Source organism: Saccopteryx bilineata, chromosome 5 (assembly GCF_036850765.1).
Source record: "Saccopteryx bilineata isolate mSacBil1 chromosome 5, mSacBil1_pri_phased_curated, whole genome shotgun sequence".
Lineage (NCBI taxonomy): Eukaryota > Metazoa > Chordata > Mammalia > Chiroptera > Emballonuridae > Saccopteryx > Saccopteryx bilineata.
Window position 1 is genome coordinate 125,913,607 of NC_089494.1, and position 72,089 is coordinate 125,985,695.

The window sequence follows — 72,089 nt, forward strand, 5'->3', positions numbered from 1 at the left end:
AGCAGGGAGGAGGAGGCTGATGGCGCAGTATTACTGTCTGCAGATAAGACGCTAGTTGGGCCATTTGTATACATCTCCCTAAAAGCAAAAGATTTTCTCCCTGATTTTAAGATAAAGAGTTTCATAAAAATGGAGACTAATTTACCAGTATCAGAAAAAAACCCCAAAAACAAAACTAGGCACTTGAGATTCATCTTCCCTTTTCATTACAATTTTGCTTTGAAATATAGTCCTTAAAATTGCTTTGAAGGTGACCCTTTAAGAATGTCCTAGCTTGCACATAGTATGGCAAGAAAACTAATAGCCTTCAGCAAATGAGTTGTTTTTGTTACTATAAGGGAGGAAGGACTTGAAGGGCTGACTGAATTAGTTTGAAAAAATAATAAAAGGCTTCACAACTGTAATTTATTATTTTTCAAACTAACTCAATCAGCCCTTCAAGTCCTTCCTCCCTCACCTATTTACACAGACAGGTTATTTCATTCGCAGCCATAACTTGAACCTTGTACAAAATGTATGGCTTTAATGTCTAGGGTTTGGGCACAAGAAATGAGCAGTGAATATAATTACAGATAAATAGGTACAAGAAATTACAACTAAATATAAGGAAAGTCTGTAACCATTAAAAAAAAAAAAGTACAAAATGCAAACACAGTTTATGCATAAATCTTAATTTATTTTTAAAAAATGTCAAGAGAACAAATATACTATAGTCAAGTTCAGCTTAATTACAACAAAGTTATAGGATAAGAACAAAAGAATCCTCACGTATAAAGGATAATTAAAATGTCAGCCATATCAAGACCCTCTATTTTTAAACACTGTGTTTGGCATTTCACTTTGTAAAAAGATGATATAGCCCTCAAGAATCCTTCAACCACATCCAGTATAAACAGGCGTAAACTAAAAACAACTTTAAAAACCTATTTAAATTAAGACCATCAAGGATCTATGGGATTATTTCAGGAGGACAAGGGCTGGCAGAGACACTAAATACTGTAGTTCTAAGGGAAAAAATTTACAATCATTTTCTGTAGCTTACAGGGCAAATTGAATACCATGAAAAATGTTCTTCATGGCACATTTAACAGTTTGAATTTAAATAATACTCAACAGGAAACAGATTCTGTGACAGCAGCTGAGACATAATAACAAAAGGGTGTGATACCTAAGTGTGGCCCTTCCCAGTCTATTTTTAGAGGTTCAAGACAGTGCCTTAAATAGTTTTGATAATAATGCTTGTGGTTAACAACTCAGCATGTAAAACACAGTCTGGGAGCAAACCAGTTCTTTCCATGCTGTGTCACCAAGTTTGCTGTTCTTTCCCTTTTAAATTAATCCTGAGACCTTGCTCACAGAACACAGGGGATCTGAAGAATCTTTTGTTTCCTCCTGTTTACTATACTGCTCACAAAAATTAGGGGATATTTTATAGCTTCATACTAATTTTGAAATATCCCCTAATTTTTGTGAGCAGTATAAGCTACCTTGGAACATGCATAACTAAAATTAAATGATAAATGAAATCTTTGAAAATGTTATTCACTAAAAAAAGAAATATCTTATCTGGAATCTTACTTGGAATATTAGTTTAATCAGGAACAGAGCACACAATGCAGAGGAAAAAGCTCTTGGGTTCACTGAAATATTATGGAGACATGCCTTTAAGAGACTTCCATATTAGGAAGTGACAATTTCTGTGTCATCCATCCCAGCACTGAGATGGCTGTGTCTATAAAGTGTGTAGGGTTTTAAGACATTTATATATATGTAATGATGAATGTGTACATGCTCACACAATACATATATATGTTACCATGTGTCTATAAACATGTACACACGTCATATATACACAACAGATGCTCATGCACATGTCTCCCAGTGACACAGACGCTTCACGTGATGAAATTTGCTTTCTTTTACTTACCACCTTTTTCAAACTCAGTCTTTCTATTCCATTTCCATAACTCAAAATTATACTACATCACACTCTAAAGGTTTCATTTTCATTGTCAATTTAAAAAAACTAGTCAAACCAAATTATATCAAGAAACAAAGGCATATTTAGGGCTAACATACTTTACTTCAAAAACAAAAAACCAAAAATGTATTTTAAGACACTGAAATTTAACAATCAGTTTTTAACGTTTTCTTAGAAAAGGAGAAGAAACCCCTATCTTAGAGAATTGAGTATAAGAGACTTAAACTGGCTTTCATATCCATACTTTTGGGATCAAAGGCTAGACTAGAGGTTCAAGAATAACAAATGAGACCCAATCTCCCCTCCTCCTGAATCCGAAGAATGAGTGGCAGTTACAGAAGTTATAGAAACCTATAGGTCTTCAAGGTGAATTGTCTGGGTTGCCAGGAACAAGGAAGATATGGATATGGGACTGGCTCTCACACAAAGAAGTCCCAGCTCAGCAGTGGGTGGGGCGTGGGGCCGCTCTGACTGTTCTCACGCACCCAGCCTGGACTGTGGAGTCCGGTACCTGTGGTTGCTAGTCCTCAGCGGGGCACAGCCGTTGGGACTGTTGTGACTGCTCTTCATGACACACAGCCATTTTAGGCCAAACCAACCTGGCCATCCTCGTCCTCCAGCCCCTACTCATTCTCTATTACAAGTTCTCTTTCAGTAGGCCGAGCTTCCGCAGAGCCTCCCGGCGGGCCTCCTCAGTGGAGCCCCGGCCTGCAAACTGGACAGTGATGCCCTGGGGTCTGAACCCCACAGCCCTGGGTAGAGAACCTGACTGCTTCTTAGCAGCCTGGCCGCAGTCTGGCTGCTGGTGCTTGTACAAGCTCTTGCTGGCCTGCTGGTGTGCAGGTTTACTGGTGGGAACCAGGGACGGACGGATGGTAACAGTTTTCCCAGCAGAGAATAAGGCACCAGGCTCACTCTTTAGGACATCGTGGATGCTCAGGAAGTCACTGGCCAGGGTCTGTTCTGTCTGCACGCCTCGGGACTGCTGACTGCTGGCCTGCCCTCCTGCCCGCCTGGACACACCTTTCTGGACTGGGCCAGGCTTGCTCTGGTCACATGTCCCCTGCTCTAGCAAGATGCTTTTCCTCTGCTCAGGGAGTTCAACCTTTTGGACCTGATCTTCTGTTTCTCCCATTGAAAGGAAAGAGATGCCATTAATGTTGGCCAGGACCTGGGCTTTCCGCTCCTGCACATTGACCGCTGCCTTGGAGATTGTTTTGTTGAACTCCTTCCCGGCACTGTTGGTCACACTGATGTTGCTTGGAAAGCGGTGGATCTTGGGTGGAGGATGTATTGAGTGTCTATGCCACACAGAGCGGTCTCCTGTTCGAGGGGGTATAAAAATCAGTGTGTTCCATTCTGCAGGTCTAGCCTCTTTCGACGGGGAGATGGGTGAAAGTGCTTCCTTTTCTACCAATTTCTCAGAAATTTTCTTGGCAATAACAAGAGGAGTAGGGACCGAGCGGGGTAGTTTCGGGTGCTCTGCTGGAAGAGGGGAGAGCAGCTCCTTCCTGGGGAGGGCGGGCGCCGTGGCAGCCGGCTGGAGAGGCAGCTGAGCAGGGGCCTCTGAGACTGTGGACTCTGGTGGGGAAGAAGTCTCCACGTCTTTTATCCCGCATTCCAGGGCAAGAATGTCTTCCTTCTCACCAGCTCCAGCCCCTGAGAAGTAGGGAGAATCCTCATAAGCTCATGTAACCTGATGTAAAACTAAACAAATTACATTTCCTGAATTGAAAAGGCCTCAAAGGAACATAATACCCTCTGTCCCCTATCCTGTACTAATGAAAGAGAACAGAGTCCATGATTCTCATAAGCACAGCACGAGAAGGGGTGAACTAGTAATGGTGAGATGCTGAGTCAGAAACTGTCAGTGCTCGGGAAGCACAGAGTAAAAGCAAGCTTCTGAGGACCCATCCTCCTGAGGCATTATGGGAGGAAAGAGTAACTTACCTTGTCAGGGATATTTACAAAGGGCATAAGGAGGCTGGACGGTGGTGTGGCATACCAACAACTCCATCATATTCCTCCATGAAACAGAAATGTTTCCTGGCAACCCGAAATGGAATTGAATATACCAGCCTTGGAGCTTTTACTATATCCTGAACATACACTGATCGCAGATCACCTCACTTTCCTACACTTAGGTGTATACGTCTGTCTCCTTTGCAAAACGGTAGGCTGTCTTATTTCTATATCGCAGAATCACACATGATGCCTGCCAGAGTAGGCACTTAAAATTGTTATGAAAATATCATGTTAGGGAATTGATGGGCAAGGTAGCTTACTTTCAAAATGTGTTTTCCTTGGCAAAATTATATGATATGCCGTTTTAAAAGGAACAGCAGGTTCAAATTAATTTTAGGAACTATACTTAAAAGAAGTGTGATAAAAACAAGAGATTCATAATTAAATCTCTTCTTAGTTGCAAAGTAAGCTCCATTTTTGGAATCAATAGCCATAGTATGTGAAATTCTGTATAATGCACAGCCCTGCTTACAAATGAAAAAGAAAAAACATATTTCTAGAGGCTTGTGGTAAATGGCAGTATTTTGTAGTTAGCAGAGCAAAATTGTTTTCTGTTTCTTCCTCACGATTAGCAATCCTTATCACTGTATCTTTTCCAATTATGAAGAAAAATAGAAGAACATTTTCTCCGTGTCCCTCTCCACTGGTTCTGTCACAGGACTTGACAGAGAGCACACTTTTCTTTCTTTAATAACCGCCCTGAGTGCAAAGAGGATGCGGAGTGAATTTTTGTTCTGATCTTTTCGTTTTCCTGAACCAGCTGACCTTTCAGTTCAAATACCTGCACCCTGGGAACCATGCTACAGCAACAGGGGTACAATCTGGCTCAAAAATTGAGATTAAACTTCAAGGGCTAAAATACAAGTAACTTGTAGGTTTTATTTCTGTAATAAACTGTTACCTGAAAGCTATTTCTAATTTTCTTCATATATACGTGTGTGTGTGTGTGTGTGTGTGTGTAAAGTACCTATCTGTATGCCCAGTTAGTCTCATTCTTAAATCTAACACTTCTGGAATTTTCCTTCATGTGTTGTCATCCTAATATGCCAAGAAAACATCTACTTAGTTGGACAAACTACCAGAGATGATGTTTCTACTAGAAAAATCTGATAAGCCCAAAAGCCTCCGTACTTGCAGACACAGAGACCAGGGCCCCTGCGTCATGTAAAACACTAACAAAGCAAGCCAGAGTCTGGGGACGGGGGCTGTACTCCTTACCTGCTGTGTCAGTCACACCTGGAAGACCGTCAGGTTCCCCAGCCACAGGAACTGGCTGCACTAAGTCAATGACATCTGGCTCCGAGGAGCTGGAAGTGCTCCCTTCTTGGGACTGTGGGAAGTGGCAGCATCCTGCACTGTCACATGGGACTTGCTCAGAGTTGTCCTCCAAGGAATCAAGAGTCTCTTCAAAAAACAGGATGACATCCTTTTCTTCACGTGTGAGGTACTTCAGGCTCTCATCATCCTGTATAACAGGTTTGGGGTTGGGAATGAAAGAGATCAAACAAATGGGTTTCACTGAAGGAAACTATCAGGACCAAGTTTGGCTCAATGCAGAGCCCAGGGGAGGACTCAGAGCATTCTAAAACTTCCCACCTGTGGAGAGTCTGCCTTTCAGTTTATCTCACTGACAAACCTGCGCCTGTATGCCCCTCACTCTTTTACCTGTGTGAAAAAGAAGGCTGTCAAACAGTATAGAAATTATTTGGGTCTTAGAACCTGTTATTAGCTCTAGTTCTGTAGTTTCTAATGGGTTGCTGACAAGAAAGCAATTCTTCCTCAGTGCCTCCCTGTGAACGCTGTTTGCAACTAACTGCTTTCAGATACACTTGCTTTTCCCATAATAGCATAATGTGCTAAATCTTTGGTTGAAGATGGGGAACTCACATATTTATGTCTTTCTCCAGAAACCTCACTAACAATGGGATTTATTTCCTTTAAAAAGGAACAGATCACAAAGACAAAAATAAAAGGAAAAAAGATGACAGCAACAAAATGTGGGAAGTTAGACAGCAGGAAGTTAGACTCAGAAGAAAGATGAACCTTCATCAGCAGCGGGGAAAGCCAGTAACCAACCTGCTGAGTCCCGGAGGGCTTCCCTCAGTCTTGGAGGGTTCCCCTGACCCAGGCACGGGGGTGTTGAGTGGTTCTGGAAGAGTGGCAAAGGTGATGTTGACCAGAGTAGAACAGTTTAGAAGGCTCTTTCAGAAGCAATTAGGTCATCCAGGTAGAAAACTAGACATTTTTTATTAAAGAAGATAAAAGAGAGATTTGAAGTGGAGAAAATGAAGCAGAGCTGACAGTGAAAGGCCATATTGAAAACGGGGAGTAAATGATGCCCAAATGATACTCTGCTCAGAAGATCAGAGAGTCTTCTCTGGAGATGTGAATGGTCCAAGGGCCAGAAGAGGCTCATACCACATATCCCCAATGAAATAACAAATGAGCTTGCTCTCCAGTGCAGGCCAGTCAACAAAACCCATCAGAATTTTAAAAAATTTTATCTATTATTTTTAGAGGGGAGAGGGTGTGGGAAGAAGCGGGAAGCATCAACTTATAATAGTTGCTTCTCATATGTGCCTTGACCGGGCAAGCCTCAGGTTTCAAACCGATGACCTCAGCATTCCAGGTTGATGCTTTATCCACTGCGTCACCACAGATCAGGCCCCAGCAGAATTTTTAATCAGGTTCTTAACATTCTACTCTTATATATTTGCATACAACTAATGGTCACCAAGCAGCTGAGAAAAACCTGTAACATGAGAGACACAGCAAAACAAAACGAAAAGACATAAAGTAACTTACAAGAAACAAACTATGCAAATAATAGAATTTCAAAAAGATGATCATTAATATCCTCTGAGAGATAATGATTCCATAAAAAATATGTTATTTTAAAAACTAGACAACAATAAAAAGCTCTGAGAAATTAAAGCTATGACTGGAAAAGTACAATAAAAGTAAAAAAAATATTTTTTTAAATAGAGAAGAAAAGAAAACTAGAGGATAAGTATGAAAAGGCTAACATCTGAATAACGAGAGTTCCAGAAAAGGAAATCAGAAAAAACAGAGTGGAAGAAATTATCAAAATAAATACATAAAATAATTCAAGAAAATGCCCCAATCAGAAGAATCAAAAGGAGCCATAAGAATAACCTAATAAACAAGAATAACATAGACTATTCCAAGACACATTATTGTGACATTTCAGTACACTGAAGACCAAGAAAAGATCCTGAAAGCTTCTCAAAGTGAAAAAAGAGGTTACGTAACAAGAGATTAGGAGTCAGAACAGCACCAGACTTCTCAGCAGCAATATTGGAAACTAGAAGACAATGTTGTGACTCCTTCAAAATTCTGAAAGAGCCACAGAGCTTCTGGTCCAGATGGCAGCATAGGCCAATGCAATACTAACATACTCAAATAACCACATCAAAATTATAACTGAACTACAGAACAACCGTCATTCAGAACTACCTAAAATCTAGCCAAGAGAAGTCCTACAACTAAGGGCTATAAAGGAGAAGCCACAACGCGACTGGTAGGAGGGGTGGAGATGTGGAATGGGCTGTTCCTACACCCACGTGTGGTGGGTAAAAATCAAGAGGGGTTCCTGATTTTTATCTCAGCCGCAGAGTTCCCCACTGAGGAGCAAGGGGTCCCAGCCCCACACCAAGGTCCTGAGCCCAGGGTTTAGTGCCAGGAAGGGAGTCCCCATAACTCCTGGCTGTTGAGGCTGAGTGAGATGGAGGCTGCTGGAATCCCAGGAGTTCTTCTTTTTTTTTTTTTCATTTATTTATTTATTTATTTATTTATTTATTTATTTATTTATTTATTTATTTTTACAGAGGCAGAGATAGACAGGGACAGACAGACGGGAACGGAGAGAGAGACAAGAAGCATCAATCATTAGGTTTTCGTTGCACGTTGCGACTTCTTAGTTGTTCATTGATTGCTTTCTCACATGTGCCCTGACCGCGGGCCTTCAGCAGACCGAGCAACCCCTTGCTGGAGCCAGCGACCTTGGGTCCAAGCTGGTGAGCTTTTTTGCTCAAGCCAGATGAGCCCGCGCTCAAGCTGGCAACCTCGGGGTCTCGAACCTGGGTCCTTCCGCATCCCAGTCCGACGCTCTATCCACTGCGCCACCACCTGGTCAGGCCCAGGAGTTCCTCTTAAAGGGCCCACACACAAACTTACTCAGACTCACTCTGAGCTCCAGCACTGGGGTAGGAGCTTGAAATGCTCCAGGGACTTACGGGAGGAACTGAACTGTCTGGCAATGAGAGTGAGAACTTGAGGGGCAGCTTTCTCCAAGGCTGAAGTGCTGGCAGAGACCATTGTTCCTTTTTTTGAGTTCTCTCCTGACAGAGCGGGGAGGCAGGTACCATATCTGAGTCTCCATCAACCTGGCCCACACTGTTCTTCCTGCTCTGGTGATTCCCTGAGGCCTTGCTCCACACGACTTGTGGGCCCACCCAAGCTGTTTCCTGTGGCTTTTCCCATATGAATGACCTGTCTTGACTCAGAATTCAGACTTTGCTAAAATCTCTCAAATAAGCAGCATCCAGCCTCATACCTCTTGCTAAGTGACCCCGGGCCTGAAACTAGCAACAACCAGCCTTGGTTTGCAGTTTGGCCTCTCCTGGGCACTTCCAAGCCCAGCACAGGTAGCAGCTATCTGCAGATCACTTTGTAGCTCATGCTGGGTGGCCCTGGGCAGAATACAGGCAATGGCTAACCTTGAAATGTACCTTCAAGAGGCCCCAGAGGCAGCACACTGGTGGACAGCTTCAGACCATGTCAAAACATCATCCAACCACCTCCACAAGTGACACACTCAGTGGACACTGCAGGCATCAGAGCCTCACTAAAGGAAGTCCTGTTCCATGGGTGGGCCCCTGAACAGCTAATCCTCCATGTGGTTAGTGGTTGCAGTCAGTCCTTGCAGCCAATCCTTCCCAATGATGTGCCAATAGCAATCAATTACAACAGGAAGGTGTACACAGCCCACAATGGGGTGGGGGTGGGGGAGTTCATCTGGAGTGCCCAGCTTGTGTGAATGGGGAGGCTGTGCCATTGGACCCAACAGGACACCTAATACACTAGGTCACTCTACCCAGCCCAGGAGACATAGTATCTCTACCTAATGTATAGAAACAAACAGGAAGGCTGTGAAAATGAGGATATAAAGAAACATGTCCTAAATGAAAGAACAGAAAACTGCAGAAAAATAAACAAAGTGAAGGCAAGCAATCTACTAGAGGCAGAGATAAAAACACTGGCTATAAAGATGTTTAATGAACTTAGGGGACAAGTAGATGAACTGAGTAGATGAACTTAAAACTTCAACAGCATAAAAAAAGGACATGAAAACCATAAAAAAGAACCAGTCAGAAATGAAGGATACACTAACTGAAACAAAGAATAACTTAAATGAATCAACAGCAGAGTAGATGAAGCCGAGAATCAAATCAGAGATTTGGAATATAATGAAGCAAAAACAATCAGGACAGTGAAAAAAAAATCCAAAAAAATGAGGATAATGGAAGGAGCCTCTGGGACAACTTCAAGTGTGCCAACATTCACATCATGAGGGTGCTAGGAGGAGAGAGCAAGCAAGAAATTGAAAACTTACCTGAAAGAAGGACAGAAAACTTCCCTAACTTGGTGAAGCAAACAAGACACCCAAGTCCAGTAAGCACACAGACTGCCAAACAAGATGAACCTAAAGAGGCCACACCAAGACACATCGTAATTAAAATGCCAAAGGTTCAAGACAACGAGAGGATCTTAAACACAGCAAGAGAAAAGCAGCCAGTGACCTACAAGGGAGCTCCCATTCGATTGTCAGTTGATTTTTCAACAGAAACTTTGCAGGTTAGAAGAAATTGCCAAGAAATATTCAAAGTGATGAAAAGTAACCAAGATTATTCTACCAAGCAGAGCTATTACTTAGAATTAAAGGATATGTAAAGAGCTCCCTAGATAAGAAAAAGCTAAAGGAGTTCATCACCACCAAACCAGTATTACATGAAATGTTAAAGGGTCTTCATTAAGAAGAAGATTAAAAATATGAACAATAAATGGCAATAAGTACATATCAACAATAGAATCTAAAAAACAAAATAAATGAACAAGTAGAACAGAAACAGACTCAGACACCAAACATTTTGACAGTTGCTAGATGGGAGAGGGTTGGAGGGGTGGGTAAAACAGGTGAAGGGAAGAAGTACAAACTGGTAGATACAGAGCAGTGGTGGGGATGTAAAGTGCAGCATAGGCAGTACAGCCAATTAAAATCTATGTATGATGTCAGCTGGGTACTAAACTTATCAGGATGATCACTGAATGATGTAATGTCTAATCACTGGGGTGGACACCTGAAACTAATACAATATTGTATGTCAAGTATAATTGAAAATAAAAACTGATTTAAAAAATGCTGAATGAATTCAGAACTAGAACTTTATACCTAACCAAATTTAGGTTAGGGTAGAATGAAGATGTGTTTAAGACATGCCAGGTCTACACAATGGCTCTCCCACATCTGCCTTTCTCAGGGAGCTACTGCAGGCAAGTGGGGAGTAGGGCTGTTCCCCTAGGCAAGGGAAGAAACCAAGTAAGACATACAGAAGCCTAGAAACAGGAGAATGAGAAGGCATCCCAGCATAATGGTAGCATCCCCAGGATGTCAATGGTGCAGTGAATGACCAGTCTGGTTCGAGCAGGCCAGAGGGCCGTACAGAACATGAAGAAAGCAAATAAAACCCAAACAGTAACTAACCACAAAAAAATCCCTAAAGCTATGAAAGAGAGCATATATCTATGAGTCAATTTACCTGTAGTTATACACACACATACATACAGATATATTAATTATATTAGTATTTATAGTAGCAAGAAATCAGGCAAAACAAGAGACAACTCTTGTTTTAATGTCTTTTTTTTTTTTTTTTTTGTATTTTTCTGAAGCTGGAAACGGGGAGAGACAGTCAGACAGACTCCCACATGCGCCCAACCGGGATCCACCCGGCACGCCCACCAGGGGCGAAGCTCTGCCCACCAGGGGGCGATGCTCTGCCCCTCCAGGGCGTAGCTCTGCGGGCTACCAGAGCCACTCTAGCGCCTGGGGCAGAGGCCAAGGAGCCATCCCCAGCGCCCGGGCCATCTTTGCTCCAATGGAGCCTTGGCTGCGGGAGGGGAAGAGAGAGACAGAGAGGAAGGAGGGGGGGGGGTGGAGAAGCAAATGGGCGCTTGTCCTATGTGCCCTGGCCGGGAATCGAACCTGGGTCCCCCACACGCCAGGCCGACGCTCTACCACTGAGCCAACTGGCCAGGGCTTAATGTCTTGTTTTAATGTCTATTAATAAAGGTACTATGATTAAATCAATCATGGCATATTCACAGATAGACTATTATATATTATATAGCCATAAAAACATTGTTTTCAAAAGAATATAAGGGTTTTTCCCCCCAAAGAATTTTTGTTTCACTGTTCCCTTCAAGGCCCTGTCTACATGCATATATATTTTGCATAGATAACATATACAAGTTATCATGTACTCTGCTTTCTACCTATACAGTAATTGTAATTCCTTTTATACATCGTTTTCTCTTAGTGACGACTGACTGATACTTATGTTTATTAACTGGCTTTTAATAATTCAAGGAATACAATGTTAAGGGCAAATAATGCATACAGAAAAATAGGGTTGTCTTGATTATTTAATTTAAGTGTATGCATACTTAGTATGTACACACATACAAAAATACTTAAAGGATGTATAGTCAAATGTCAATAATGGGGGAAAATGAAGGTAAATAAAGAAACAGGCATGAATTAAAAGTTGTCTGTGATGAGTGGAAATGGGAGCGAGACTCATGGAAGACTGGTGCTTTTCATAAATCTTGTAAAACTATTTGACTCTATACTGTGTTCATGAACTTTTTAAAAAAAATCAACTTATTGATTTTAGAAAGAGAAGGGAGAGAGAGAATGAGACAGAAACATCCATTTGTTCCTGTATGTGGCCTGACTGGGGATCCAACCCACAACCTTTGCATATTGGGACAATGCTCCAACCTATCGAGCTATCCAGCCAAGGCTGTGATCATGACCTTTGATAAAACAGCAAAAAATATGGTGGAAGCAAAGATAACTAAGAGCTACTCCGTCTGGTAATGTTTTACATGCTGCGATACAGAGGTACTCACATGACCTGCTACTCAAAGCAGGCCTATCTCTGGGCCTGTAATCTGTGATGACAATTTGAATGGCTTTTCTTTAGTTTAAAGCATAGTATACATTTGTTTGGGGGATGATTAACACAAGAATACATGCAAATTTCTCAAATTAGTTTGGCCAAATGATGACTCAGGAATCTTTACTGCATGGGTTAGGTTGGAAGATATAATGACTATTGCTAGAGGGATATCTACAGCTTAGGTAAGCAGATAGAACAGAAGACTGTTAGGGAGGGTAAGTAACACGTCCATTCGATATAAACCTGTATCCAGTAGCTGGGTCATAAGGTATATGTCCGCTTTTATAGATTCAAACAGTTCTCTGAGTGGCTGTACCAATTTCCAATCTCTCCTGTGGGGCTCCGTGCTCTGCACCCATATATGATAGGTGTGTGCTAGTGTCTCATTCTGATTTCCATACGTTCCCGAGAAGACGAATGGTGTTGAGCAGTTTTCCTCATAATATTTAACTGGCCATTTGGAGACCCCCATATCCCCTATAAAAAGCCTGTTCAAATCCTTGGCCTATTTTTTTTTAATTGTCTTAAAAATAACTTGTAGGATTATACACACTAGTTTCAAATATCTTTTTGAATGTATTTATTGTAAATACTTTCTACTCACTGGCTTGTCTTTTCTCTCTTAGCGGGGTCTTTGGATGGCTAGTTCTTATCTTTTTTCATGAGAACTTTTTGTGTCCTACTTGAGAAACCATTGTCTACTATCTGGTCATGAAAATATTCACTAATGTTTCATTCTAGAGGCACTGTTGTATTTAATCTCCCATATTTTGTACTGCAGTCCATCTGAAATGAACTTCTGTGTCTGATGTGAGGTCAGGACTCATTGTTTTCTAAGTGGGAACCCAGCTGTGGCCGCGCTGCTCCTCCTACGACCTCCTTTCTTCCACTCAGGTCTGCCTGGCTGCCAGTCAGGGGCAGGGTGGTGGAGGTCTGTATTTTAATTCCCTTTTCTGTTCATTTGTCTACTTGTCTATTTGTACACCCAGAAAGCACTTTCACTTACTGTAACTTTATAGGGAGTCTCAGTATCCGGTAGTTGAAGGCCCTCCAGTTTTGCTGTTGCTTAAATCTGCGCTAGCTATTCTTGGTCCTTTTTCTTTTAATTTTTATTCTTAATTTATTGTGTTGACATGGTTTCAAGTGTCCCACTCAATATAACACCCTGTACACACCACATCGTGCCCCCCATGCCCCCGCACAGTCTCCTTCCACCCCAATTCCCCCTACTTTGTCCCTCTGCCCCTCCCTCTACCCCCTTTCCCTCTGGCTATTGCTGTCCTGATGTCTGTATACACAAGTAATGTATATATAACTTGGCTAATCCCTTTACCTTCTTAGATCCAGTTCCCTCTTCCCCCTTCCTCCTAACAGTTGCCCATCTTTTCCTGTGACCCTGACTCTGTTTCTATTTTGTTCCTCAGTTTATCATGTTCATTAGAGTCGACATATAAATACCTGGCTTATATCATTTAGCATAATAATCTCCAGGTCCATCCACGCCATCGCAAAAGGTAAGATTTCCTTCCTTTTTACGACCATGTAGTAGTATTCCATTGTGTACATGTATCATAGCTGTTTTATCCATTTGTCCACTATGGACACTTGGGGCTGTTTCCAGATCTTGGCTAGCTAACAATGCTTCTTTTGGGATTCTTAGGATATGCTTCTAGAGGTGGGATAGCTGGGTCATAAGGAAGTTCCATTTTTAATTTTTTTTTAAGTGAGAGGAAGTGAGATAGTGAGATAGACTCCTGCATGTGCCCCAACTGGGATCCACCCAGCAACCCCTTTCTCAGGCTGATGCTCAAGTACCAAGCTATTTTTAGCACCTGATATGCTCAGACCAACCAAGCTATCCTCAGTGCCTGGGGCTATATTGAAACCAATTGAGCCACTGGCTGTGGGAGGGGGAGAGGGAGGGAGTAGAGGGAAGGGGAAAGAAGAAAATGGTCACTTCTATGTGTCCTGACCAGGAGTCAAACCCAGGATGTCCATATGCTGGGCTGATGCTCTATCTACTAAGCCTCTGGCCAGGGCTAAATACTTTTTTCCCTTCTGAAGTAAGAACAATTTCATATTAACTTGATCTAAGTGATTTTATTAATTTACATAGTTGACAGTCCCTGACACTTTCAATATTCCCTCTAATAACAGGGTCAGTATGAGGAGCATTAGAGGAGTGGCAAGATCCTTTAAGAGCAAATGGGCACAAAGTGTTCCTTATTTAATACTTTTTATTGAGCACTGGACCAAGAAAAAGAAGAATGGGGGGGGGGAATCTACAACAGTATTGAATCGCGGCAGTTCTCTCTGTCTATAGAATATATGACTAAGGAGTTTATATTTTATCTTGAGATTTACAGGATCTGGCCCTAACTTCCTTTCAAATTTCACTTCCTCCTACTCTAGAACAGTGACAGTCAACTTGTTCTGTAAGGACGAGATAGTAAATATTTTGGGCTTTGTAGGCTTTATAGTAGCAATGACTCAACTCTGTTAATGTGGTGTGAAGTTATAGATATGTTAATAAATAAGTCTAGCTTTGTTACAATAAAACTATATTTACAAGAACAGGTTGGGGGGGCCAGACTTGGTCCACAGGCTGTAGTTTGTTAACTCTTGCTCTATAATCAAATCACTTGCTATGCCCATCTCTGCATAGCCACATCTTACCTGTCCTTTACGGTTCAATTTAAATGTCAGCACACCTCCACCCTACTCCCATAGCATTTTCTGACTCACACAATCAAATATTTGAACATCTAATAAGCACTGTACAATATAAATACAGTGTAAATCATGTTCTTGTTGTCTAGCCCTGGCCGGTTAGCTCAGTTGGTTAGAGCATTGTCCTGAAATACCAAGGTTGCAGGTTCAATCCCAGGTCAGGGCATATAGTACAGGAAGTGAACAATAAAAGCACAACTAAGTGAAAAACAAATGAGTGCTTCTCTCTCTCTCACTCCTTCTCTCTCCCTTCCTCTGCCTAAAATCAACAAATTTTAAAATTAAAAAAAAAATCATGTTCTTGCTGTCTAGTTGACCATTTAATGAGAGCTTCAGATAAGAAAACAGGCAATTACTTTAGAGTGTGGAAATGGCTATGACAAGGTTACTCTGGGTGTTATGAACACAGCATGGATATCAAATCACACCTTTAGGGTGGGGGTCTGATTTGGAAAAACTCTGGAGAAGAAATAATATATGTCAATCATGGGAAGGAAGTGGGTGACAGTTAAACAGAGGAACGAGGGATAGTTAGACGTGTATTTTGGAGCAATCGTGTTGGTTATAGTGTTGAAAATACTGAATATGGGAAACAATTTAGACAAGAGCTAATGGTCACCTAAACTATAGTGGTGATGGGAACAGAGAGAAGCAGATGGAGTTGAGAGATACTTAAAAAGTATAATCAACTCCTTATATAAAATTCAGTTTTCTACTACAGTGGTTCATCACCCACGCTGGACTTAACACTTAAAGGAAAATTCATGTCTAATGTATCTGTGAACTATCCCCAGAGCTTAGACTGTCTTGTATCCAGCAGGTCACTGTAACCAACATGTCAGTTGCTCCTCACCATGTCTGTCTGTTTTGGCCCTCTGGCAATTAGAGCATGAAGCTCTCATAAGGAATCCAGCAAAGCTGTTCATTTTGTGACTCTTCTAGATGTTCTGGCAGATTGGTGAGATCATATGAAGGCCTCATTGTGTGGTGTAGGGCATTATACCTTGTCTTTTCTCCACAAACCTTATTCTTGCTAGATGACTCTGTCCCCATCCACTCAGCACATGTTCTTTCTAACTCTGCTGCTCTCCCAGATTCACTCAAAGACATCTCACATATTCTTGTATCCATGAGGAGTGGTTTACCACAATGATTCAACAAACAAACCTTGACACTATAAAATCACTAGGGCTCTTAGCATAGCACAGATCCCTGTAGTTAACAATAACCATCACAGATGTTATTAGGATAACATGATAATAATGACAATATCACCCTCCCCAATAAGCCACACAAAAACCCATAACCACAACTATTTGTTGAATTAAAAATCTAGATAATGCCCTGGCCGGTTGGCTCAGTGGTAGAGCGTCGGCCTGGCGTGCAGAAGTCCCAGGTTCGATTTCCGGCCAGGGCACACAGGAGAAGCGCCCATCTGCTTCTCTACCCCTCCCCCTCTCCTTCCTCTCTGTCTCTCTCTTCCCCTCCTGCAGCCGAGGCTCCATTGGAGCAAAGATGGCCCGAGCGCTGGGGATGGCTCCTTGGCCTCTGCCCCAGGCGCTAGAGTGGCTCTGGTCGCAACAGAACGACGCCCCAGAGGGGCAGAGCATTGCCCCCTGGTGGGCAGAGTGTCGCCCCCTGGTGGGCATGCCGGGTGGATCCTGGTCGGGCGCATGCGGGAGTCTGTCTGACTGTCCCTCCCTGTTTCCAGCTTCAGAAAAAAACTTAAAAAAAAAAAAATCTAGATAATTAACGCTTTCTGACCTTTCCCTCCTACTCTGACCTTCCCAATTCAGTGTTTTAATATCATTACTCACAAGTTTTTTAAAAATCTTCCTTGATTAGGTATAAAATAATTTCCCTTTGGTTGTATAGACAGAATTAAATGGGCAACTGGCCTGTAATAGACCTGCAACTTAAGACACATGCCATCTTCCCACATTAAGGGAGGGACAAAAATAAAAACACAGTATATAAACCCATCCATCTATCCCAACCTTAAAAAGCAAGGAGTCTTGCCCTGGCTGGGTTGGTTAGAACACTGTTCCAAAGTGCAGACGTTGCTGGTTCAATCCCCGGTCAGGGCACATATAGGGGAGATGTTCCTCCCTCCCTCTCTCTCTCTCTCTCTCTCTTTCTCTCTCTCTCTCCTCACTCTCTAAAATCAATAAAATAAACATTAAAAAAAATCAAGTAGTCCAACATAAGATTTCATTTGGAAAATAAGCTTAGGAAGGGGAGGTGCTACATGCCATTTTCACGTTCTGTGACAGAGTATAGGATTCACAGGCTGAGAGATGTGACAGCAATCAGCTCAGCCTCCTCACTGACGATGTGAAAACTGGATTCAGAGGCAACGCAGTGGCTTTCCAAGGGCGGTGCAGCTGTTTCATAGAGGGGCCAAGACTAGAGCTAGTCCTATGCTTGCCGTTTGTTTATTCCACTTATTTCCCTTTCTTGTTTATTCATTTTTAATTGATTTTAGAGAGAGGAAAGGAGAGAGCAAGAAAGAGACAGGTACCTCAATCTGCTCCTGTATGTGCCCCGAGTGGGTATCAAACTGGCAACCTCTGTGCTTTAGGACCATGTTCCAACCAAATGAGCTATCCAGCCAGGGCTTGTTCCCCTTTCTAATCACACATTAATCTAAAAGCCATGCTTGGAGAGCAGCACAGGTCTCGTACATCTTATCCTGGAGTTCCTAAAGCTCATAGTTTGACCTCAGTGTTCTTGTGCAATGTGAGACACAAATCAATTATAACCAGGCTGCTCAGTGACCAGAGGCCCAGGTCCTATAAGACAGATTCTCGCAACCTCAGCCTATTCCAGGACTTACTCTAAGGTGAGAAGCTGGAAAATGCGCCGAGTAACTGGAATGTATCCCCAAGTACCTTCTTTGTGATCAGCTGACCTTGAGCCCTGACCTAAGGGACAGGGCCAAAAATGCTATGGGCTCAGTCTGTCGTCTAACTTCCCAAATATGGAGCAGCTCTCCAAATGAACCTGGTCTCTGCTTGCACCTGGGAGAGGGAAGCAGAAACAGAGAATCCCCGGTGCCAAGGGCAAGGGAACAAGGTACTCAAGCCCAGAAGAGGGGCACTGGCCCTTGTCTAAGACAGTTCCTGTCTACTCCTCTCATTCTCACTGTCTCAGACAGGGATGTTAGAGGGGAAGGCCCTGGGGGAGCGATGGGGCATGAAAAGCAAGGCTGCGGGAAAAGCAAGGCTGCGGGAAAAGCAAGTCTGCGGGAAAAGCAAGTCTGAGGGAAAAGCAAGGCTGCGGGAAAAGCAAGTCTGCGGGAAAAGCAAGGCTGCGGGAAAAGCAAGTCTGAGGGAAAAGCAAGGCTGCGGATAAAGCAAGTCTGTGGGAAAAGCAAGGCTGCAGAGCCTGGGAGGTGGAGGGGCTGGGCAGTGACTGCTAACCTAACTGGCACGGGTGTCTTTGGGGGTGATGGGCATGCTCTGAATGTGATGATGGCTGCACACCTCTCAGTCACTAAACCATCCAGTGGCATCCTTCAAATGGGTGGACGGTACGGGATGTGAACTACATCTCAGAGCAGTGGCCAGAGGCCCTGTGGGGAGGGACAGAAGCAGGGGCCCTGGCGGTGGAGGTCTCTCCTTCAGGGGTGTACTTTCAGAAGTGGGATTTGTTAACTTGGTTTCCAAAGAAACAAAGTGCACAGAAAATGAGGATAAACAAAGACAGAAGTTTTCCTGGGAAGGGGTGAACCAATGAAAATCTATTTGTCATTATTATTTGGAAGGTAGCAGGCTGACAGAAGAATTTTTTTAAATTCCCTTTCTTTAAATGGTACTTTTAAAGCACTAATTTGGGCTGTGAAGTAAAAGTAAGTTCTTTTTTATTTTTATTTTATTTGTTAATAGAGAGAGAGAGGGACGAACAGGGACAGACAGACAGGAAGGGAGAAAGATGAGAAGCATCAACTCATAGTTGAGGCACCTTAGTTGTTGTTCATTGATTGCTTCTCATATATGCCTTGACCGAAGGGCTCCAGCCAAGCCAGTGACCCCTTGCTCATCAAGCCAGTAACCTTGGGCTCAAGCCAGTGACCTTGGGCTTCAAGCCAGTGACTTCTGGGCTCAAGCCAGTGACCACAGGGTCATGTCTATGATTCCACACTCAAGTCAGCAAACCCATGCTCAAGCTGGTGAATCTGCGCTCAAGCTGGCAACCTCAGGGTTTCGAACCTGGGTCTTCAGCATCCCAGGCCAATGCTCTATCCACTGTGCCACCACCTGGTCAGACAAAAGGAAGTTCTTTAAGGCTACAAATCTCCAGATGCTAAAGAATTATCATAGGAAACCATACTATATCCCATTTGCCTGCCATGTTGACTTTGGGTAATGGATACAAGTCTTCAAGGGAAAAGTGCCTATATTTCTATCTAATATGTATGATTGTGAGGAAGTAATTTCCACTATGTTCAAACTAGAAAAGTCAAAATGCTAAACTACTAATAAAGGAAATGTATGCCTGCTGCACAAGTCTCGATGAGGAGAATAAGCCTGCTCTTGCTGATGCACAAAGATGAGGAAAATGTCTGTCCAATCCCACTGGAGCTTGGAGAGGAACATCCGGATAAGGGGGATGAGAAACCTTCACAGTGAATGCTACCAATAGTTATAAAAGTCAACAATCCTAGGTATACCTGTGGGAGTATAGATTAGGGACAGGAGTTTTCATTTTTTGGGAACTGGTAGAGAGAGAAAAAGAACACCTTTTGTTTGTTTGAACAAAAAATGTTGAGAAGGCTTAAAATACTCCTATGAAACCTACACCTAAAAAAAATTACCAAATTTAGTTCTTAGGCTTCTTTCTTTTTTCTTCTAAACAAAGAAATTTGGTTTTACTGCAGACTAAGATAATTGTGGCAGCTCCTTGTGAGGGAGGAAAAACTCTCCCAGCAGAACTAGTCTCTATTCTAAACAAACAAACAAAAAACATGAGTTTGATGGCTAAAAATATTTGAGATGAACCAACATCTCTTAACCAGTAGTCTCTAGGAAGGCAGCCTTGGGTATTTGTTTTGGAAGAATGTGATATGCTGGTCACATTTTCTTCTTACAGACACCAAAATGATTTCCCTGACATGTGAGCAAGAATTTATTGATTAAACAATCTAAGCTGATGAGAGAAAGTCCTGTGACTGAACAGAATGGGGCAGAAAGGAGAAAACGAATGTCTGCCTCTGTGCAGTTCCTCTCAGAGCTCTAAATGTTGTGCTTACTTGGCAATTTCATGAGAAAGGCCATAAGTGTATGTGGCATTTCCCAGTTTCAGGATAGGGTTTAATTATGGTTATTTCTAACTAGTCATTGTAATTTTTCACTATGGCTAACTTCAACCTGTACTTCTGGCCAGAAAGAGACACAAACTAGTGAGGGATGGGATATGTCTACAGTTTTGATTACAGATCTAAGAATAATGGCTCTGAAGGATTACAGTTAGGCTCTGTGGCTGCCTTAAACTTTTTTTTTTTTTAAGTGAGAGGAGGGGAGATAGACTCCTGCATGTGCCCCAACTGGGATCCACCCGGCAACCCCGTCTGGGGTCGAAGCTTGAGACTGAGCTATTTTTAATTTTTTTTTAGTGCCTGAGGCTGACAAACATGGACCAACTGAGCTATCCTCAGCACATGGGGCCAATGCTTGGACCAACTGAGCCACTGGCTGCTAGAGCAGAAGAGGGAGGGAAGGGGGAGAGGGAGGGGAAGAGAAGTAGATGGCCACTTCTCTTGTGTGCCCTGACTGGGGATCAAACCTGGGACATCCATAAGCCAGGCCAATGCTCCATCTACTGAGCCAACCAGCCAGGGCCAACCTTAAACTTTAAACTGGTTATATTACATAGAGGCCATGAGTGAGACTGAACTGCCATAAGTGTGTGGCATCAGGCATGCACCCAGACCCGCACAAGCTTAGGCCACACTGTCGTAGAGTTTCATGTGGCTATCCTGCCACTGAACTGTGAGTCCCTAGATTAAATTGGGGTTTTATTCCATCATCTACCAGTTCATGTATGTAGTAAGCATTTACTAAATGTCTATTGAAATTTAATAAAAGTTGCCTGACCTGTGGTGGCGCAGTGGATAAAGCATTGACCTGGAATGCTGAGGTTGCTGGTTCAAAACCCTGGGCTTGCCTGGTCAAGGCACATATGGGAGTTGAAGCTTCCTGCTCCTCCCCCCCTTCTCTCTCTCTCTCTCTCTCTTTCTCTCTCTCTCTCTCCCCCCCCTCTAAAAAAATGAATAAATAAATAAAAATAATTAAAAAAAAGAAAAAAAAAAAAAGAAATTTAATAAAAGTTGTCTAAGCTTTGTCTGAAAGTGGCTGTTAAGATCAGCAAGTTTTTGGTTCAGCCTGGGTCAGGAGACAGACCTGAAAGGAAGCCAGGCTCACCACTGCCCAGTCTGCTTCCTTTCCATGCCTCTGTTCTGTTTTCTCTCCTCGAGATCATCCAGCAACAAGTGGGTCAGATCTCTGGCGTGCTCCTCCAGGAGCAACCTGACTACGAAGACAGTGCTTGCCACTGCTGGCTCTACCCTCCTGTTCCCTGACTGATGGGGGTGGCCAGAGGCATGGGAGGTTCTGGAGAAGGAAGGGATGATGCAGGAGCTGACAACTGTTATCTGATCGCTTCAAGTTGGAAGTAGTGACTTTTTGGGCCACAACATTTGTCAGCTGAGCAAAAAGGAGGGTTTCAAGATAGTTCATTAAATGTTAAATCTCCAAAAACTCAATGATGAATTTCGGTCATTGTTTCTGCCCAGGTTAGAGATAAAAATGAACAGGAAGTCTGTTTGGGGATTCGGGATGTTTCCAATCCACCCTAAAAAAGCACATGTATTACTTAATTTCTTAAGAATTGAAGGTAATAAGAGCTCCCCACTCTTCAGCTAGTGATAGCACCTTCTTTTCTAGAGGAAGCTCCAGATGCCTGCAGGGCAGAGCAGTCCTCATTCAAGACCACATTCAGATATGAACCAAAGACCACTGGCAGGAAACAGGATTCTGCCCATTGCAGTGGCACCCAGGGTATTTATGAGATATGAGTGTTTGAGATACTGGCTTTCTGTGGTTAAGAACATAGGTAACCTCACACCCAAAGCTTCTTTTGTCACCTTAAGAAGCTATCATAGTCCTGGCTGGTTGGCTCAGACGTAGAGCATCGGCCTGGCGTGTAGAAGTCCTGGGTTTGATTCCCGGCCAGGGCACACAAGAGAAGTGCCCATCTGCTTCTCCACCCTTTCTCCTCTCCTTTCTATCTCTCTCTTCCCCTCCCGCAGCCAAGACTCCTTTGGAGCAAAGTTGGCCCTGGTGCTGAGGATGGCTCCATGACCTCTGCCTCGGCGCTAGAATGGCTCTGATTGCAGTGGAGCAACAGCCCAGAGGGCCCGAGCATTGCCCCCTGGTAGGCATGCCAGGTGGATCCCAGTCAGGGGCATGCGGGAGTCTGTCTGACTGCCTCCCTGCTTCTAACTTTGGAAAAATACAAAAGAAAAAAGAAAAAAAGAAAAAGAAGCTATCATTATGAGGGTCCTTGAATCCTTCTTGAACCTTTTATTTTGAATCTGTATTCTCTCTCGATGTAGTAGGTTCCAGAACTACCCTACCAACTTTGCAAAGACATGCTGCCTTGTATTGTACAATAGCTTCTTCAACTTCAAAGGAAAAACACATTCAAAAGATATCCCCTAAATCAAGTATTTCAGGATATGGCCAATTTGTTCTTGTTCTAACTATACCCTTCATTAGAAAAGGTTCAGAGGAAGAATTCCTTATAAAAAACCTCGAAATATACATACAAATGCAACTAGCCTCTTGAGTGATAAAGGCTACATATTCTTCCCTATATGGAGAGCCATGACAGTCCTGTATAAGCAGCTGTTTTCAGTTTTAACTTGCATTGGCTCAGGAAAAAAGTCCCTAAAGAGCAAAGATCTGTTACACCACAGACAACACTTCAACTGGTGTTTAAAAACTTTAGGGTACTCTCATGTAACATCAGGAATTAGTTTTTTATCTTCTTTTAAAAATAACTTTTGCTTAAAAGAAATGTTTCAAGTTGGAAATAGGTTATCTTACTTAAAGAGCCCTCCAAGAGATGCATTTAATACCATACAATTTAGAGGTCTATAAACATAATTACTAATCTTTTCTGGAGTGCAAATGAAAGGACAGCAAGTAGAGAGACTATTATGGTTGATTCTCACTCTAAAGAGACAAGTCATAAAAAGACCCAGTCATTTAACATAAAAATATATAGCTCCTCTCCAAATTTAGACTCCCCATAAAGGGGATGAGGACAAGAAAGTGACTTAAAGTTTTCAAAATATTTTTAGCTTATTTTTAAAAAAAAATTTATTTAGACAATTAATTTTAACGTGATGACATTGATCAATTAGAATACATAGATTTAGAGAAAACATCTCCAGATCATTTTGAAATTTGATTATATTGTATGCCCATCACCCAAAGTCAAATTGCCCTCCGTCACCTTCTATTTGGTTTTCTTTGTGCCCCTCCCCTCCCCCCACTCCCCTTCCTCCCTTCCCCTCCTCCTGGTAACCACCACTCTCTTGTCCATGTCCATGAGTCTCAATTTTGTGTCTCACCTATGTATGGAATCATACAATTCTTAGTTTTTTCTGATTTACTCATTTCGCTCAGTATAATGTTATCAAGGTCCATCCATGTTGTCGTAAATGATCCTATGTCATCATTTCTTATGGCTGAGCAGTATTTCATAGTATATATGTACCATATAGTAAAGTTTTCAAATTTTATACCAGTGTAGGTAGTTCACTGGTTCAAGGGCACCTAGATGCTAAGAAAGTGCTTTGTATAAATCAAACACTTCATGGTTGTTTGGAAAACTTTAGTTGCTATTTAAAATTAAGTGTTGAATCTTCTCAGTGAGCCTGTTCTATCTAAGGGAAATATACAACTGTGGAATAACAACTGATGACAACTGAAGTTAGCTCAATGGTCTTCCATAAAGGAAAATGCTTGAAAACAGTCAATAGGTCTAAGTAGAAGGCCCTGGAACAGCACTGGAATGTCTTCCATCAGACAGTGAAACACAGGTAGTCAAGGAAAAAATGCAGAAGACTGATAAGAGACGGAGATACAACAGGGAAATTGTGGATTCACGCAAGATGAAGCAAAATTGTGCTCAGCTTGAAGCTATAGGGCAATTAAAAAAGAGAAGCTGGTAGTATAAGCACCGATTATATGACTGACAATCTTTACTCCCCCCCCCCCTATATATATGGAGGCAGATTTGAACTTGAACCCAGGCATGCCTCTAATACCCTTTGTTTAATAGTATTCTGTACTGATTTTCAGGGTACTGAGTGGTGAGCAAAAAATAAAGCAACTTTTCAAAATGCATAAGGTATTTTTTGCATGTAAGAAAAATGGTAAATATCTGGGGGAATGTCCTGATCCCTACTAAGCTCCACTGTAAAACCTATGCAGCCAACAGTGAAGGTCCAAAAATCCTTCCGCCACAGGCAGTTAAGAGCATAAGGCTGTTCTTCTTCACCCACCCTGACCTCCTGATAGTTATAAATGCAAGAGATTTATAGTTTTCCCCATCTATGAACCTAAGGATATTTCTAATATCTTACATTACCAAAAAATACCTCCGTGATAAAAACCTTTATAAGCCGTTTCTCTTTGTGACTTTGAAGCTGAAACATCCTAGACTTCCTTTCAAACAAGAGCTTTTTCTTTTGAAGATGTATTCCTCCTGTGTCTGACGTCTTTACAAAGAGTTAACATGATGCATATTATCCAAATTTGCCAGATGACAGAGCTTAAGATCCCACCTGCCTACACATGTATCCTATGAGGAGCTAAGTTTCTCTGGCAGTGTAAGCTCCCTGAGTCCATTTTCCATATTTGCTTCTGCCAGTTAAGATATCTTGCAGGCACTCTGGCAGCTTTGGTCCCTCTAAGAGATCTCTTTGTTCTCTGCTAAACCTTTATGGTAGTCAGTGTGACACACCATCCAGATCACCCGCTGGAAATGAAGGAACTGTTCCCCCACCTGATGGGGGTGCTTGCTGTTGGAAGGGGCTCTCAGCTCTCTGTCATCTTTGGGGCTGTCTGGATCTGGAAGAAACTGTCTTATCAAGGTCAGGCCTTCTTCCAGAGGGTCCTGCACCCAATGGTTGATCACTGAATAGGTATAAAGGCTCCACCCTTGACTCAATGGGCACACTGAGGGGCAATCCCAGCCCCAAAACTTTCTGAGCAACAGCTAAAGCCTTTGCTGGGTCTACCTCACAGCTCCACTTCTCTCTCCACCCAGTCCTGCTTCCTCTTCATTCCAAATGTTGTCCCATGAACAGTCTTAGCCAGCTTCTGGTTTCTAACCTCCTAACCTCCATCTCGGAGTCTGCTGCGGAGAAGCCAAGCTGCAGCTACCTGTTCTGTCATAGTGGATTACAGTCACCAGAGGCTCCACTGTATGAAACACCAAGAACAGTACTTCAAATGAGCAGATGTATAAATCACACATCCAAAAGATAGTGGGTCAGATAGAATAGTCAGTTAATGCCACACCTCAATGGATCTGCTTGTAGAGATAAATCAGGTTTTAGTGGGAGCATGAGAGTTTGATCTACTACATAGGAATTGGTCAAAGTAGGCATTCCACTGGTTAATATGAAAGATGGACCCTACAAGAGCATAATGGAAATACAAAAATAACAACTCCTTCCCCAAGTCCAAGGCACTGGACATACTTGGGATCACATTTTCTTTCAGGAGGAGACAAAGAACAGGCATTATTTCCGTTCTCTTTCAAAAGAGGCCAGGACATATGAAAATGAATGTAAAAGGTAAAAAAAATAATTCAAATACCCTCACTCCTAATGCACTATACCCATTCCCTTAGATACCAAGGTCATCTGATGATCATTCTCAATTTTATTCCATTACTCATATATTGTACAAGGTAGTCTTTTAGACTAGTGTACCTAAGTTAGCCACAAAGCTTAGACATACTCTTCTATATCAGAGGATGACTGCTTTCAAACTATGCTTTAAAGAAGATACTCTGCTCGCTAACTACTGGAATAATAATCTGTATGTATTTCCTACATATTCACTTAGTATGTCTTTTAATATATTCTTTACATATTTTATTTTATTTATTTTTTATTATGATAACCTTTTTCTTTGTTGATTTGAGAGAGGGGGAAAAGGAGGGAGAGAGGAAAGAAGAGGAAGGGGGAGAGAGAAACATAAGATTTTTTTGTTCCACTTATTTATGTATTCATTGTTGAATCTTGTATGTGCCCTGACCACGGATCGAACCCACAACCTGGGTGTATCTGGATGATGCTCTGACTGACTGAGCTTCCTAGTCAGGGCTATGTTCTTTTTTTAAAATTGAAAAGTTAGTCCCAAATTCCCCATTCTTAAGGATCTGTAGTTCTCAGATTTTCAGAGAATAATTTATAATAAATTTTTCTTTCAATGAATCAATCAAATATTTATTACATATTACCATGAGATTTTAAAAGATATGCAAGTATGAATCTATTAGATTCTATCATGCTAACTGCCCTAGATACTGTATATATCTTTCTTACATTCAGCATAATTGGGGTTAACTTTAGGACTCAGAGTATCTGAAAGAAAATGTGCTTCCACTAGAAATGGACTGATATGAACAATAGACCATTATTAATAAAGTCCAAGGTGAATTCTTTCCTTTCCTTTCCTCTATTAATAGAAAGGTCTCAATCCTGAAGAATGAATACCCTGAGTTGTGGAGTGCAAAAGAGGTCATTTCTTTTTTTTTTTTTTTGGAAAAAAATTTCAAAAATATTTTTATTGAAGTGCTTGGTAATAATGATAAAAAGTAATAAAATATATTTACCCAAAAAGTCTGAATAAGAATGTTGTGAGATAATATATGTATACACATTTTAATATATAGGGGGTCCTTGGTTTATGACAGTCTTTTTTTTTTTTTATAATTTTATTTTTTTAATAGGGTGACATCAATAAATCAGGATACATATATTCAAAGATAACAAGTCCAGGTTATCTTGTCGTTCAATTATATTGCATACCCACCACCCAAAGTCAGATTGTAAAAGAGGTCATTTCTTAACTTTAAAACTAACGACTCTTTTTTGACAGTTCACAAAACTTGTTGAGTAAGAGTCTGGATTCTGAGAGAAAGGGATACAAAAGCATTTATGTTTGTAAAACAGTTAAAAATCTGTTTTTTCAAAGTAAGTTTGTTTTTCTCCTGTGAGGAGTTTCCCTTCCTTCAGGTCTTCTGAACTGAAAAGCATCTGGCTCTGCCCAAGCTTGTCGCTGCCTTCAGTCAGGGACCCCTGGGTCTAAGCAGCCTGTTATTGGCTGCAGGCGATTCCGTCCACTGCTGTGGATAATGCTCTGGATTTGTGCAAAATTTAAGATGATTAAAAATTAAATGCCATTTCACAAGCAAGATTCCAAAATACCAAGCTGGTTAACCCAAAAGAATTTGATAAGATCTTCCTTAAAGGGGAGGGAGTTGGGGCAAAGCCAGCCAACGAAAGCCCATCAAAGCTTTCAAGGAGAGCATCACTCACCGAAGTGAAACTTCTGGAGCGAGAACTGCTACTTCGACTATCCCAGCTGCTCCCACTGCTCAGGTCACTGAGCCCACAGCTGGACGACCAGTCAGAGTCCATATCCCAAGAATCTGATTTCTGGTGGTTTACTGGCATTCCTACAGAAACATCAGTCAACGAATTGATCACAGGAAGTAGGGAAGGCACCACTGCTCCATTTTGAAGTCGTGAATTACTTCTAGAGAAACCAAGCACAAGCAACAAGGGTTAGTGAGCCTAGAGAGGACATGCGTAATCCTGCAAATGAAGGGCGCATCATGAGTAAGAGTCACCCACAGTCCCGGCCTTGACCATCAGGATACAGAGAATCAGGAGCCCTGGGTCAGCTTGTTTGGTGGAGCGCATTTCCGTTTCTCCTGTGGATCTTTCTCCATTATCAAGGTGCAAGAACTATTCTGAAGGAAAGATAGCTGTATTGAAACTTACCATACTGTGGACGATTTGATAGGATCGTGTTCTGGCACCTTCCATTGCACTCAGGGTCTGTACTTGCATGCTCTTTTACACTCAGACTCAGGTGCTCCCCAGGGGGTTTATTAATTCTAGTCTTTTCTGCTTCAGACACCACAACATTATGGGTCCTTTCCCAGCTTCATGATAGTTCAGAGTTGAGATGAAGTGACAAGCTAATAAATTACTAATACAAGTTTGGTTGACATCCCCATGATTCTAGAATCTTTGGAGGCTGTGATGCTATTGCAATGTCTACATAAAATATTAAGGTCCCCTAAGTTAATACCATCAGGAAGTTTGTATTTTTACTTTCAGGAACAAAGATGCTGAAACCGTTCCTTATAAGCTCTCAATTTCACACAGTCCTCTGACTCTTTTAGCAAGAGCTCAGCTCAGCCTGTTGAATTATCAGTTCAACAGACAACTGAGCATAAGGAAACCTTCCAGAAGACCAGAGAAGACTAACAGGGAATAAGCTTCCTGTTGATTCCATATGACCTGATATTTCGGTAAGTGAAGTGAGAAAGGCTTACGTCCTTCCTGAACTGAAAATGCTACCAGGCTGTCTCAGAAGCCTCTTTAAGGACACCGACTGGCACATGTGTGTATAGACATGGGTATGTGCTCATATGTGTAGTAATTTTTAAATAAAAACGTGACTATTTGTGGAGAAAGCACAATCAGTACTGAATACCTTGGGTGGACCATGTCATTTAAGACTACTGTGAAATCTTCTCAAAGAAATCCTGAAGACATTAGAACAAATTAAAAAAGAAATTATTTCCTATCCCATTTCTCAGGTGTATCAGCACATGTCACCTGATAATTTAAGAGCAAGGCTAAGAAACAGAAGATTCTGAACATAAATACTTTCTCTAAGTTGCCATCATTCCAAATGGTAAAAAAAAAAAAAAAAGGCAAGAAAAGGTTAAAAGTTTAAAAGTTCAATAATAAGAAAGCCTAAGCAATACAGACTCTATATAAACTGTCTACATAGCCAATGATATGCAACTCAGAAGTTAAGATATTCTTGGTGAAACTCCACAGTATTCAGTCTAGTAAGTTAAATGCCCAATATGAATTTAGTACACACACACAAATACTGTGGGCATATAAGTGTGCTGATGACAGTGAGTGGTGACAAAGCAAGGCAAAGGCAGATGGGGATGTCACAGCTATATCCCTGAGACCTGTGACTATGTGGGACCCAAGAAATGTGGAACAGGAAATGCAGGGAAGACAGGCCAATGCTTGGATTATTTCTGGTCTGCAGATTCCTGCCCACTGACTCAGCTCTAATTCATTCTTGAACTAAGTAAATCACTGCTCCAAGGAGAGTAGGGGGTTGAGGGGCAGTAAGTCTTGGCCCCACACAACAGTGAGAGGAAAAACAGGGAAATGAATACCCATTCACCTTACACAGTGAAAGAACCCAGTGGAAGGAAAAGGACTTGGAGTTTGGCTATAGGTCTACACAGTCAGAGTTGCACTCTGAGGCCCTCACAGTGTGGTTGGAGGACAGTGATTTACCATGCCACTTGAGAGCATACCCCTTTCTTGTGTTACTATAATTTTAAAAGCTATTCTGACAATGTAAAACTATAATATTTAGACTTTTATAAATTGTTCTTTTGGAAGAATATGGGAAAGCTCATCAGAATTCTGCAAAAGACAAGAGGTTCTGAGGGACAATGTGAAAACCTTGGTTCAATATTCTTCACAAGTTCAAGATGTCAGTCTTCTTTGATCTCTCAAGGAAAGGAGAACCAGGGGCTCCCAAGTCCTAGTTCCCTGGAACTAAACATATAGAATTCCAGGGGAGGTCCACTGTGGAGAGAACAGTGTTTTCTGAAAAGGAAGGGCAAGGAAGCAGCAGTTATAACAAGCCTAATACAACAGGAGCAGAAATGTGAGCCACACATGTTTGTCTATTCTATTTACCAGTAACAATTTTTTGGGTCTAGTTTATCCACTGAGTGAAGAAAACAAAAAGGGCAAAAGCAATCTACGTCTTAGTAAATCTACATCTGCAGAGCATGGCTGGTCAGGAGGCAGCCGCTGTCCAATCTGAAGGTGCTGGGGCAGCTGGAGGGGCGTGGTTAGACAGGCAGGTGAACCCTCTGAAATGAGGGCACTGGAGTCACAAGAGGAAGGCAGCTCCTCTTCTGCATCTTCCCTGGGATGTTGCAGGAAGACCTGGAATGACCTGGATAGTATACATAAAGCCCTCCTTCCACCCTCACCCTCAGTCTATCTAAGTTCCGATAGCCACAATCAGGTCTACAGAGCAGCCTAAGCAACTTAGTATTTCTATCATTTACCTGAAAATTCTGGTTTCACCAAACACCAAGGCCAGTCCAAGACCTGTTGACAGCTGTCAAGCTTTGTCACACACAAAGCCATCTTTGACTTCTTCCTCTTCCTGCCACTCACAATCAGCCAACTACCAAGCTCTGTTGGTTCTACTGGTGCAAAATCAGTTGTGTCCAACTTCACTACTAGTCATACTAATTCCACACTTTTCTATATGCTGACATGACTGCAAAGCCATCTAGTTGTTCTCCTCATGTTCCCACTCCTCTGTGCTTTCCCTTTATTCTTCTGATCAATTAAATCTTGAACTACCCCTTTAACATCACCACCCCCCTAAGAGCAAGCAACGTTCACCCACTCCCCATAGGTTTCGGACTCCAAGTTTCATGCTATCAGTACTTGCTTCAACTTGAACTCTAGCTTCCTTTCTAGACTAAGCAGAGTCTTTTGATGTTTATTGTTTTTCTGCTTCACACTGAGAAGATTCTAGAATAAGCAATGGCAGGACTCCCTAGTTCTAGCTCCCAGGAACTGAAAACACAGAACTCAAAGGGAGTCTCACTGTAGAGAGAGCGTTATTATGGTTTCACTTTTCATATTTAAATATCTGACCCAACTTGAATTTATGTTAGTATAGAGACCCACTTCCCTATCCCTAAACCAAGAAGGCTACCTAATCATTCAAATGCCAAGTATTGAAAAATTCATCTTTTCCGTTGTCTTGAAATATTAAATGTTACTTAATAACTAATGTTTTATGTCTTAGATTCTATTTCTGAATTTCCTATACTACTCCACTTATCTTTCTATTCATTAGAACTCAAAAATAAAAATCATAAAGTGAAAATTTCAAAAACCCACCTACTTAAAAATTAAGGACGCCATAGACAATATTAACAGAGAAGTGGCAGGCTGGTAGAAGATGTTTACTGTGTCTAAGAAAAGGAACTGATAGCAAGAATAGAGAGGAAAAAGAAACTCTTGGAAATCAAGTGGAAACACAGGGAAATCATGAGGGAAAACAAAAAGAACAAGGACTATGATTAGGCAGTTGACAGGAGAGGAAAACTCTTCCTCTCCTTGGTGACTTCAAGTGACTAAGAAGTGTGTGAGAGATGTACAGACTTTGTAATACACAAAAGTACAAGTTAAAACTAACATGAACATTACTTACACTGCCTATATTGACAAAAATTAGACAATTAAAATATAACAAATATCAGTATGATGAGGGTAAACTGGAACCTGAGTGTGCTAATGTTTGGGGTGTTAAACTAATAAAACCAGACTAATCCAGCAGTATTTGGCAAGGTTAAGTATGTCCTGTGCGCCCCAAATTCCACTGCTCAGTCTACCGCAGAGGAAATCTCTCTCAGGAAAGAAGGGGGACATGTGCGAGGATAATAATCACAGTGTTGCTTGTAGTGGAGTAGTGCTGATGGCAATCTAGGTTCATAACCCACTATGAAATCCAAGAACAAGCACAAACCTGGTAAATGCTTTTACTGTAGAAGATTGTGCATCAGTCAGGAGCAATCAAGAGGACAATGATATGCGTAGATCTTAGAATGTGTTGAGTGAAAAGTTATAATCATATTCTTAGCACAATTCCATTTACATAAATTTAAACCAGACACAACACTGTACTTCACATCCATATTCAGGAACACACACCAGTGGTGGGGATGGGTGGGTGACTAGGCGGCATCACTTGTTTGACCTATAGTATCACCTGGTCTGTCATTCACCGAAGGCTACCTACCAGCTTGTCATGCACCTGACTCCTACTGCTGGAAAAAACAGAAAAGGAAGATTTGGGTTTGAAGAATAATGACTCATCAGATAATTTTATCATCCACGAACCTTTGAAAGGCCTAGTATCTAAAAAGATGATATAGGACAGATGAGTTCCGATTTAATGAGGAAAGAAGAAAAGACAATCTAGAAACCTGGGGGTAATTTAGGAGGAAAGTGCTGAAGATGGCATGGTTTTAATAGGAGAAAGAAACCTTGAAGATGAACTTTTCTGGAATCACATGAGAGTTAAAAATTTAGCAGGGAAAGGTTGACCCGATCCAATTTACAGAAGAATCTAAGCTGGAACTGTAAATATATTAAGTTTCCTCATATTCAACTATAAGGCTTGGCACCTACTAGATGGGGGGAAGGAAATCATATCCTGTAAGACTCAGATTCCCAACAGGCAGGCCAGACCTTATCAGAGAGGGGATTACTGTCTATGAACATGAAACTTATCGACCTTAACCAATTTTGCTTAGCATGTTGTAATCCACTTTGAAAGAGAACTGCTCCAGCCTGACCTGTGGTGGTATAGTGGATAAAACGTTGACCTGGACGCAAGGTTGCCAGTTTGAGATCTCAGGCTTGCCTGGTCAAGGCAAATATGAGAAGCAACTACTATGAGTTGATGCTTCCCGCTCCTCCACCCCCTATTTCTCTCTCTCTCTCTCTCCTCTCTAAAATCAATAAATAAAATCTTAAAAAGAGAGAGAGAACTGTTCCAACTCATAGTCATTGCCAAGGTAAACTCTTCACAAAAAAAATGATCCAGGTGGGGGTATTAGGATTCATAAACCCATTGACCTCACAATTGAGGTTTATTGACCCTCATCCCTGTCCAGTCACCACCTATTAACCACAGTGCTAAGGTACAGGCAGCAGAAGCACAACTTGGCTGGGGAAGGAGTAGAAAGAAGCTTCTTAAAAATCTCTCCCCTCCATAGAGCATTGACCTGGTATGCTGAGAACCCAAGTTTGAAACCCCAAACATCGGCCTGAGCACAGGCTCATTCTGCTTGAGTACAGGCTCATCCACTTGAGTGCATGGTTGCCAGCTTAAGCATGGGTTCATTAAAAAGATCCTATGATCACTGCCTTGAGACCCCTACATATGAGAAGCAATCAATGAACTAAAGTGACGCAACTATGAGTTGGTGCTTATCTCTCTCCCTTCCTGTCTTTGTCTCTCACTTAAAAAAAAATATCCCCTTCCCTTCCCATGTCAGACTCTACACTCGAGCAGAATCAATGCTCTACCAAAGCCCTACTCTTTGAATCATCTCATTCTCTCCTACTTCCATTCATAAGAATTTTATGATTTGTTCCCAAATCTAGAAAAACAATCTTAGGATAGAAATTATCTTTCAAGCTAAAACCATGAGAAATCCTAATATGGTAAGTTAACAACCAAGCCATTATAAAAAAGATAGGTTTTTCTTGACCTTTGAGAATATAAAAAAGGAAAAAGTTTTTGCCTGACTGGGGTTGCACAGTGAATAGGGTGTCGATCTGGAATCCTGAGGTCCCTTGTTCAAAACCACTAGATCAGAGCACTTGGTTACCAGCTTGAGTGCGGGGTTGCTGGCTTACGATGGAATTATCCACATGATCCCAAAGTCACTGACTTGAGCCCAAAGGGTGCTGGCTTGAGCAAGGGATCACTGGCTCACCTGAAGCCCCCCAGTCAAAGCACATATGAGAAGCAATCAATGAACAACAAAAGTAAAGCAACTACGAGTTGATGTGTCTCATCTCTCTCCTCTCCCTCTCTCTCTCTCTCTCTCTCTCTCAAAAAAAAAAAAAATGAAGGAGTTTTGCAGTGGGAACTGTTTCTGACTCATGAATGAGCTTTTCCATTTGGTTAAGCAGTGGATGAAAATAAAGAGGATGGCCATCTTTAGTGGAATGTACACAATCTTTGATGAAATAGTAACACAAAAGAGCCATTGTTGGCCTTAATGCTAGTAGCTCTTGACAACACTTATTCATCTCAACACGTATTGATGTAATAGGCACTTTGCTCTGATTTATTTGAAGAAAGATGCAAGTCCTACTTTACAATTTCTACCTAATTCTGTGTTAATTCCTATAACATGTGTTAACAAAAATGAGTTTTATAGTAAGAAATTAAGTAGGTGATGAATTAACTAGGCTACGAATGATTTAAGGCTCTTTTATAGTATTTTATTAACCTAATATATTAGTTAGAAGGAAACTGAATACTGAAATTCTTTTAAATTCTTTAACTTTGATTAGGACTTTAATGACATTCTTGACTAAATTAACGATTTCATATCTCCCCTAGAAATAATTTACAAACTCCATAGAAATGATTTTACTCTAGTTATCATAGCTATTCTAACCATTCCAAACACAACTCAGTTCTAACTCTAATTTTACACATAAAGTACAGTCTCTGTAACCTCCCATCCCTCAGCATACCAAAGATGCATATATATAGTCTACTAGCTGACCTAGTGGAGAGATAAAAGTAGTTGTCCATTTGTAGTTCATTTTCTTCCAAGCTTTCTACTCTCCAAAACTTTTCTAAAAATAAAATACTCAGTCCAACATTCATCACTGAATTGCAAGTAGTACTTCAATAATTTTTTTAAGATCCTGGATTACTTTTTGATAACACAGTCCTGTTAAGGTTAGTACTTTTCATTTTCCTTATCTATGCTGCCAAGAAACCTATCTGTAAGAACAGACGGCTTTACGTGTTTCTTTAGAATCTTCCCTAACTTTATCTCTTCAACTTTGTTTTCCACAATATAAACCCTTCATTCAGCCTAGTCCCCTAAATGTTCTGCTCAGTTATGAGCCACTTTTTTGTTGTTGTTGTCTTACTGATTTTAGAGAGAGGTAAGGAGTGGGAAAGAGGGAGAGAGGGAGTGAAAGAAAGAGGGAGAGACAGGAGTATCACTCTGTTCCTATATGTGCCCTGCTCAAACTAGCAACCTCTGTGCTATAAAAATTGTCTGACTCCATCAGAAAGAGCAATGTAAGAATAATAAGCATATCAGAAAAAGAAGAGACGAAGAAGGGAATGGAGAACCTATTCAAACAAATAATTGATGAACACTTCCCTAGCCTATGCAAAGAGTTAGATCCTTGAATCCAAGAAGCAAACAGAACACTGAGTTACCTCAACCCAAACAGACCTTCTCCAAGGAAGTAATAAAATTGTCAAAAATCAATGACAAAGAAAGAATCCTCAAGGTAGCTAGGGAAAAGAAGAACACAACATATAAAGGAAGGCCCACAGGTTATTATCAGACTTTTCAGCAGAAACTCTACAAACAAGAAGAGAGTGGACCCAAATATTCAAAGTACTGAAAGAGAGAGATTACCAGTCAAGAATAATATATCCATCAAAGTTATCCTTCAAATATTAAGGAGAAATAAAAACTTTTACAGATATATAGAAGCTGAGGGAATTTATCACCATAAAATCCCCACTGCAGGAAATAGTGATGAGGGTTATTTTAACGGATAAAAAGAACAAAACAACACAAAACCAAAAGTAAAATCGCCAACAAGGTTACAATAGAAACAAGGAGAATCTGAGACAACACACACATGGAAGGGGAGAGGACAAAGGTCTGAAGTAGCAAAGGAGGATGAAGGACAGAAGCACTCATAAGACAAAGGATTCCTGTATACATGAAACATTTTTCCTAATGACCGAATGGTAACCCCCCCCCAACACAAAAACAGTATGGAAACAGAGGAAATAGAGAAAGAAGCATGGAATACCACCAAACAAAAACAACTGACAGAAACATAAAAGAAAAGAACCAAAGGAGACACAGAGCTACCAGAAAACAAAACATAAAATGGCTATAGGAAATCCTCATATGTTAATAATTACCTTAAATGTAAGAGGACTGAACTCACCAATAAAGAGGCACAGAGTAGCAGATTGAATCAAAAAGCAAAACCCAACCATATGCTACCTTCAGGAGATGCATCTAAGCTGCCAAGAGAAAAGTAGACTCGCCTGACCAGGCAGTGCTGCAGTGGATAGAGCATCGGACTGGGATGCAGAGGACCCAGGCTTGAAACCCAAGTTCAATGGCATGAGTATGGGCTCATTCAGCTTGAGCATGGGCTCATTCAGCTTGAGTGTGGGCTCACCTGCTTCAGCACAGGGTCGCTGGCTTGAGTATGGGATCATAGACATGACCCCATGGTCACTGGCTTAAGCCCAGGGTTGCTGGCTTAGCAAGGGTCGCTTGCTCTGCTGTAGCCTCCCCCAGTCAAGGCACATATGAGAAAGCAATCAATGAACAACTAAGGTGCCACAATGAAGAACTGATGCTCCTCATCTCTCTCTCTTTCTGTCTGTCTCTATCTGTCCCTCTCTCTGACTCTGTCACACACAAAAAAGTAGACTCAAAGTGAAAGATTGGAAAATGATTCTCCAAGCAAATAATACCCAGAGAAAAGCAGATGTAGCCATCCTCATATCTGACAATGCTGACTTCAAAGACAACAAATATAACAAGAGACAGAGATGAACATTTCATAATTATAAAGGGGACACTATATCAGGAAGATATAATACTTCTTAATATATATGCCCTGAATCAGGGAGCACCAAAATATATAAGAAATCTACTAACTCATCTAAAAAGAGAAACAGACAAAAACATAATCATACTTGGAGATCTCAACACACCACTGACATCTTTCGACACATCATCCGAACAGAAAATCTAAAGAGATATTAGCTTTAAATGACACTAGACCGGCCCTGGATGGTTGGCTCAGTGGTAGAGCATCTGCCCAGCCTGTGGAAGTCCCAGGTTTGATTCCCGGTCAGGGCACACAGAAGAAACACCCATCTGCTTCTCCACCCTTCCCTCTCGCCTTCCTCTCTGTCTCTCTCTTTCTCTCCCGCAGCCAAGGCTCCATTGGAGCAAAGTTGGCCCAGGTGCTGAGGACGGCTCCATGGCCTCCACTTCAGGTGCTAGAATGGCTCGAGCCTCAGCAGAGCAATGCCCCAGATGGGCAGAGCATCGCTCTCTGGTGGGCATGTGGGTGGATCCCAGTTCGGACACATGTGGGAATCTGTCTGACTGCCTCCTTGCTTCTAACTTCAAAAACAGAAAAAAAAAAATGACCCCACTAGATAGATGGGCACAATAGACATTTATAAGAGATTTCATCCCAGGACATCAGATTATACATTTTTTTGCAGTGTGCAGGAACATTTTCGAAGATAGAACATATGTTAGGACACAAAATGAACCTCAACAAATTCAAGAAGATTGAAATTATACCAAACATATTCTCTGATCATAAGGCTTTGAAATTAGAATTCAACTGCAAAAAGAAAGTAAGGAAACCCATAAAAATGTAGAAATTAAACAGCATACTTCTGAAATATGACTAGGTCAAAGAAGTAACAAAAGCAGAGATCAAAAGATATATACAGCCTGACCAAGTGGTGGCGAGGTGGATAGAGTGTCAACCTGAGACACCAAGGACCCAGGTTCAAAACCCTGAGGTTGCCTACTTGAGCGTGGGCTCACCAGCTTGAGCGTGGGGTCATAGGCTTAAGTATAGGATCACAGACATAACCCCATGGTCACTGGCTTGAGCCCAGAAGTCGCTGGCATGAGCAAGGGGTCACGCCTTCAGCTGGGGCTCCCATTCAAGGCACATATGAGAAAGCAATCAATGAACAACTAAGTGCTGCAACTACGAGTCGATGCTTCTCATATTTCTCCTTTCCTGTCTCTCTCTCACTAATTAATATATATATATATATATATATATATATATATATCCCTACATACAGACAAACAAGAATGACAACATGACATATAAAGACTTCTGGGAAGCAGCAAAAGCAGCAATAAGAAGAAAGTTTTATCAGTACAGTCTTATATCAAAAAACAAGAGAGATTCCAAGTAAATAACCTAACATCACATCTTAAAGAACTAAAGAAAGAAACACAAAGGCAACCCAAAGTCAGCAGAAGAAAGAAAACAGTAAAAATTAGAGAACTAAATGAAAAAGAACAAAAAAATCTGTAGAAAAAACTAATACAACAAAGAACTGGTTCTTTGAAAAGATCAATAAAATTGACAAACCCCTGGCTACACTCACTATAGAATAAAGAGAAAGGACTCATAAATAAAATCCAGAATGAAAGAGGAGAAATGACCACAGACATCATAGATATACAAAAGATCATAATAGAATACTATGAAAGATTATATGCCACCAAACTCAACAATCTAGAAGAAACAGATAAGTTCCTAGAACTATACAATCTTCTGAGACTGAGTCATGAAGAAGTGGAAAACCTAAACAGATTCATAAGCATGGAGGAAATAGAAACAACTATCAAAAACCTCCACAAAAATAAAAGTCCAAGACCAGATGGTTTCACTAGTGAATTCTACCAAATATTCAAAGAAGAAAGATTTGGTACCTATCCCTCTCAAAGTCTTCCAAAAAAAGAAGCAGCAGCAATACTCCCTAACACCTATGACACCAACATAACCCTGATACCAATACCTGGCAAGTATAATACAAAGAAAGAAAGAAAGCTACAGACCACTATCTCTAATGAATACAGATGAAAAAAATCCTAAACAAAATACTAGCAAATCAAATACAATAATATATTAAAAAAATAATACATCACGATCAAGTGGGATTCATTTGAGGAGCACAAAGATGGTTCAACATATGTAAATCAATCAACGTTATACACCACATCAACAAAACAAAGGACATAAATCATGTGATCCTATCCATAGATGGAGAAAAGGCATTTGATAAGATACAACATCCATTTATGTTGAAAACACTCAATAAAATCAGAATAGAAGGAAAGTACCTCAATATAATAAAAGCTATATATGACAAACCATCAGCCAGTATCAAACTAAATTGTGAAAAAAATGAAAGTTTTCCTCTAAAATCAGGAACAAGAGTAGGCTGCCCACTCTCTCCACTCTTACTCAACCAAGTTCTGGAAATTATAGCTGGAGCAATCAGACAAGAGAAATAAATAAAGGGCAACCATTTCGGGAAAGAAGTAAAGGTATCACTATTTGCAGATGACATGATCCTGTATATAGAAAATCCCAAAGACTCCATGGAAAAACTATTAGAAACAATAACCAAGACAGTAAAGTAACAGGATACAAAATCAATATACAAAAGTCTACTACTACCTTTCTATATGTCAACAATGAAATTTCCGAAAATGAACTCAAAATTACAATTTCTTTTTCAATTGAAACAAGAAAATAAAATACCTAGGAATAACAATAAAGGATGTGAAGGACCTATATACTGAAAATTACAAAGCATTATTGAAAGAAATTGAAAGAGACACAATGAAATGAAAAAACATTCCATGTTCATGGATCCAAAGAATCAACATAGTTTAAATGGCCCAAAGCAATATACAAATTTATTGCAATCTCCATTAAAATTCCAATGTCATTTTTTAAAGAAATATAACATAAAAAATCACCAGGTTTATATGGAACCATAAAAGACCCCAAATAGCCAAAGTAATCCTGAGAAAAAAGAATGACACCAATGTATCACACTACCTGATTTCAACTTATACTACAGAGCCATGATAATCAAAACAGCACGGTCGGCCCTGGCCGGTTGGCTCAGCGGTAGAGTGTCGGCCTGGCGTGCGGGGGACCCAGGTTCGATTCCCGGCCAGGGCACATAGGAGAGGCGCCCATTTGCTTCTCCACGCCCTCCCTTCCTCTCTGTCTCTCTCTTCCCCTCCTGCAGCCGAGGCTCCATTGGAGCAAAGATGGCCCGGGCGCTGGGGATGGCTCCTTGGCCTCTGCCCCAGGTGCTAGAGTGGCTCTGGTCGCGTCAGAGCGACGCCCCGGAGGGGCAGAGCGTCGCCCCCTGGTGGGCAGAGCATCGCCCCTGGTGGGCGTGGTCGGGCGCATGCGGGAGTCTGTCTGACTCTCTCTCCCCGTTTCTAGCTGCGGAAAAATGCAAAAAAACAAAAACAAAAACAAAACAAAACAAAACAAAAAACACAGCATGGTCTTGGCAGAAAAAACGACATACAGACCAATGGAACAGAATCAAGAACCCAGAAACAGAACCACAAATCGTTGGACAAATAATATTTGACAATGGAGAAAAAAAAGCTTCTTCAATAAATTGGAAAGCCACATACAAAAGAATGAAACTTGACTACAATTTGTCCCCCTGCACAAAAATTGATTCAAAAATGGATCAGAGACCTAAATATTATATAAGAGCTGAAACAATAAATTACATTAAAAAAAACATAGGGACTAAACTCATGGATCTTGGCTTCGGAAAACAATTTATGAATTTGACCCCAAAAGCAAGGGAAGTAAAGGCAAAAATAAATGAATGGGACTATATCAAACTAAGAAGCTTCTGCACAGCAAAAGAAACCGAGAGCAACACAAAAAGACAGCCAACTAAATGGGAGATAATACAAACAACAGCTCTGATAAGGGGTTAATATCCAAAATATAAACAGAACTCACAAAGCTCAGCAACAAACAAGCAAACAATCCAATTTAAAAATGGGGAGAGGACTTGAGTGGAGGCTTCTCCTATGAAGACATACAATTGGCCAACAGATATATGAAAAGATGTTCATCTTCACTAGCTCGTAGAGAAATGCAAATCAAAACTACAATGAGATACCACCTCACTCCTGTTAGATTAGCTGTTATCAACAAGACAGGTAATAACAAGTGTTGGAGAGGCTGTGGAGAAAAAGGAACCCCCATTAACTCCTGGTAAGAATGTAAACTGGTACAGCCATTATGGAAGAAAGTATGGTGGTTCCCCCCAAAATGAATAGAACCAGCATAGAAATGTTTATGACCCAGCATTTCCTCTACTTGAAAACATTAGTACATGATGACACATGCACTCCCATGTTCATCGCAGCATTATTCACAGTGGCCAAGACATGGAAACAACCAAAGTGTCCCTTGATAGAGAACTGAATAAAGAAGATGTGGTACATATATACAATGGAATACTATTCAGCCATAAGAAATGATGACATAGTGCCATTTACAACAACATGGATGGACCTTAAGAACATTATATTGAATGAAATAAGTAAAACAGAAAAAGCTAAGAACTATATGATTTCATACATAGGTGGGATACAAAACTGACACTCATGGACATAAATAAAAGTGAAGTGATTACCAGGGTAAGAGGGTTATAGGGAAGGGGAATAAAGAGGGACAAATATACAGTGACAGAAAATGATTTGATTTTGGGTGATGGGTACACAATATATTCAACAGTTTAAATGCTATAGAAATGTTCACCTGAAACCTATGTACTCTCTTTGATCAATGTCACCCCATTCAATTTAATTTTCTAAATATATACACATTAACTTAATATTCATTACTTAATCAAAATTTGTTTTAAGATTCAAAAACCGTCTTACATATTTAAAAAAAATAGAGTATCCTTAAAACAGGTCGGTCTTTGATCTACAAGAAAAGAAACAGGAGTGTTTCAAACATATTCATAGTGTTGTGGTGACCATCCCTATACCCTCTATTGTATATCGAGACCTAATCCTTCAAATTTAGGAGAAATTATTCTCTTTCAACCTATAGGTTATAATCAAGGGCAAGTGGGGAATATAAGTGTGAGGTCGGTCAGCAATGGGGGAAGGTCTCGTGAGGACCCAGACCCGGGAACTTTGGCTGGAACCTCCCACACCCATGTCCACCAAAGGAGACTTCCCAGGAGCACTTGGAAAAGAGCGACTGTCCGTCAGCCAGTGAGATTTTGCCATGTCATATCAACTCACCTTCACCCTGCTGACCCTATAAATTACTCCTACGTGGATTCCCCCATGAGACTTCTCTGGCCCAGTCCCCTGGACCAGAGAGAACATCGTCCGGGAAGCACTATACGAAATAAAGCTTTTGCTATTCCACACTTCGTGGCTATGCCTTTCCTTCTTCCTCGGTGAGAAAAAATACCTTACAATAAGGAGGGTAACCTTAAACGCAGTCATAGAGGAGATGCTTCACTTAGCTTCACAAGTAATAATATGTGAAAAAATTGGCATCAATAAATACACCAGACCTACCAAACCAGTAATGCTTCCCAATGTTAACATGTAATAAATATCAACATGAATGCATGCATATGTATCTACAGATGCAGCCCATGACCAAAATTAACTTCAAAAATAGGTTTCCAGGCCCTGGCCAGTTAGCTCAGTAGGTAAAGAGCGTCATCACAAAATGACAAGGTTGCGTGTTAGATCCCTGGTCAGGGCACACATGGGAAACAATCAAAGAATGCTGGACTGAGGGGAAAAACAAATAAATGCTTCCCTTCCCCCTCCACTCTCTCTCTAAAAGTAAATAAAAATTAAGCCCTGGCTAGATAGCTTGATTGGTTGGAGTGTTGTTCTGGAGCGCAGAGATTGTCATTTCGATCCCCCAGTCAGGGCACATACAGGAGCAGTTCTTGCCTCTCCCCTCCCTGCCTTTCTTTCAGGGGAAAATAAAGGGTTTCCACACAAACAGGCTGAAGAAGTAAAATAAATATGCAGTAACTTTTCTTTAGTTTGGGATCTTTTTCAATGTCAAGAAAACAAAAACCATGGAAAGAAAAGAATGCTTCCAAAAATATTCACTAGGCAAACCAGCCAAGTAGGACTGTCTCCCTGCAGGGAATCCCCTTCAGCTGGAGCCTGGCTGGAGCTCAGAGGGCTGGGAATGCAGTTCGTTTTCTGGAGTTTTCAAATGTTGATTTGCTCAATGATATAGCATCCGTTTCAGATGCCGGCTGCCTTTTCTTATTGTTTTTTTTTTTCTCTCTCTTTTCTTCTGAAACGTCTCCTGTAAGAATTTAGAACCTTAAGCTTTAACTGGCATTCAAGGATATTAAATACAATTAAACATTTTAAAGGCTAGTAATTTTACTTCTCCAGAGCAATTACCATGCTTTCAGTTAGATTTTTTAAAAAAGCTCTTTCTGAACAATGTAAAAAAATGAGGTTGATTTCAGACTATCTCAATTGTGAATAGTTTCAACTATTAATAGAAGGCAGTATTTTCCTCAGGGCCCTACACCACATTAAAGTAAGTGATTGGCCACCTTAAGCAAACAAGTTCCAGACAGAGGCCTCACCTACACAGGCTGGATTGCAACCCCTGAGGGAAGGAGTCTCTACCAGTTTGCTATCTATCATTGGACAAAAGTTGTAAAAATTAGATTTTCCTAAAGGAAAACCTCACTTGAAAACAAGCTGGCTAGATTTCAGATTAGTTCCTAGTCACACAACATAGGACTCAGGAGCAAGCAAATAGACAAACATCACCAAGGAGCCACCATGGAAAACTTTTTGGTTATTCCTCACTAAGTTAAACATCAAATTACTGTATAATCAGGAATTGCACTGTTAGGTATAGACCCAAAAGAACTGAAAACAAGTGTTCAAACAAATGTTCCTGAAACTGCTGACTAGAACAAATTGTAGTACATCCATACAATAGAATAGTATTCAGTCATTAAAATGAATATGGTATACTGATATATGCCATAGTATGGATGAATCTTGAAAGTATTGTTAAATGTAACAAACCAAGCCCATATTGTATGATTCCTTTTATATGAAATATCCAGAAAAGACAAATCCATAGAAAAGACAAAGTAGATTAGTGGTTGCCAGGGGCTGGAGTAGAGGGGAAGTGAGGGGGTCACTGCTTACGGATATGAGTTTTTCTTTTGGGGTGATGGAAGAGTTCTGCAACTAGATAGTAGTAATGGTCACACAACATTGTCAGTATACTTTTTTTTACACTTTAAATATGTGCAGTTTATTGAATGTCACTTATCCCTCAGTAAAGATATTTAAAAGAAAATTAAAAAGATGGAAAAAGACACATCAAGCAAATATTAATGACAGCAACAATGAAAATATCATTTCTGGCTGCATTACCTGAGGCAAAACAGATTTTAATGCAAAAATCCTCAGTAGTGATAACAGTAACTTCAATTCCTATTAGACTTTGTATATATAACAATATAAACTTACAAATGCTATATTGTTAGATACTAAAATATAAAGTTGTATGCACAGATAATCTCAAGAGTACCAGATATCAAATTCTCCATTATAGTGGTTCTTTCAAAATATCTCAGTTACTGACATATCAAGACACAAAGTTAGTGAGGAATAATGCAATTAACCAAGTTCATTTAATAAATACCTATAGACCACTAAATTAAAGTATATAAACACATATAATGTGGATGTACTTAATGCCACTGATTTATACACTTTGAAATAATAAATTTAATGTTATATGTGTTTTACTACAATAAAAAAATAGAGCCCTGGCCGGTTGGCTCAGCGGTAGAGCGTCGGCCTGGCGTGTGGGGGACCGGGGTTCGATTCCCGGCCAGGGCACATAGGACAAGCGCCCATTTGCTTCTCCACACCCCCCTCCTTCCTCTCTGTCTCTCTCTTCCCCTCCCGCAGCCAAGGCTCCATTGGAGCAAAGATGGCCTGGGCGCTGGGGATGGCTCCTTGGCCTCTGCCCCAGGCGCTAGAGTGGCTCTGGTCGAGGCAGAGCCACGCCCCGGAGGCAGAGCATCGCCCCCTGGTGGGCAGAGCGTCACCCCTGGTGGGCGTGCTGGGTGGATCCCGGTCGGGCGCATGCGGGAGTCTGTCTGACTGTCTCTCCCCGTTTCCAGCTTCAGAAAAAAAAAAAAAGAGAGAGAGAGAGAGAGAGAGAACCAAATCTTCCCAGTGCTAGGCTCTTCAGAAATATCCAGTCTGAAGATACGCATTCATAAAGAGCTACCCCATTCCGCTCAAACAAGGCAAGGTAGAGTGTTCTTCCATTCACGTTCCTTTACCTGTCTGCATGGATTATAAAAACCCAGCACCCATGTCCTTAAAATAGGTTTCAAGATTAAATCCATGCTGTGAGTCCCGAAGGAGGCTGTTACCAGTGACTTCACTATATTGACCCCACTTCTCTACAATGGCCCCTGGACTCCCTCAAAAATCCACGAGGGGGATACTGCAGGATAGTAGAGGGAGAGTTACCGAGTCCTTCCTCCTTAGAGCACAGCAAGGAAGCCACCGCCACTGCCACCAGAAAGAGCTTGAAAACCGAAACGAAATGCTGCCCTTCACCAGCAAAGGAAAGAGCTCAAGTTCTGGGATGCTCCTAGGATTCCTTGGCACCTACCCCCAAATGGCCTCTGTGCCATTGGCGGCTGTCCCATACCCATGTAGATAAGACGCACTTGAACTTTTTGTTCCGGAGGATCTCCTGTTCTCTGCTCCCCAAGCTTTTCACCTCTCTCCCTTCAGCTTCAAGGCTGCACTCCACCTCTTGTAGTTACTTGAGATGATCTTTACAATCAACACAGGGCGACAACTAGAGGCTCCTTGGGTGTCTGAGAACTTTGGAACCAGGGCCAGGTGTAGCTTCAGCTCCTGAGGAAGGCTTACTTGATCTGGTTTTAATCAGTTTGGGTCATATGGCTGTTATCTAGATATGTGTGTGCTCAATGACTAGCTCAGAGCTCAGTATGTTGTAGGTGCTCGGTCTACAAATATGGCTGAACGAGTAGATGAAAACAAGCAAATCCTCTCTGCCACAAAGGTCATCATGGAGTCAAACACACTCAAATTTTCTTAAATCAGCTCTCCTCTCTCTAGCCTTCTCTAAATTAACATTCTCATTTTGGCTTTCTGATCTCTAGGAATGGAAAAAAATGTGTTACTTTTAGATGATCAGCATCCAAAAATTTCAAAGGAAAGTTCACTTGAAATGCTGTTACAACACTTACATTCAGTCACTTAAAAATGGCTACTATTGCTCTGGGCAAGAAAATGCACAAGATTCCATGCATATACACTGTCAAGTTTGGCAAGAAGATTTTAGACAACTTCCATCCTTCCCACCCAATCCCAAGTAAACAGGGCATTTGTTTGCATTTCCACATTGACCTCATGAAGGAAAATATGTCCTCCACCTAGAAAAACAATCTGTAACATTCTGACATGGACCTCTGAGGCCAGACTTCCTAGTGAATGTAAGAGCACTAACTTTGTAGTGATTTTTCTTTTAAAAAATTATAAAGCAGAAATTGTCTTTAATAAAGGTTTCTTCTGTGAGCATTTTCCTCAAGTTCACACTATACCTGGTTTAGTGTCTATAGTTTTCAGAAATACGGTTAAAAAAAATGTGTCCTCCATTAAAATTAAAGCCTTCTTCCTACAGTCTCCAGCAACAGACCTGAATGTTTCATTCTGTTTGGGGGGAGGGGGTTAAGACCCACAAACATTTTCCCCCCCTTAACTCGCTAAATTTTTTGCCCTGCACCAACTCTTGAAACTCTGGCAAACATCAGCATCTGAGGTTAGTTCCTACGGTTAAAAAAAAAAAAGCTAGATGCTTAAATTTAGACTCCGTAAAACAATAGTGGGAAAGTTTCAAAGCCTTGGGAAAATGCTGGAGTTTATTGCCTTTTGTTAAATTGCATCACATCGATCACATTTTCTTGTCAATCCCTTCTGACCCGGCTCACTGGCAGACCCTATAAGTGCCTGCGTGATTCAGTTACCTGCTGGGGTCGGAGATTAAGGAGCAGGGGCGGGGAACGAAAATCTATTGATAATTTTGAGTAGGACCTAAATTTAACAGGTGACTTTAGCCACCTCCTACCAACATTAGGCTCCCATCCTTCTCTCCGCCTGGTGAGAAACAAAGTCTCCGGGTAGTTCGAGGGCCATAGAATCAAATGGGGCGACGATTCCCTCACACGGCTCTGGGAAGGGCGGTAGGGATACCCCGGACTGCTCTGCGCCCAAAGCTAAATACGTATTATGGACCACCAAAAGCCTCCTCCCCGCCCAATAAGACAACCTCCCGCAGGAAAACACCGCGTCTTCCACACCGCCCGCGACCGGAGTGCATGAGAACGCCTGAAATCCCAAAAGAGGGACCAGGTTTCCCGTGAGTGAGGCCACCGGGTTGACCACGGTCCCTCCGATAGCACTAGTAGTCTTCCCTAAGTTCTAGGAGACCGGACAAGTGTCGTGGAGGAGAGGGAGAGCACGCAAAAAGAGATCTATTCTGGAGGGCACCTCAACGAAGCGTGGGAGGTGCAGACAGCGAGTCACAAGAAAAGGGGGTCACCCTTCTCCAGCTGAAACCCACCCAACCTTAGCCTCACTCATCAGGCTCCAACTGCCGACTGGCTCACCGACAAGCCAGGAAAGGGGACCGGCTACCGTGACATAACCCCGCCAGTGACAGAAAAGTCCGCACTCACCTGGCAGGAGCCCCTTCCCCGGGGACCGCAGGTGTCCACTTAGACGGCCACCTGGAGCCCTCGCGCCACCGGGTAGCCGGTAAACTCGCGTCCGTCCAAGCAACAGTCCTGGGCCGCCCCGCCGCGCGTTCACACTCCCAAGCCGCGCGCTCGTCCCCTGTGCCGCGCGTTCGTCTACCGCGCGCTTACGCGCGGTTCACCGCCCGGGAGCGCGCTAGCTAGCTCCGCCCCACAGCGCGCTCGCCCCGCCCCGCCGCGCGTTCACCCCAACCCCCAACGCATGCTAGCTCCTGCGCGCTGCGCAACGCTGCTGCGCGTCCGTCCGTCGGGACTTGGCCCTCAAACACACGCAGTGCGCGCCCAGGGCATTTAAAAGAACAGACTCCTGCGGGAGCTGCCAACCGTCGCCTCTCTCAGGGGTCTGGATCTCGGAGTGAGGGTTGGTTTCGAATTGAAAACCACCGAGTGAAACCCCAGCCACCATCTCTGAATTACACACGTGGAGAAAAGCAATAGAGGTTTGTGTTTGAAGAAATGGGACATCCTATCCTCCCTATTAGCTTTGAGAGATTATATTTAGTGACAATAATAACAACCACTATGTACCGGACACTTATTACCTTCGGACAAGGCATTTCACATACATTATTTCATTTAGTCCTCATTTTACGGAGGGAGAATCTGAGGAAAACAGATTCAGAGGTGAAGAAACTTGTCCAAGCGTTTTTTGATCCTGTTGCCTTGTGCTATTGTACTCGACTGTATCACTGGAAATACCCACTGAGGTCACAGCTAGGAAGGCTTTGTGAGGTGGTGCAAGTTAATGTTACTGTTGTTTCCATAGGGTGGATTAACTCTAGGGAGGGAGAAAGCAAGAGTTACAGGTTTTATTAATTGTAGGCTTTGTTTTGTTCTCAAATGGCAGACGTTATAATCACCTGTATTCCAAAATGCTCTTTGTGTTTATCCCAATTTTACAGAGAACTCAGGGAGGAAGTGGTTGTTTGGGCAGAATGGCTGAGTCATACGCAGCGCTGAGGGCTGAGCCCCAATTCCTTAGTCCTTAGATCATTTCTTTGCCCTCCCCAGGAAAAGATACCTGATTAAAGGGAAGAAAACTTTTCTCTAATAACACATTGGCCTCGTCTAGTTCTTTACATCTTTAATTAATGTGGGCAAAGCACATTAATCTACCCATCACACTAGTTAATTAGGTATTATTATCCTCTTCTTTCTGAACCAATGCAGGAGAGAATCAATTCTGTCAGTTCTTAATCCTGATGAAAAACGGGCCTAACCTTTCTGTTTACGTTCTTTTTATTCCCTGTTAAATGTTGTTCCCTATTGTGTTAAATACTAATGCATTTATCTAGCATTGGCTAAGTGAAAGTTAAATAATATTAAATATCCCTGGATGAGAGGTAATATAGGCAACCCCTGTTTTTAAGGAACTCTAAGAAAAAGACATTTTGATAAGTGCATCCCAGAATTTATTTTCTTTTTGTTGTAGTACTTTTTGCTTGGTTAAGTTTTTAACATATAGACATATTTCAGTTTAGTTTTTATTTAACATTTAAAGTTACATATTTTTGTGTAAAAATTTAATTTTATGCAATATCTTTTCTTACAGGTGGAGATAAAATAAGAAGGAAGAAATTGAAGGATGGTGAGATTAGGAAAGAAGAAGAGGAAAAAAAAAACAGAAAAAAGGGGGGAAAGAAGTGAATAGGGAAGAAAATGAGACTGGGGTTTCAAGCAAGAGTCAGCAGGGGAGATGAGGCCAGCCCTGCTAGTACATCCCAGCCTGTCCCTTTCCAGCTCTTTTGTGCCATCTGAACATACACAAGGGGACTAAAACAGAGAAAGGACATGAGATGAGGTAAAAATGAAAGTTAAGAAGTTAATACAATCCACAAGAAATAGCTTAGAGGGGGGATTTAAAGACCATTATTCATAAAAGTACTTTAGATAATGTTGGGGGTGTGGAGAATGGAACAAAGAAACATCTGGAATGTTATGAATATGCTATTGTTACTACTTCAAAACCCATGAAATTTATAAAAATTTTACTTTTTTTCACTCAACTTTTTAATAAATGTCTTCTGAGGGCTAGCTGGTCTTTGATAAAAGTATGTGACCCCCTTCCAAATATTAAACAATTGCTCTTATGAACTTGTGTCAAGTAAAACTTTTAAAGTAAACTAAAAATGTCTCCTGACCTGTGGTGGTGCGGTGGATTGAGCATCGACTCGGAATGCTGAGGCTGAAACCCTAAGGTCACTGGCTAGAACGCGGGCTCTTGGCTTGAGCATGGGTTTGCCAGCTTGCGCATGGAATCATGTCAAGGTCACGGATCTGAGCCTAAAGGTCGCTGGCTTGAGCCCAAGGTTGCCGGTTTGAGCAAGAGGTCACAGGCTTGGCTTGAGTCTTTTCATTTCCCATGAAGGCACAAATGAGAAGCAATCAATGAACAACTATAATGATGCAACTATGAGTTGCTTCTCATCTCTCTTTTCCCCTCTCTTTCCCTTTCTGTCTTTCTCTTTAAAAAATAAATTAATTAAAATGTTAAGCTAAATGTTTTTATTTTATGAAAATAATTATAATACTGTGTATACAGTTGACTTGAGAAAGTGCAATATCTATGATCACCACTAGAGAGAGGCAGACAAGAAAAGAAAAATAATGGTTATTAAGAAATTTCATTAGTTTTGAGGAGTAGACCAAGATGGTGACAGAACAGGAGAAGGACGTTCCACTCATCTCCATTCCCCTTTTTTCTGTATTTTTTTTCTCTTCTTTCCCAAGACCAAACTGGAGTTATAACTAAATTTAAGAACAGTTATTCTGAAAACCAACTTAGGACTAAAAGAAGAGGAGTCTATAACCAAGGAGTCACAGAAACCACATTGAGGATGGTAGGATGGGCAGAGACATGAAAAGGGCTGCCCCATCCCAGGAGTGAGCAGCCCCTGGGAAGTTTTTCCCTGAGAGGTGTGGGTCCTGAACCCCAGGCTAGGGCACCCAGCCTGGAGTACCAGAGCTGAAAAGAGGTGCCCACATAGCATTTGGCGGTGAAAAGAGGTGAGGTTTCTGTCTGCAAGAAAGAGATGGGAGTTCTGAGAGATATAGGTACCCTCTTAAAAGGCCAATGCAGAAAATCTCATTCACAGCCACTTACCCTGGGTTTCAGTGGAGAGGGAGCTGAGAGTACTAGAGTCATGTGAGGAGAGTGTGAAATTGGTGGCCCTGGAAGTGACATGGTAAAGGTCAACCATCAGAGCCCCTGTGTGGATCATTCTTTAATACTGCAGTCACCATCCTTCTTGGGTGGAGCAAGCCTCTCCGTGAAGCAGTAGCTTAGGGGGAAGTAACTGTCCCACCGCATGGAGATTGAGCCCTGTGAGAAGTAAGCATCTTTGGCCAGGGAGTTGGGGGTTGAGGCCAGAGCTCCCACCCCCCCAATATCTAGAGAATATGACTGGTGCTTCTCCATCACAGGAAACTAAGTAGATACTAACTGGATTATGGGCAGACCAAATCTCTGGCTTTCAGAGATCACACCCACTTGACACCTAGTGACTACACCCCACTGAGGTCTGAAAAACTTCGGGACAGACCCGAAGATAGGGACCACCCCCACCACCTTTATCATCTTTGAATTGTCCCAGCTCTAGACTCTACCAGAGATTTTTTTTAGGGGTTGAACCCAATAAGCAGCCAGCAGACAGAAGCAGCAGGAGGTGGATCTCAGGGAACCTTGTGCCTTTTGCTGACCTGCCCCCAAGTCCAGTGCTAGTAACAGCCAGCCTGGGTGTGCAGCATGGGCCTCCCATGAGCAACTAAGCCCAAAGAGGAAGCCACAAACTGGATTTCTTATAGCTCTAAAAAGGTTGCTGAGGGCCAGTCACAGGCAGTGTTCTATACTGGTCTATACCAGGTTCCCTCCTAAGAGGCTCAGAACCGATACATTCAGTGGCCAGCTACAGAGAACCCAACTATAGAGGAAGGCCCAAATAACCTTACTAGCATCATATCCAGAGGGAGAAGCCATCAGACACCAAACCCAGCTGAAGCGAATTCTGCTTTGTGTGGTCAACACCTGCACAGCAGCTTACACATATTGAATGAGGTAGAGCTTCATAGTCAGCTGGCCAAGTCCCAAATATCTTGCCTCAGTGGGTTAAATTAAGATCCACAGTGGGGAAGGAAGAGAGGCTTAGAGCACAATATTCAAAGTGTGAGTTGCTTGGAGCCTATTGTTGGGACCAGTTGTGGGGGAGCATAATCTGCCCCAGTGGAAGACTGTCTCAGTGTTCCTACTAGAGACCAGGGACTCCCCAGCTGAAAGATCTTCTACTGAGGGGACCATTGGCCCCACCCAATCTGAACCTGCTGCTCACCTCACTGGGGAGAAATAGAATTAGAGTATCCAGCAGTGGCCAAGGGATCAGGCGCTGGAGTAGGGGCCACTTTCCCTGTATGGAGGTCCTGAGAAAGAGACCCCCAAAGTAGGGGGTCCCACTAACATTGTCATCCCAACCTCAGCTGCTCCACTAAGCTTGGAGCCTGTGGAGGGGTTGGTGGGGTGAGGCCAGTCTGCACCCACTCTATAGTCTCTCTACAGAAGACTCTGTGGGAAGACCAGGCAACTGTGAGAAAAGGTGGAGCAGCTGAAAAGTGGAGGCAAATGTTAAGGAACTTGGGCCCTTTGAGCTGCTGTTAACACTAAGAAGGAGGAAACTGATCCTTATACATAGGTTGGCCCCTCCCACACATACCCAGGCACAGAAAACATAGACATAAACAGCAAACAGAGCAGTAGCACCAGACAGATAGCCTGTGGTGGGTTACAAACAATGTGTGACATCAACCCATACCTGAAGTCAGCCCAAGAAGACCCAGAACCAACACAACCAGTAGTGGGTGGCAGACTGCACCAATGATGGACTTAACTAGCCACACAAGTGGCAGGCCCAAAGGGGGAGTCTAGAAGGCACCAGACCCTGCTGAGAATAAGTATGCCATGAAAAACAAACAGTGCACCATGTGTAATACACATGATCAAGGTTGATCTTTAGAGACAGCCAGCCTAAAAACTCAGAAAACAAGAGGCTAAATATAACCCTCCTGAAACATTCCTAGAGCAAGGAACTCAGGTGGCCTGGATAGTACCACTGAACCCACTTGCCTCATGAAGGCACCACATCAAATTTGGGAGTCAGAGCAGAGCCACCTAATAGACAAAATAGACAAAAGAAATATGACCCAAATGAATAAAGCAAAATCACTAGAAAAAGGATTTAATGAAATGAAAATAACCAAACTACCAGATGCAGAGTTTAAAATAATGGTTATTAGGATGTTCAAGGATCTTAGCTTAAGAGTAGATAATCAGAGTGAGAACTTAGCTAGCATTAAAAAGGGCAGTGAAACCATAAAAAAAAAAAAAAACCGGTCAGAAATGACATATACAATATCTGCAATTAAGACCGCACTAGAAGGGAGCAATAGCAGGCTGGATGAAGTGGAGGACTGAATCAATGATTTTAGAGAGCAAGATAAATGTAAGTACAGAAGCTGAGCAGCAAAAAGAACAGAGGCTCAAGAAATCTGACGAAACTCTAAGAGACTTCTGAGACAGCATGGAATGAAACAACATCTGCATTATAAGGGTTCCTGAAGGAGAAGAGAATGAACAAAGTATAGAGAACTTGTTTGAAGAAATCATTGTTGAAAACTTTCCTAAACTAATGAAGGAAAATGTCACACAAGTTCAAGAAGCACAGAGAGTCCCATTAAAGATGGACTCAAAGAAGCCCACACCAAGATGCATCATAATTAAATTGCTAAAGTTAAGAGACAAAGAATCATTAAAGCTGCAAGAGAAAAGCAATTACCTACAAAGGAGCCCCCATAAAGGACTGGCAAAAACGTTCAAAGTGATGCAAAATAAGAACCTAAAACCAATACTACTCTATCCAATAAAGCTATCATTTAAAGTTGAAGGAGAAATAAGAAGCTTCCCAGACAAAAAAAAAGGCTCTAGGAGTTTATTACCATCAAACCAGGACTGCCGGAAATGTTAAATGCCCTGCTATCAAAAAAAAGAAAGAAAAAAAGAAACAGAGAGAAAGAGGACTATAGGTCTAAAGAATAAAATGGCAATAAATAAGTGCGTATCAATAATAACCTTAAGTGTAACTGTGAATGGAGTAAATGCTCCAATTAAATGACATAGGGTAGCTACATGGATAAAACAAGGCCTGTATATGCTGTCTACAAGAACAAAAGATACACAGAGACTGAAAGTGAAGGAATGAGAAAAAATGTTGCACACAAATGGAAATGAAAATAAAAAGCTGATGTACTAATACTTATGTCTGACAAAATAGCCTTTAAAACAAAAGCTGTACTAGGCACAAAGATGGTCACTGCATAAAGGGAACAATTCAACAAGATTGTAAATATTTATGCACCCAATATAGGAGCATGACAAATCAAATTGAAACAGTAATAAAAAAACTCCCTCATGCCCTAGCCAGTTGGCTCAGCAGATAGAGCCACAGCCTGTGTGTGGATGTCCCAAATTTAATCCCCAGTCAGTGCACATATTAGAAATGACCATCTGCTTCTCTTCTCCTCCCTGTCCCCCTTCTCTCTTTCTTCCCCTCTCACAGCCAGTGGCTTGATTGATTTGAGTGTTGGCCTCAGGCGCTGAAGATAGCTTGAGTGATTGAAACATTGACCCCAGATAGGGGTTGCTGAGAGGATCCTGTTTGAGACACATATAGGAGTCTATCTCTCTAACTCCCCTCCTCTCAATAATAATAATAATAATAATAATAATAATAATAATAAGCAGCTCCCAGCAAACAGAAGTTCTGGACCAGATGGTTTCAAAGGTGAATTTTACCAAACATTCAAAGAAGAACTAACATCTATCCTCAAGCCATTTCAAGAAATCCAAGAGGAGGGAAGACTTCTAAGCTTATTTTATGAAGTGTGCATTATCTTAATTCCAAAACCAGGTAAAGATGTTACAAAGAAAGAAAACAATAGGCCAACATCGCTGATGAACATAGGTATTAAAATTCTCAACAAAATATTAGCAAACCGGGTCCAGCAATACATTATAAAGATCATATATCATGATCAAGTGGGATTTATTCTGGGGAGGCAAGGCTTGTACAATATGTGCAAATCAATAAACAGAATTCATCACATAAATAAAATGAAGGATAAAAACCACATGATCATATCAATAGATGCAGAAAAACATTTGCTGAATCCAGCACCCATTTATGATTAAAACTCTCAGTAAAGTGGGAATACAGAGAACATACCTCAATATAATAAAAGCCATATATGACAAACTGATAGCCAATATCATACTCAATGGGAAAAAATTAAAAGCAGTCCCCTTAAGATCAGGAACAAGGCAGGGGTGCCCCCTTTCACCATCTTATTCAGCATAGTACTGGAAGTCCTAGTCACAGCAGTCAGACAAGAAGAAGAAATAAAAGGCATCCAAATGGGAAAAGAAGTAAAACTGTTATTATTTGCTAACAACATGATACTGTACATAGAAAACCCTAAAGTCTCAGCCAAAAAACTACTAGACCTGATAAATGAATTCAGCAAAATGTCAGGATATAAAATTAATATTTAGAAATCAGTGTCATTTTTATACACCAATAGTAAACTGTCAGAAAGAAAAATTAAGGAAACAATCTCATTTACTATTTCAACAAAAGGATTAAGTACCTTGGTACAAGACATACTCGGAAAATTATAAGACATAGAAATAAGAAATCAAGGAAGATACAAACAACTGGAAGCATATACTGTGTTCATGGGTAGGAAGAATTAATATCATTAACATGTCCATACTACCCAAAGCAATCTATAGAGTAAATGCAATTCCTATTAAAATATCAATGGCAAACTTTATAGGTCTAGAACTAATATTCCAAAATTTAATCTGGAACCAAATAAGAGCCCCAAAATTTCAATGATCTTGAAAATAAAGAACAAAGTGAAAAGTATCACACTTCTTGATATCAAGCTACACTACAAGGTTATTGTAATCTAAACAGCCTGGTACTGGTATTGATCTGATAAGAACATGCATACAAATCAATGAAACAAGACAGAAAATCCAGAAATAAACTCACATCTTTATGGTCAATTAATTTTTTTTCTTAAGTGAGAAGCGGGGAGGCAGAGAGACAGACTCCTGCATTCACCCTAATGAGGATCCACTTGGCAAGCCCCCTATGGGGCTGATGCTCTGCCCATCTGGAGCCATTGCTCCATTGCTTGGCAACAACCATGCCAGCACCTGAGGCAAGGCCATGGAGCCATCCTCAGTGCCCAGGGTCAACCTGCTCCAACCAAGTCATGGTTGCAGGAGGGGAAGAGAGAGAGGGAGAGTGAGAAGGAAGAGGGGAGGGGTGGAGAAGCAAATGGTCACTTCTCCTGTGTGCCTTGACTGGGAATTGAACCCGGGAGATCTACACATTGGGCTGACACTCTACTAAGCCAGCCAGTGCCTATGGTCAATTAATATTTGACAAAGGAAGCAAGAGTATATACACCATTAATAAATGGTGTTGGGAAAATTGGACAACTACATGCAAAAAAAGGAAACTAAACTACCAACTTATACCATTCAAAAAAATAAATTCAAAGTGGATAAAAGACTTAAATGTAAGTCTTGAAACCATAACAATTTTGGAAGAAAACATAAGCAATAGAGTCGCTGATATCTCTTGTAGCAATATTTTTGCTGATATAGCTCTGTGGGCAAGTGAAATAAAGGACAGGAGAAACAAATGGGACTATATAAAACTAAAAATTGTTTGCACAGTAAGACACCATTAACAAAATAAAAAGACAACCAACTCAATGGGAGAACATTTTCACCAAAATGTCTGATAAGGGGCTAATAACCAAAATTTATAAAGAACTTATAAAACTCAACACCAGGAAGATAAACAATCCAATTTTAAAATGGGCAAAAGGACCTGAATAGGCAGTTTTCCAAAGAGGACATACAGATTGCCAATGGGCATATGAAAAAATGTTCAACATCACTAATTATCAGAGAAATACAAATTAAAACTGCAGTGATATATCACCTCACACCTGGCAGAATGGCGCTCATTAACAAATCAACAAACAAGTGCTAGCAAGGGTGTGGAGAAGAGGGAACCCTCCTGCACTGCTAGTCAGAATGCAGACTTGTGCAGCCACTGTGGAAAACAGTATGGTGTTTCCTCAAAAAACTATAAATGGAACTACTTTATGATCCAGCTATTTCATCTCTAAGAATATAACCTAAGAATCCCAAAATACGAGTCAAAAGAAGATGTGCACCCCCATGTTCATTGCATTGTTTTCAATAGTGAAGATCTGGAAACAGCCCAAGTGTCCATCAGTGGACAAATGAATAAAAAAGCTGGTACAGGTACACAATGGAGTACTACATGGCCATGAAAAAGAAAAGAAATCTTATCTTTTGCAACAGCATGGATGGACATGGAGATTATTATGCTAAGTGAAATAAACCAGGCAGAGAAAGACAAATATCATATGATCTCATGTATATGTGGAATCTTTTTTTCTTGAATTTTTAAAAATTGATTTTAATTTGTTGTGTTTACATAGTTACAAATGTACCCCCAAATATATGTCCCTCCTTCCCTTGTTTTCCTTGATACCCCCTTTATCCCCTCCCCTTATTGCCTTCCCCCCTTTCTTCCATGATTTACCATCCTGCCCTCTATCTCTCTGTGTTTTTATATACTTCACTAATGTCTTTCCTTCCTTTGATCCCCTCCTCTCTTCCCCTTTTCCTTTGGACTCTTTGATCCCCTCTCTGCTTCTTTTCTGTTCCTCAGTTCTCATTGTTTATTGGATTCCTCAAATGAGTGAAGTCATATGATATTTTTCTTTCTCTACCTGGCTTATTTCACTTACCATAATAGACTCCAGGTCCATCCATGTTGCTGCAAAGAGTGAGATTTCCTTCTTTTTCACAGCCACATAGTATTCCATTGTGTATATGTACTACGGCTTTATGATCCACTCGTCTACTGATGGATACTTGGCTGTTTCGAGATCTTGGCTATTGTAAATGATGCTACAATAAACATGGGGGTGCATTTCTTTTTTTGAATCTGTGATTTGTTATTCTTAGGATATATTCCTAAAAATGGGATAGCTGGGTCAAAAGGCAGTACTATTTTTAATTTTTGAGGAATCTCCATACTGTTTTCCACAGTGGCTGCACTAGTCTGCATTCCCACCAGCAGTGCAGAAGTGTTCCCTTTTCTCCACACCCTCGCCAGCACTTGTTATGTGTTGTTTTGTTAATGAGCATCATTCTTGACAGGTGTGAGGGGGTATCTCATTGTGGTTTTAATTTGCATTTCTCTATTGATTAGTAATGTTGAACATTTTTTCATATGCCCATTGGCCATGTCCTCTTTAGAGAAGTGTCTATTCAGTTCTTTTGCCCAATTTTTGATTGGATTGTTTACTTTCCTGGTGTAAAGTTCTTTGTAGATTTTGGTTATTAACCTTTTATCCAACATGTTGGCGAATATGTTCTCCCATTGTGTGGGTTATCATTTTAATTTTGTTCATGTTTTTTTTTTTTTTTTTGCTGTGCAAAGCTTTTTAGTTTGATATAGTCCCATTTGTTCATCCTGTCCTTTATTTCACTTGCCCATGGAGTTAAATCAGCAAATATATTGCTGCAAGAGATGTTGGAGAGCTTACTGCCTATATTTTCTTCCAAGATGATCATGGTTTCACGGCTTACATTCAAGTCTTTTATCCATTTTGAGTTTATTTTTGAGAATGGTGTAAGTTGGTGATCTAGTTTCATTTTTTTGAAGCTAGCTGTCCAATTTTTCAAGCACCATTTGTTGAAGAGACTGTCTTTACTCCATTGTATGTTCTTACCTCTTTTGTCAAGTATCAGTTGTCCATAAAGGTGTGAGTTTATTTCTGGGTTCTCTGTTCTGTTCCATTGATCTGTATGTCTGTTCTTATTCCAGTACCAAGCTGTTTTGAGTACAATGGCCTTGTAGTATAACTTGATATCCGGAAGTATGATACCTCCCACTTTATTCTTCATTTTCAAGATTGCTGAGGCTAATCGTGTTCTTTTTGTTTCCATATGAATTTTTGGAATATTTGTTCTATATCTCTGAAGTATGACATTGGTATTTTAATAGGAATTGCATTGAATTTATAGATTGCTTTGGGTAGTATAGACATTTTAATGATGTTTATTCTTTCTATCCATGAACACGGTATATGCTTCCACTTGGTTGTATCTTCCTTGATTTCTTTTATTAATGTTTTATAACTTTCTGAATACAAGTCTTTAACCTCCTTGGTTAAATTTACTCCTAGGTACTTTATTTTTTGTTGTTGAAATAGTGAAGGGAATTGTTTCCTTAATTTCTCTTTCAGACAGTTCATTGTTGGTATATATAAATGTCACTGATTTCTGAATATTGATTTTATATCCTGCCATCTTGCTGAATTAATTTATCAATTCCAGGAGCTTTTTGACTGAGACTTTAGTGTTTTCTATATACAATATCAAGTTGTCAGCAAATAATGAAAGTTTTACTTCTTTTCCAACTTGGATGCCTTTTATTTCTTCTTCTTGTCCTGATTGCTGTGGCTAGGACTTCCAGAACTATGTTGAATGAGAGTGATGAAAGGGGTACGCCTGCCCTGTTCCTGTTCTTAAGGGGATTGCTTTTAATTTTTGCCCATTGAGTATGATGTTGGCTGTGGGTTTGTCATAGATGCCCTTTATGATGTTGAGGTATGTTCCCTGTATTTTCACTTTCCTGAGAGTTTTGATCATAAATGGGTGCTGGATTTTATGAAATGCTTTTTCTGCATCTATTGATATGATCATGTGGTTTTTATCCTTTCTTTTGTTTATGTGATGAATCAGGTTGTTTGATTTGCAAATATTGTACCAGCCTTGCCTCCCCAGAATAAATTCCACTTGATCATGATGTATGATTTTTTTCATGTATTGCTGGATCTGATTTGCTAATATTTTGTTGAGAATTTTAGCATCTAAATTCATCAGGGATATTGGCCTATAGTTTTCTTTCTTTGTAGTGTCTTTACCTGGTTTTGGAATGAGGATTATGCTCGCTTCATCAAAGGAGGTTTGGAAGTTTTCCTTCCTCTTGAATTTTTTGAAATATCTTGAGAAGGATAGGAGTTAGTTCTTCTTAGAATATTTAGTCAAATTCACCTGTGAATACATCAGGCCCAGGATTTTTGTTTGTTGAGAGTTTTTTGATAACTGTTTCAATCTCTTTTGGTGTAATCAGTCTGTTTAGGTTTTCTGATTCTTCCAGATTGATTTTTGAATGATTATATTTTTCAAGGAATTTATCCATTTCATCGAAGTTGCCCCATTTTTGGGTATTCTGTTCTTCATAGTATTTTCTTACAATCTTTTGAATTTCTGCTGTATCAGTTGTAACGTCTCCTCTCTCATTTCTAATTTTATTTATTTGAGCCCTTTCTCTTTTGTTCTTGGTGAGTCTAGTTTAAGGTTCATCAATTTTGTTTACTTTTTCTTTTTCTTTTTTTTTTTTTTTTTCATTTTTCTGAAGCTGGAAACAGGGAGAGACAGTCAGACAGACTCCCGCATGCGCCCGACTCCCGCATGCGCCCGACCGGGATCCACCCGGCACGCCCACCAGGGGCGACGCTCTGCCCACCAGGGGGCGATGCTCTGCCCATCCTGGGTGTCGCCATGTTGTGACCAGAGCCACTCTAGCGCCTGGGGCAGAGGCCACAGAGCCATCCCCAGCGCCCGGGCCATCTTTGCTCCAATGGAGCCTCGGCTGCGGGAGGGGAAGAGAGAGACAGAGAGGAAAGCGCGGCGGAGGGGTGGAGAAGCAAATGGGCACTTCTCCTGTGTGCCCTGGCCGGGAATCGAACCCGGGTCCTCCGCACGCTAGGCCGATGCTCTACCGCTGAGCCAACCGGCCAGGGCTTGTTTACTTTTTCAAAGAACCAGTTCTTGGTTTCATTGATCTTCTGTATTTTTTGTTTGTTTGTTTCTGCCTGATCTTTATTATCTCTTTCCTTCTACTTTCTCTGGGCTTTACTTGTTCTTTTGTTAGTTGTTTTAGGTGCAGGGTTAAATTGTTAATTTGAGCTTTTTCTTTCTTCTTAAGGTATATCTGTAATACTATGAACTTCCTTCTCAGGACTGCTTTTGCTGTATCCCATAAATTTTGAGTTATCGTATGTTTATTTTCATATGTTTCAAGGAATTTTTAAATTTTTTTCTTGATCTTATTGTTAACCCATTAATTATTTAATAGCATGCTATTTAGTCTCCAAGTGTTTGAATATTTCCCAGTTTTTCTATTGTAGTTGATATCTAATTTCATGTTGTGGTCAGAGAAGGTGCTTGATATGATTTCAATCTTCTTAAATTTAATAAGACTTGTTTTGTGCCCTAACATGTGTTCTATCCTAGAGAATGTACCACGAGCACTTGTAAAGAACGTATATTCTGCTGCTTTGAGGTGAAAGGTTCTAAAGATATCTATTAAATCCAGTTGATCTAGTGTGTCATTTAAGGCTGCTGTTTCTTTGTTAATTTTCTGTCTACCCATTGATGTTAGTGGGGTATTAAAATCCCCTACTATTATAGTATTGCTGTTGATCTCACCCTTCTTGTTCATCAAAATCTGTTTCATATATTTAGGTGCTCCTATATTAGGTGCATATATATTTATAATAATTATATCTTCCTGTTGTAATGCTTCTTTTATCATTATCCTGTTGTAATGCTTCTTTATCTCTTACTATACCCTTTATTTTAAAGTTTATTTTGTCAGATATTAGTATTGTTACTGCAGGTTTTTTTTTCCTTTCCAGTTATGTGAAATATTTTTTCCATCCCTTTACTCTCAGTCTATGTGTATCTTTTATTTTGAGGTGGGTCTCTTGTAGGCAGCATATGTATGGGTCTTGTTTTCTTATCCATGCAGCTACCCTATGTTTTTTGATTGGAGCATTTAATCCATTTACATTTAAGGTTATTATTGATATGTAGTTGTTTATTGAAATTTTATTCTTTAGATCTTTAATCTACTTTATCTTGATTACTTTATTCCTTTGCTCTTTCTACAGCAAGCCTCTTAACATTTCCTGAAGTATTGATTTTGTTGTAATGAATTCCTTGAGGTTGTTGGTTTTTTGTTGTTGTTTTTTGTCTGGGGAGCTTTTTATTTCTTCTTCAATTTTAAATAATAATCTTGCTGGATAAAGAAGTCTTAGTTGTAGGCTTTTGTTTTGCATTACTTTATTACTTTATTTATTTATTTATTTATTCATTTTGCAGAGACAGAGAGAGTCAGAGAGAGGGATAGACAGGGACAGACAGACAGGAATGGAGAGATGAGAAGCATCAATGATTAGTTTTTTGTTGCACATTGCAACACCTTAGTTGTTCATTGATTGCTCTCCCATACATGCCTTGACCACAGGCCTTCAGCAGACCAAGCAACCCCTTGCTCGAGCCAGTGACCTAGGGTCCAAGCTGGTGAGCTTTTGCTCAAAGCAGATGAGCTTGCACTCAAGCTGGCAACTTTGGGGTCTCGAACCTGGGTCTTCTACATCCCAGTCCAATGCTCTATCCACTGCACCACCACCTGGTCAGGCTGCTTTGCATTACTTTAAATATTTCTTGACATTCCTTTCTGGCCTCAAGTGTTTCTGCTGAAAAGTTGGATGTCATCCTTATGGTGGCTCCTCTATAGGTAATTGACTTCTTTTCTTTTGCTGCTTTTAGTATTTCTTCTTTATCTCTTAACTTTGGTATTTTAATTATGATGTGTCTTGATGTAGACCTCACTGAGTTTCTCTTTACTGCGACTGTCAGTGCTTCTTGAACTTTTGTGACATTTCCTTCATCAATTTAGGAAAGTTTTCAGCTATGATTTCTTCAAACACGTTCTCTATCCCTTATTCTTTCTCTTATCCTTCAGGAACCCATATGATGCAGATGTTATTTCTCTTCATATTGTCACAGAGTTCTCTTATAGTTTCCTCAGACTTTTTGAGTCTCTTTTCTTTTTGCAGCTCTATTTTTATTTATCTTGTCTTCTAATTCACTGATTCAATCCTCTGCTTCATCCAGCCTGCTGTTGTATATGTGGCATCTAATAAACACAATAAACTGAGAAACAAAATAGAAACAGAGGCAGGGTCACAGGGAACAGATGGATAGCTGTCAGATGGAAGAAGGAAGAGATGATGGGATCAAAGAAAGTGAAGGGATTAGTCAAATATATATATATATATATATATATATATATATATATATATATATAACACATAGATCCAGACAACAGGGTAGGAACAGCCAGAGAGAAAGGGGGTGGGTAAAGCTGGGGAACGGGCAAAGGTAGTGAAATGAGCATGGAAGGAGACTGTGCATGAGGCATAAGGGGCACAGTGTGTGTGTAGAGGGTGTTATATTGAGTGAGAAACTTGAAATAATGTCAACACAATAAAGTAAGAATAAAAATTATAAATAAAAAAAGAGACTTCATGAGTTTTTACAAAAATTATAGTGGTTTAGAGCTGCAAGGGGAGATGTCAAAAACATGATTTTGCTTAATGCCTCTTCCACTGTGGTGCATAACATTGAGCTCTTTTTTTTTACTCCATTCCTCACAGAGGCTGTTAACACCTATTTTGTGAGGTTAAAACAAAATTATTTTAATGTTTTCCTAAAAAAATAGTAGATGATAAAATTAAGAAACATATAGAAATAAAAAATACAGTAAATTACCCTGTTTATTGTTGAAAAATAGTGTAGTTCTATAATAATTTAAAGTATAATAGAATAATGACTACTATATATAAATATTGATGTATATAATAAAATGGAATAAATATCCCAGGAAAAGATAGAATAGTCTTGCTATAGTATAGACTTTAATATGTAATAAAAGCCATCTGACACATAAAGACATTTCAGCCATATTAAAGAATTTTAAAACTAAAAAAATTAGGCAAATTCTTATATGACCTCAATACAGGGAAATAAAAACAATGGAAAAATCATACAGGAAATGACCATTACACTAGTTTACATAAAAAATTTAACAACTGCCTGACTAGGGGTAGTACAGTGGATAGAACAACAACCTGGGTGACACTCAGCCCCATTTTGGATAACTATTTATTGCCTTCATCGTTTCATTTTCACTCAATCCCTACAATCCTGCTGGTTGGGACTGTGGGTGCAGAGGAAACTGTCTGCTAGCCTCGAGGTTCTTTCCTCTGGTCTAATAATCAAATAGACCTGAGACAGATTAGTAAAAGAAAATGACCAGATTTAATCACAGACACATTCACTCACACACACACACACACATATATAGTGACCCCACATAGGTGAGTGAGTCAGACATACATGAGAGTTTTAGTGACAGAAAGGGCTATTAAAATATATAAGACATTCTGAGCTGGAGATGATGTAATGCACCTTGGAGCTTCAGAGGTAATTGCCAGGAGAACTCATGTTCAGTAATTATTACTCTGTGCTGCCAGTGTAAAGCATCATTTCTGGTGACAACTCTTATCATGGACTAGGCTCCTAATTTAAATTCTTCTAAAAACATAGGTAATAAACGTATGGACCTTCGCTGTAGAGAACATTTTATATTTTATAAATTTGACCCAAAATGCAATGTAAGAAAGGAAATAAAAGAAATAAATGAGACCATATCAAACTGAAAAACTGCACAGCAAAAGAATCTGACAACAAAACAAAAAGAAAGCCAAGCAAATGAGAGAGCATATTTACAAACACTATGGAAAAAGGGTTAATATCCAAAATATATAAAGAATTCTCAAAGCTCAAGAACAAACAAGCAAACAATCCAATTAAAAAATGGGGAAAGGACCTGAACAGACACTTCTCCTAAGAAGACATACATGGGGGTGGGAACCAGCGCCTGTGGCGGGACTTGGTGAGCCAGGCAGCTGGAAGTTCAGGCAGGGGAGCAGGGCATGGGGGGAAGGAGCAGGCGACCTGGTGTGTGGGCCAGCGCAGCTCCAGTTACTTAAGAGCTGTTCTCTGAGTCCATGGTCAGACCTGAAGATGGCAATGGAGTAGGCAGATGCACAGACTCCCAGCTCACACCACCAAACTGGATTATAAACTAATTTATGAACAATCAGCGTAAAAAACCAAATCTGGACTACAAGAACAGCTCTCAAAAACCAAGGAGCAAAGAAGAAGCCACAACAAACCTGGTAAGGAGTGCCTGAATCTCCCCTGCTTACAGGAACAGAGGGAGGGGGTTGAGACTGGGTTCTCACTACAAGGAAATGAGCAGTAAATACTGCTCACAGCCCTTGCCTGGTGACCAGGGAACAAGGTGTGTTGAAAGGGCCCACTTGTCTTCCAAAAAGAAAGGAGAGAGAGAGAGATGGATGGTGAGGGGGAGAGGAATGCAGGTGATGACCTGAAAAGCTGACTCATTCAGTGCTGGAGGCGGCCATAACTGGGGGAGGGGCTGATCCTTCCACAAAGCAAAATACAAAAGTACTTCCAAGTCACAGAGATACAGACATCTCTCCAGCTCCAATCAGCGCAACAAGACACAGCTGAAAACAAGAAGTGGGGAGGAGGGGAAGTAACTCAGGTCTCCATGGAGATCTGAGGTACACCTTCCCCTACTGAAGCTGAGAAAGCAACCCGCCCCCAGAGAGATTAACTGGCAGAAGAGGACTTCAGAGCCTCAGGTCACATCCACCACATTCCTGGATACAGTTTCAAATAAGCCACCTGCTGAGATCAGCAAACAAGACAATTACCTGTTAAGAAAACAAACAAACCAAGACTTCAAAGCGGTCAAATCCGAAAGTGGATTACAAATAATAGCTGATGCCAACTCAAGAAGACCTAGAAATAACACAATTGAAAACTAGAGGCAGACAACACCAACCCTAGACTCAACCACCTCTACAAACAAAACACCCAAATACACAGATACAATGAGAAGACAGAGAAGTGCAATCCAAATGAAACCACAAGAGAAACATCCAGGAAATGAACTGAGTAATATGGAAATAACCAAACTTCTGGATGCGGAGTTCAAAAATAATGATTGTAAGGATGCTTAGGGATCTTAGAACAACAATGGATGGTCATTACAAACACCTAAGTAAAGAAATAGCAAGTATAAAAAAGGATATTGAAATATTAAAAAGAATCAGAGACAACAAATAAAATATCAGAAATGAAGATCACAATGGAAGGAATTAAAAACAGGATTGATAGAGCTGAGGATCGAATCAGTGAGTTGGAAAACAACTGAAATGAAGGCATGAAAGCAGAGAAGAAAAAAGAAAAGAGACTCAAAAAGTCTGAGGAAACTCTTAGAGAGATCTGTGACAACATAAAGAGAAATAACATCCGCTTTATAGGGGTTCCTGAAGAAGAAGAGAATGAACAAGGGATAGAGACTTTGTTCAATCATATCATAGCTGTAAACTTCCCTAAATTAATGCAGAAGAAACTCTCACAAGTTAAAGAAGCACAGAGGACTCCATTAAAGAAAAACCCAAAGAAACCTACACCAAGACACATCATAATTAAAATACGAAAGCTAAGTGATAAAGAGAAAATATGAAAAGCTGCTAGAGAAAAAAAGCTATCACCTACAAAGGAGTCCCCATAAGGATGACATCCGACTTCTCAACAGAAACACTTGAGGCCAGAAGGGAATGGCAAGAAATATTCAAAGTAATGCAGAACAAGAACCTACAACCAAGACTACTTTATCCAGAAAGGCTATCATTTAAAATTTAAGGAGAAATAAAAAGTTTCCCAGACAAAAACAACAACAACAACAACAAAAAACAACTCAAGGAATTCATTACAACCAAACCAATGCTGCAGGAAATGTTAAGGGACATGGTGAAAGAGATCAAAGTGGGAAAAGAATATAGCAAAAGAGGAATACAGCTTTAAAGAATAAAATGGCAATAAACAACTACATATCAATAATAACCTTAAATGTAAATGGATTAAATGATCCAATCAAAAGACATAGGGTAGCTGCATGGATAAGAAAACAAGACCCATACATATACTGTCTACAAGAAACACACCTTAAAACAAAAGATGTATATAGACTGAAAATAAAAGGATGGAAAAAAATATTTCATGTAAATGGAAATGAAAAAAAAAGCTGAGGTAGCAATACTTATATCATACAAAATGGACTTTAAAACAAAGAATATAGTAAGAGATAAAGAAGGCCACTACATAATGATAAAGGGAGTAATCCAACAGGAAGATATAACTATTATAAATATCTACACACCTAATATAGGGGCATCTAAATATATAAAGCAGACTTTGATGGATATAAAGGGCGGGATCAATGGCAATACTATAATAGTAGGGGACTTTAATACCCCACTAAGATCACTAGATAGATCCTTAAGAAAGAAAATTAACAAAGAAACAGCAGATTTAAAGGACACACTAGATCAACTCGATTTAATAGATATCTTCAGAACCTTTCACCCTAAAGCAGCAGAATATACATTCTTTTCAAGTGCTCATGGTACATTCTCTAGGATAGACCACATGTTAGGGCACAAACGTGGTCTCAACAAATTTAAGAAGATTGAAATCATATCAAGCACTTTCTCTGATCACAATGGCATGAAACTAGAAATCAACCACAACAGAAAAGCTCAAAAATTCTCAAACACATGGAAACAAAATAGCAGGTTGTTAAATAATGAATGGATTAAGAATGAAATCAAAGAAGAAATTAAAAAATTCCTAGAAACAAATGATAATGAGCATACATCAACTCAAAATTTATGGGACACAGCAAAAGCAGTACTGAGAGGGAAGTTCATAGCACTATAGGCACACTTTAAGAAGCTAGAAAAAGCTCAAATAAACTATTTAACCCTGCATCTAAAAGAACTAGAAAAAGAACAGCAAGTAAAGCCCAAATGTAGTAGAAGGAAGGAAATAATAAAAGATCAGAGCAGAAATAAATGACATAGAGACTAAAGAAACAATACAGAGGATCAATGAAACTAGGAGCTGGTTCTTTGAAAAGATAAACAAGATTGATGAACCTTAAACTAGACTCACCAAGAAAAAGAGAGAGAGGACTCAAATAAATAAAATTAAAAACGAGAGTGGAGAAATAACAATTGACACAACAGAAATACAAAATATTGTAAGAAAATACTATGAAGAACTGTACGCCAAAAAACTAGACAACCTAGATGAAATGGACAAATTCCTTGAAACATACAATCTTCCAAAAATCAATCTGGAAGAATCTGAAAACCTAAACAGACTGATTACACCAAATGTAATCAAAACAGTTATCAAAAAACTCCCAACAAAGAAAAGTCCTGGGCCAGATGGCTTCACAACTGAATTCTACCAAATATTCAAAGAAGAACTAACTCTTATTCTTCTCAAGCTATTTAAAAATATTCAAGAGGAAGGAAGACTTCCAAGCTCCTTTTATGAGGTGAGCATAATTTTGATTCCAAAACCAGGCGAAGACAACACAAAGAAAAAAAATTATAGGCCAATATCCCTGATAAATATAGATGCTAAAATCCTCAACAAAATATTAGCAAACCGGATCCAACAATATATGGAAAAAATCATACACCATGATCAAGTGGGATTTATTCTGGGGAGGCAAGGCTGGTACAATATTTGCAAATCAATCAATGTGATTCATCACATAAACAAAAGGAAGGAGAAAAATCACATGATAATTTCAATAGATGCAGAAAAAGCATTTCATAAAATCCAGAACTCATTTTTATGATCAAAACTCTCAACAAAGTTGGAATACAGGGAACATACCTCAACATGATAAAAGCCATCTATGACAAACCCACAGCCAACATCATACTCAATGGGCAAAAGTAAAAAAAATCCCCTTAAGATCAGTAACAAGGCAAGGGTACCCCCTTTCACCACTCTTATTCAACATAGTCTTGGAAGTCCTAACCACAGCAATCAGACAAGAAGAAATAAAAGGCATTCAAGCTGGAAAAGAAGAAGTAAAGCTATCATTATTTGCAGATGAAATGATATTGAATATAGAAAACCCTAAAGTCTTAGTCAAAAAACTACTGGACCTGATAAATGAATTCAGCAAAGTAGCAGGATATAAAATTAATACTCAAAAATCAGAGGCATTTTTATACACTAACAATGAACAGTCAGAATGACAAATTAAGGAACAATCCCCTCACTATTACAACCAAAAAAATAAAGTACCTAGGAGTACATTTAACCAAGGAGACTAAAGACTTGAACTTGGAAAGTTATAAAACATTAATTAAAGAAATCAAGGAAAATACAAACAAGTGGAAGCATATACCGTGCTCATGGTTAGAAAGAATCAACATCATTAAAATGTCATATTACCCAAAGCAATTTATGAATTCAATGCAATACAAATGACATACTTTAAAGATATAGATCACATATTACAAAAATTTATATGGAACCAAAAGAGAACACGAATAGCCTCAGCAATCTTAAAAAAGACAAATAAAGGGGGAGGTATCACACTTCCTGATATCAAGCTATACTACAAGGCCATTGTACTCAAAACAGCCTGGTACTGGCATAAGAACAGGTATATAGATCAATGGAACAGAACAGAGAACCCAGAAATAAACCCACAGCTCTATGGACAACTGATATTTGACAAAGGAGGTAAGGCATACAATGGAGTAAAGACAGCCTCTTCAACAAATGGTGTTAGGAAAATTGAACAGCAACCTGCAAAAAAGTGAAACTAGACTACCAACTTATACCATTCACAAAAATAAACTCAAAATGGATAAAAGACTTAAATGTAAGGCATGAAACCATAAGCATCTTAGAAGAAAACATAGGCAGTAAGCTCTCCGACATCTCTCGCAGCGATATATTTGCTGATTTATCTCCACGGGCAAGGGAAATATAAGACAGGATAAACAAATAGGACTATATCAAACTAAAAAGCTTTTGCACAGCCAAAGACAATAAGAACAGAATAAAAAGACAAACTACACAATGGGAGAACATATTTGACAGTATGTCTGATAAGGGTTTAATAACCAAAATTTATAAAGAACTTGTAAATCTCAACACCAGAAAGACAAACAGTCCAATCATGAAATGGGCAAGAGAAATGAATAGACACTTCTCCAAAGAGGACATACAGATGGCCAATAGGCATATGAAAAAATGCTCACTAATCATTAGAGAAATGCAAATTAAAACCACAATGAGATATCATCTCACACCGGCCGGAATGGTGTTCATCAACAAAACAACACAGAATAAGTGCTGGTGAGGATGTGGAGAAAAAGGAACCCTCCTGCACTGCTGGTGGGAATGCAGACTGGTGCAGCCACTGTGGAAAACAGTATGGAGATTCCTCGAAAAATTGAAAATCGAACTGCCTTTTGACCCAGCCATCCCACTTTCAGGAATATACCCCAAGAACACCATAGAACGGTTCCAGAAGGAGAAATGCACCCCCATGTTTATAGCAGCATTGTTCACAATAGCAAAGATCTGGAAACAGCCCAAGTGTCTGTCAGAGGACGAGTGGATTAAAAAGCTTTGGTACATATATATCATACTATGGAATTCTACTCAGCCATAAGAAATGATGACATCAGATCATTTACAATAACATGGATGGACCTTGGTAACATTATACGGAGTGAAATAAGTAAATCCGAAAAAACTAAGAAGTATATGAACCCATACATAGATGGGACATAAAAATGAGACTTAGAGACATGGACAAGAATGTGATGGTAACAGAGGGTGGGGTGGAGATGTGGGGAGGGGGTGTGGAAGGAGAGGAAGGGGGTAGGGGGAGGGGAGGGGCACAAAGAAAACCAGATAGAAGGTGACAGAAGACAATTTTACTTTGGGTGAGGGGTATGCAGCATAATCAAATGTCAAAATAATCTGGAGATATTTTCTCGGAACATATGTACCCTGATTTATCAATGTCACTGCATTAAAATTACTAAAAATAATATAAAAAAGAAGACATACAAATGGCCAACAGCTATATGAAAAGGTGCTTATCATAGCTAGTTATTAGAGAAATGCAAATCAGAACTACAATGAGATAGCACCTCACACCTGTTAGATTGGCTATTATCAACAAGACAGATGACAAGTTTTCAGACATATATAAGCCAAATAACTTTTTATTTGTACCTTTAAATTATGAGTTTCTTGGCTTGTACTATGAATATTCAGGTTACACACAAACATATTGCTTAATATGAGCTATAACTGCATCTCTGAACTTACAGTATTTTTCATGTCTTGGTCTCAAAATATTTTTCAGCTACTGGTTCATTATCTATTCCAATTTCAGAAGGAGAAAATGAAGCTCCAAAGGAAATTGGTACCTGGTCCCCAATTGTGGCTTTCTTCAATAAAAATCTTCATTAATCAGGAACACTGCCTGATAGTTTCAGGACAGTTTGATTTTTTAAACTGAGATAATTGACAAAGCTTTATATTAATTTCATTTGACTACCATAATGATTTGATATTTGTATATATTGTAAAATTATTGCTACAAATACGCTGTTAACATCCATCACCATATGTAGTTATGAATTTTCTTTTATGATGAGAACCTTGAAGATTTATTCTCTCAGCAATTTTCAAATATGCAATACAGTATTATTAACTGTAGTCACCATGCTGAATGTTACGACCCCAGGACTTATTTATCTTATAGGTGGAAGTTTATATTTTGATCCCCTTCAATCATTTCACTCATCCCCATCCTTGCAGCAGTGTATTATTAAAGCAAGACCGTAATTGGCTAACACAGTATAATTTTTGGTAAACAGTTTTCAGCCAATTAGTTGAAATGAGCCATAAACATTGGATTTGGGGTGTGAGAGGGTATTAAAAAATATTTTTAAAATATACAGCCTCTAAGCACTTGCCTAGCAAAGAGATCCCCATACAGTGGCACTGGTTAGATAACTTTGAATAAGTGAAAAGTATCTAGTAACTGACACAGGAGGGCCCACATGTGCCAAGGCGTGTGACATTTCAGCAGCAGCCTGTAGCTGTTCACCCTGCTGGGCTCTGATCGCTATCCACGCCCCGTTTGCTATCTTGAAGGCCTTTCATTTCACCGGGGCTTGCCTTCCAGGAGCAGCCAATACTGCCCTGGGGAAAGAGCCTTCTTGGCAGCTGGTCCAAGATTGTGAAATGATGACCCAGTTCTCTTCAAAGTCAAACATGGAGGGAATAGATGGTAAAGGGTTGGTGAGGAGCTCAACTCCTCAAATTTATTTCAGCAACCCTGAATTTCAGAGAGGTGGAGAAGACCTGCCTGCCCATAAGGTTTGTTTACTGGCTCAGGGTTTGTGGTATACTTC

At 40.4% G+C, this 72,089-nt stretch overlaps 1 protein-coding gene across 2 annotated transcripts; it reads right to left on the reverse strand.

The window, feature by feature from the left end:
• Positions 1-655: 655 nt before the first annotated feature.
• Positions 656-47,747, reverse strand: PROSER2 (proline and serine rich 2). 2 transcript variants are annotated; one of them, XM_066280658.1, is made up of 4 exons: positions 47,571-47,747; positions 27,626-27,765; positions 5,225-5,471; positions 656-3,640 (listed from the first exon to the last, which is right to left on the reverse strand). In XM_066280658.1, the coding sequence occupies exons 2-4, from the start codon at positions 27,761-27,763 to the stop codon at positions 2,619-2,621; spliced, it is 1,407 nt and encodes a 468-aa protein (XP_066136755.1). In that variant the 5' UTR covers positions 27,764-27,765; positions 47,571-47,747; the 3' UTR covers positions 656-2,618. The 2 variants fall into 2 exon arrangements, with proteins under 2 accessions (XP_066136755.1, XP_066136754.1); XM_066280657.1 differs by having other exon boundaries at positions 27,626-27,845.
• Positions 47,748-72,089: the final 24,342 nt, after the last annotated feature.

Excerpts from the sequence above, each read along its gene's own strand:
- PROSER2 (XM_066280658.1), bottom strand. The coding sequence starts at position 27,763 with ATGCCAGTAAACCACCAGAAATCAGATTCTTGGGATATGGACTCTGAC. Across the intron at positions 5,472-27,625 it reads GCTCCAGAAGTTTCACTTCG|GATGATGAGAGCCTGAAGTA; the intron begins GTGAGTGATGCT and ends CCTGTTATACAG. Across the intron at positions 3,641-5,224 it reads AGGTGTGACTGACACAGCAG|GGGCTGGAGCTGGTGAGAAG; the intron begins GTAAGGAGTACA and ends CCTACTTCTCAG.